This window comes from Prionailurus bengalensis, chromosome C1 (assembly GCF_016509475.1).
Source record: "Prionailurus bengalensis isolate Pbe53 chromosome C1, Fcat_Pben_1.1_paternal_pri, whole genome shotgun sequence".
Taxonomy (NCBI): Eukaryota; Metazoa; Chordata; class Mammalia; order Carnivora; family Felidae; genus Prionailurus; species Prionailurus bengalensis.
Window position 1 is genome coordinate 174,683,812 of NC_057345.1, and position 72,089 is coordinate 174,755,900.

The 72,089-nt window shown below is 37.4% G+C and overlaps 1 protein-coding gene across 1 annotated transcript; it reads left to right on the forward strand.

Annotated features, from left to right (window-relative positions):
- The first annotated feature begins 12,567 nt into the window (after nt 1–12,567).
- Nucleotides 12,568–33,277, forward strand: ZC3H15 (zinc finger CCCH-type containing 15). The gene is made up of 10 exons (XM_043577243.1): nt 12,568–12,813; nt 20,543–20,644; nt 24,996–25,107; nt 26,157–26,309; nt 26,749–26,840; nt 27,987–28,169; nt 29,792–29,938; nt 30,103–30,204; nt 30,890–31,013; nt 32,460–33,277. Exons 1-10 carry the CDS (start codon nt 12,739–12,741, stop codon nt 32,648–32,650), a joined length of 1,281 nt encoding a protein of 426 aa, XP_043433178.1. The 5' UTR covers nt 12,568–12,738; the 3' UTR covers nt 32,651–33,277.
- Nucleotides 33,278–72,089: the final 38,812 nt, after the last annotated feature.

Sequence of the window (72,089 nt, forward strand, 5' to 3'; positions counted from 1 at the left end):
AATAAAAACATGATTATAAAGTGCTTGTCTGGGATGACTTTGGACAAAGACCAAATTTTTCCAAACTGGAAAAAGCTTTCTGAAGGAGGTGATAATTTTAGGAATTGTTCAAATCATTCAATAATGAAAAAAGTGATTTTTTTTCAATATGAAGGGGGTTAGTACCAAAATCAAAAAAATTGATTACCAAATTAAAACAGTACACAAAAACAAGTACTTTTGCAAGAAACTAAACAGAGAGATATGTAGTTTTCTAATTAGTTTAAAACTACAAAATGAAATCTTAAATTATAATTTAATCATTTTAAAAATCACTTTCACCAAAATAAATAAAAGCACAGTACCAAAAGTATATGGATTTCAGTATATACAGGTTAAATGGAAAACTGAATACCAGTAAAATCTGTGCTGCCTAGTTACATAAAAACCTAGACTTTGAAGAAAAGTGTTCGTGACTCCTTGACTTACATAGGTGACTCTAGACAACTAATGTGTTTTATATAAGCCTAAATTTTTTACTTGAAAACTTGAGGTTATTATAACTGCATCTTTAAAACCATATCTTTTGTGAGCTCATATTAGGTAACATAAGTGAAAGCACTCTGCAAATGTTTAAACCACTAAACAATTCTTGTAGCTGTTCAAGCAAGGCTATCAGACTATAAGCACCAAGACTAATTTTCAGATTACAGCAACTTAAAACCCTACTTTCTAAGCAACTGACAAAAAAGTGTATTTTGATTTTTAGCCTTGACATATGGAAATGAAACATGAATTACACATTGGATTCACACATAAATGTCAGAAAATTTCCTTGATTTTTTACATGAAAGTTACTCCATTTGGAAAATCTGTTGCATTTTCATAGGAAATCAATAACTTGATCGAAGCCATGAAATAAAGTTTGCTGAGTTTACACTGACTTCTTTCACACAATAGCTCTTTGAGATCTGGGTGTGCTACCTACCTTTGCCTCACAATATGGAAAGGAGACCATTTACTAAAAGAGACTATTTGCTCTGTGTATCTTTGAGTTTTGTTTGCACTTGACATTTGAATTAACATGTTCCAATTCTCACTCCAATTTATTTGAGTTTATTGTACCTGGTTAAAAAAAAAAACCTGCAGGTGAGTCAGATAATAAACTGTGATTTACTAAGCCATTAATTTTCAGTAATAAGTAGGAGTCAGAAAGCTGCACACACTATTGGGCTATAGCATTCAGTAAGACAACTGATAGTGAATTAACATGTCACTTCCTATATCCTATTCTGTATGCCTCAATGAAGCAACTGGCATTTTCTTCCTCTAATAGAAGTTAGATAACCTACTCCTTTTAAAGAAAAATCCTTACCTTACAAGAACATACAGAAAAGAATATATTTTAAACACATTAAAAACCCCAATGGTGGGGCGCCTGGGTGGCTCAGTGGGCTAAGCGTCTGACTTCAGCTCAGGTCATGATCTCACAGTTCATGAGCTCGAGTCCCACATCAGGATCTGTGTTGACAGCGCAGATCCTGGCACCTGCCTCAGATTCTGTGTCTCCCTCTCTTTCTGCCTCTCCCTGGCTTGTGCTTTGTCTCTTTCTCTCTCTCTCTCTCTCTCAAAAAATAAATAAAAGCACTAAAAAAAAATTTTTTTAAGCCAGTGGCATGATTTTCTTCAACAGTATTCAATAGGAGATGAACTGAAGAGGAAAGGTCCATTGTGGAAAGAGACAGAGCAAGGAAGGAAAGACTGGTCTGGAACGGCTGCAGAATGCTTCCCAGTGAACTCAAAAGTTACCTGCCTATCCACCCTGCTCTCCTTACCTTTACCCAATGATTTTTCTTTTAAGTGGACTATGGAAAAAAACTTAACATGTTTTTACCTTTACCTCCAAATACCTTTATTGTACCCATTCATACTCCATTTCTTCTGATTATAGGGACTAGTATTGTCCCAACCTTTCCAAGGAAAGCATGTCTTCCTATGTTCTCCATGCAATCATATTCAGTCCCCTTGACTTTGACTAATTCACTTATAATGCTACATCTAGGCTGTCTTTGCCCTCTCAATCCATAAACACATTCAAGCTTCCCCAATATCTTAGATCGTTCCTTATTTTCATCATTCCCTCAATCTACATTTTTTTCTTTTACTGCCAATATCCTTAAGAGTCATTTATATTTATTGTCTTCATATTCTATTTGATTTTTCTGTTACTTTCATTATTACAAATGCTAATATAATGGATTTCATTTAGATCACCAGTGCCCTCCTAACTGAAAGGGCGGACCTACGCCGGCCGACTCCATCTTGTTCTGTGTCCTCCACCTTGACCACCCTCCTCCCCTTGAGTAACCTCCCACTCACCCGTTCAAACTTCCCGATCAAAACACGCCCAGCGACCTGCGTAACAGGACTCCGACACTTCCCCAGCCAATCGGCTGAGGCCACAGCCATTACCCCAACTGCCCCTAGACCCCAATAAAACCTTTGTGCTTTTGAAACTCGCTCTCTCTCCCCGGCATCTCACCACTGCATCGGTGCAGGTAGGGGATTGAGCTTGAGCTAGCTCAAATAAAGGCTCTTTTGCTTTTGCATCGGACTCAGCTCCCTGGTGGTCTTTGGGGATCATGAATTCTGGGCATAACACTAACCAGAATCAAAGGCCTTTTCCAATTGTAGTACTTTCACCCATTGCATTTGACATTTCTCCTCCCAGAAATTCTCTTCTCTTGGTTTTGTCAGCACTGTTCTTTCCTTGCTTTCCTTCAACCTCTCTGACAACTCCTTGTTGTCTTGTTTTCTTCAATGTCTTTGTATGTTATCTCTTCCTGTGTAATGAATCACCCTAAAACTTAGAGGCTTAAAACAATAAATTTTAACTAACTCAAAGTGTCTGTTGGTCAGGGATTCAGGAGCACCTTGGAGTGGGGGGATGGGGCCATTCTGGCTCAGGGTCTCTGATGAGAGGCAGTTAACACATTGACTGGGGCCACAGTCATCTAAAGGCTTGAATGGGCCTGGAGGATCCTCTTTAATGATGTGTCTTCCACATGGCTTTTGGCAGAAGTACTCAGTTCCTCTCCACTTTTTTCAGATGATTCAGTTCCTCACCAGCTGTGTGCTAGAAGCCTCAGTTCCTCACTACATGAGTCTTTCTGTAAGTTGCCTGAGTGTCTTCACAACATGGCAGAGGACTTCCCCCAGATCAAGCAAAGAGACAGACAGACAGAAAAGCTGCAATACCTTTTATGCCCTAGTCTCTGAAGTTGTACACTGCCACATTTACTTTAATTCTATTTGTTGGAAGTTAGCCACTGAGCTCAGCCCAACACTCCAGAAGAGAGGAATTAGGTTCTACCTCTTGAAAAGTATCAGTTAATTTGTGGACATATTTTTATATTACCACAGACTTGTACATTTCATCCCTTGAATGTTACTGTTACCTAAGGGTTTCATCTCCATGCTCTTGCACTCTTGCTTTATTTGCTTTCTTGGTGATCTCAACTACTCCCATGGTTTCAAGTGCCGTCTATATTGTTGAATATATCTGTCTATATTGAATCTCAAATCATTATTTGAGATTCATTATTCTAGCACTGACCCCTCTTCCAAAACTTGTATTTGTAAATATTTATTTATTTATTTTGAAAGAGAGAGTGTGAGGGATTAGGAGCAAAGAGGGGTGGGGGGGAGGGAGAACCCAAGCAGGCTCAGCGTTCTCAGCGCCGAGCCCAACACAGGGCTCAGTCTCACAAATTGTGAGATCAGGACCTTAGCAGAAATCAAGAGGAAGACACTTAACTGAGCCACCCCGGTGCCCCCCAAAACTTGTGTTTGTAATGTCAACTGCCTATCATACATCACCAGAAAGCCAATTCAGCCTAAACAAAATCATATTCTTGTTTTCCTCTCTCCTTGCTTCCAATTCAGCTTTCTTCTGTACCTTCAACCCAGTTATCCAAAATAGAAAACATGAAATTATCCTCAAGTCACACCTCTCCTCACCTCTTATATTCTTTGATATATTCTCATTGTTTATACCTCCTAAATAACTCGCGATTTATTTCCTCTATCCATCATCACTATCTCTGTAAAGGGTGCCATCATTTCTCTCCAAGACTACTACCATAGCGTAATCATTGATCTCTATGTCTAGTCTCTCCTCTTTCTAATTTATCTTTTGTCAGATTTATCTTGGCTAAAATATATATCTGAGATCATACATCTCTATAAAAACCTTGAATGGCTCACTAATAACTTCAATTTAAAGTCCACGTCCTTTAAAATGATATAGAAGGTCCTTTAAAATCTGATCCTAAAACGTTTTTAGCTTCATCTCTTGTCACTGTGTTAACACATCTTCACCAAATCATTGGTGTTCCCCAAAAGTGTCATCTGCTTTCACAGTCATATGTTTGCACATACTATCTTCTCTGTCTGAAATATCCACTACTCCCCACTCTGCTTGGTAAATTTGTATATTCAGAGTTCAAACAGCACCTCCTCTAAGCTCCTCTCTCTGACTTCTGAGGTGTGAAGTCATTTTTATCACACCATTACATCTTGCATATACTGATGGCATATCTTTGTCACCTATATATATAATGAACGTTTTTAGGGCTGCTTCAATTTCAGATGTTCTGTCTTTATTTCTGTACATGAATAAATTTGTCAGACTATGTTTCCCACTTTTTAATTCAGAAAATGTTACTCCTCGTGACATTCCTTGTACCCTCTAGGAATTCCAGAATAACTAATTGCAGGAAGACACTTTCTCTCACAGAATTTTTGGAATATTGTTAGATTTTATGTTGCAGACACGCACCATTAAAGAGGCAAAGAGTCATTTCAAGCCCAGAGCACAAGTAAATATTTTATTAGCATTTATACCCTTCTCCACATTGCCCATTCCCCATCTACCACAACCCCCAACACACCTTTGCAAACCCACATTTCATAATAAGCAGCTGAGATGTCATCAGGAGAACTGGAAGAAAGGAAGCCTACAAATGTGTCTCTATACCTAATTAAAGATGTTTATCTTCAGAAATCTCATCTATTAATTTTGTCCTTTTCTTGTGGAATGTTGGCATTTAGTGACATATATAGCACAACTCCATAATTACTGGAAAATTCCCCAGATGGAACTGGATGCTCAAAACATTTTGGCCCAGAGGCTTTTATTAAATTCATCTCCATAGATAAATACCAAAACTAAATTTAGTCTTACAGAGAAAATGGGAAGGAACTCTCATCTCTCACCTTAGTTCTCAGCCATCATTTACTTTTTTTTTTTTTTTTTAACACATTTACGGAGTTCCTTCTAAGAGACAGGTTGTGTTAGGCACTTTTAAGGCAAGAGACTCAGCATCCCTACTCCCAGGAAGCCTACATCCCAGGGCAAGAGACTAAGAAACCAATTAAGAAATAAAGAAACAAAAGCACAAAGTAATTACAGATTGTGGCAAAAGCTATTAAAGAATTGAGAACTAATGAGATAGAGACTAACTGGGAGCAGGGGATGGGAGCCCTTTGTATATAATGGTCACAGATAGCCATTTGGAGGAATTGGTATCTGAACTGAGACCTCTGCCAAGAAAATGAGCCAGGCACGTGGAGATCTGGAAGAAGAGTATATATACCCCAAAGAGGGAACAAGGGCAACCATACCCTAAATGGTACCCTAACCACAAAATGCAGGTTACCAGCAGATGGCAGTATCCATATATACAAGAAAAGAAATATAGACCAAGACTGAAATATCTAACATCAGAATTTCATGTCTTAAATTGAATGTCCAGTGCAATTCATCCTAACTCTAAACGTGTAGCCATGTTTTTAAACCAACTCCAAAGTCAAAATTACCCTGTCGACAACCTCCTACATGAAAGATTCTTCTTCCTAAGTATCCCTGTCACAGTTGCCTCTTCTCACTTTCCTCCCCGAGCTGCTTTTTCTATATTTGCCTTTTAAATGTTGTTCCCCTGCATTCCTATTATTTTTGCTATATATTCCCTCTCAAAGTTGTCTATTCCCACTGACACCCATATGTTCCAAAGTCTCTCCTGAGTTTCCAATAAGCCATATGTCAAATATCCACATGCCATTGGATTTCTCCACATGAATGTCCTGCTAGCACCCAAAATTCAACAGAACAAAAACTGTGTACATTACTGCCTGCCTTGTCTGCACACTCCATGCATTACCGATGTAACCTACCTAATATCATAACTGATTATTTGGCCATGCTTGACACGTGGAAATCCTCTCCTTACTTTCTGACTTCTTCCCCCTCAGCTCCCACACCTAGTAGCCCAATCTCTCAATTTTGCATTCCTAATATTTCTTGGAACAAATTCCTTTAGAAATTAATGAGTCAACACTAACTTACTTCTTTACACTATGACTTGGATCATATAGTAATATAAACTAATAATGTGCTTACTATCTGCCAGGCACTCTAATTCACATGCATTAGATCATTTCATCCTTCTAACAGCTTTATAAGCTACGAACAGTATTATTATTTCACTTTTATATATAAGGACACTGAAGCTTTGAGGCATTCGGCAATTTGCCTAAAATCACTTACAGAAGTGGAAAGGATGAGGTTTAACCCACACACTTCTGACTCTAAAATTTGATCTTTTAAACACTGTATCACAGAGAAGTAGAAAGCTAACTTTCATAACAGAAAAATCAAGGAATTAACTTGATGGTTCTTTCCAGGAACAAACTTACCACCTCAAAGGTTTTAGCATTCTGGGATAATTGGCACTAAAAGCAGATATGTAGGTGACATGGTATTTGATTAATTAAATCAGTCATTCTAAAATGTGTTCAGGTAGCAGATGTCTGGAAGTTGTGGTGTTATTTGGACAATAACAAAAAATATATACATTTCACAAAAACCTAGATATGTGTCTAACAGAAAATAAGACTATTTTATATAACATCCTCAGATTATTTGTAATGTATACACAACATTCTTTCATCGCATGAAATATTTTATCCATTACTACTTGTTGCCTCTTTGTTCATTTGATGATCTGCTTACTAAAAATGTAGCAATCTACTAACTTTTTAAGAATAAATGTGAGGGAGAAAGCTTGAAATTGAGAAAAAGACTTTCTTGCAACAGCTCAAGCAAGAGATGTGGTCCTGATATAAGGTAGTAAGGTGAGAAGGGCAAAATTCGAAAAATATTTAAGAGGTAGAGTAATTAGGACTTGACTGGATTTGGAGGTTGAAGGAGGAACCAAAGATAACTCACCAAAGTTTCTATTTATGGTGCTTGGAGAAAAGGTAGACAGTTTCTGTTACATACCTAAGGCTATATATGAAAAGCTCTAAGAGTGTAGAGAATATATTGGATACAGAGGGGATAGGAAAAGTTGACCTAAAATGGAGAGTATAAACTGAAATAACCAGATGAAAAGTAGACACTCTTGAGCTGAGGAAAGTGTAGAATCCTCAGTATTGAATTCAGAGGGGCGTGGGAAATCATCAGAAAGCTATTACTAGGGAAATGACATGATTGATGGGAAATGGTTTTAACTTCAATGAAGCAAAAAATATTTGGAAATTGTACATCTTGATATCTTGACAAATGCCATAATAACTATTATCAGAATGACACCAAGGAATATTTCAAATAGCAACAGATAAGTCACCCACACAAGTCACCCATTTAAGAAAATTTTGTCAGTGTAGGTTGAAGTGAAAGTTTACAGAATTGAAACTCAAACTGACAAGTTAAAAGAGATTTTACATGCTCTATTGAAACATTAGCAAATCTTTTGTAATAGTTTATTATTTTGGAGAGAAAAAAATGTCTTAAAGGAAACTGCCTACATGTCAGAAGCTTTTTGAAGAATCCAACACTTAAATCAAAATACTTTCTAATATGTACTGCCTCAACTCATAAAATGCATCAGTAACTTACATGTCCAGATTAGTCTTGTCTCTATGACAAGACTTTATTTAGAAAAGCTAGCAGTCCTGTCTCTGCTCACCATCAGAGCAACAGCCACAGCATAGATCGATCCTTTATCAGTCAGGGTCTATTGTTAGAGCTGCCATAACAAAATATTACAGACTGGGTGGTTTAAACAACAGAAATTTAGATTCTTATGACTCTATAGGCTACAAGTCCAAGATCAAGGTATTGGTTTCTTCTGAGGCCTCTTTCCTTGGCTTACAGATGGCTGTTTTCTTGCTGTGGACATGTGGTATTTTCTTTGAGTGTAGGCATTTCTAATACCTCTTTGTGTGTTCAAATTTCCTCATCTTATAAGAATACCAGTTAGATTGGTTTAGAGCCAACACTAATAGCCTCATTTTAACTTAATCGGATCTTTAAAAGCCCTAGCTCCAAATACAGTCACATTCTGAGGTGCTGAGATTAGTGTTTTTAACATATGAATAAAGGGGGTATAATTCATCCCACGACAGTCCTTAGTTGCAGACAACTAAAATCAAGTCTAACTTAACTCAAGAGGGAATTTATTGGAAAGATTGCTTACAGAATTTAAGGAATCCTGGAAATCTTAGTAAATCAGAATCTTGGGAAGCCTAGAAACTAGGCTAGGAAAACAAAAGCAGCAAGAGATAATAGCAAAGAATGCAATTAAAGTCTAGTACAGATGCTGCCACTGGCCTACCACCACTGGACTTGTAATACGTTTAATGCTCTTTAGGGGAAGAAAGGAAATGGGTCAGAGGGGAGGGATATAAGCTAGAGTTTGTCAAATATAACATCTTTTGTAGCTTTGCTTTTAGAGCCATGTAATTATTTTATAGTTATGAAACAAGGGTTGTGTCAAAATGGCTTGGGGGTAACTTTCAAAACCTGCCAATGGGCCAATATGGGACAATTTGAGGATCAGTGCAAATTATAACTCTATTTGTATGGAATTATACCAAAATAAAAGTGAGTATCATTCAAAAAGAAACAAAACAAAACGAACTCCTCAACGCTTCCAGAGTCTTGTCTCATTCCTTTGAGAGCAAAAGCCTTATGCATAGGTAGCAGATAACAGGAAGAATCTGCCTAACTCTAAATTATGTATCTAGGATTTGGTTGAGATAAGGGAAAAGGAAAAACTTGCCCCCTTTAGCTGGTAAAGTAGGAATTTTAATGTAATGGGGAATTTCTCGTTCACACATACACACACAGGGAGGACCTTTGCTTTGTTTTCGATCTTGGATCTCTACCCCTTTCTCTTTCTTCCCCCATTTGTATTGGTACAAGTAACATATAACAGTGTGTAAGTTTAAGGTGTACAACATGATTTATGCATACACTGTAAAGTGATTACTACTATAAAATTAGTTAACACATTCATCTCACCTCACATTCACCTCACATAGTTACTTCTTTTGTATGTGTGAGAGACCTTTTAAGATCAACTACTCTCAGCAATTTTCAAGTATACAAAACAGTATTATCAACTATGGTCAGAAAGGACCTTTGGATGTTGGGTAGCAAAAAAAAAAAAAAAAAAAAATTCTACTTCAATACCAAATCTCCTAGAGCCTAGTGACTCAGGTTTGAAAAATACATTCTGATGTCTTCTAAAGATGTAGTTTTTGGAATGGTATCCAAGGCAGTAAATTCTCAGCCTGTCCCTCAAATCAGCCGGACATTTTTTTGCATCTTTTTTTTTTTTTTTTTTGAGCTCTTTTATGGTGGGCATTTACTTCAGGTTTGGTCCTGGTCCCACTATTCCCTAATGTATTTCACTCATCTTGACACCCAAGTTTATATCCCTGCCTTCTGGGCATTTGAATTTGTAACCCCAGACTACAACATCAAACTTCATTTAGTGGAAGTTCACTTTGAATTATGAAGAAGTAGAGTAGAAGGTCATCCCTACTCCTATTGCCATTTTCTATTAGAGACCGCAAACAAGAATTACCTTATTTCAGAAAATAGTGAATTCATTGACTGAGACTTATTTCTAATCTGTGAAGGAATAACTATGAGAGGGAGAGAACTATCAGAGAAGATACCACATTTAGAAATGTATATATTTCCACCTGAGGCCAGGAAGGATCTTTTTTTCTCTACATATCACAACTTCAGGGCAGAAACAAAAGCAAAGGCTATAGACAGAAGGTATAATAAGAATTATGAGCCTGGGGGTGCCTGCGTGGCTCAGTCGGTTAAGGGTCCGACTGCGGCTCAGGTCAAGATCTCACAGTTCATGGGTTTGAGCCCTGCATTGGGCTCTGTGCTGACAGCTCTGAGCTTAGAGCCTGCTTCAGATTCTGTGTCTCCCTCTCTCTCTGCCCCTCCCCTGCTCATGCTCTGTCTCTCTAAAATAATAAACATTTTTAAAAAAAACAGAATTATGAGCCTGGGGCGACTGTTATAATTTATGACATTCTAGATTCTTTGTATTTTCCCTATACTTGTTACTTATTATTATTCATTAGTTTCATGATTGCCAGTAAAAATTCTTCAAAAAACAAAGGACCCAAAGTGTATCTTTGAAAGCACTAAAAAAAAAAAAAAAAAAAAAAAAGAATAAATTAAGGCAACTACATTCCACCCCTACAGGAAGTCTTAAAGGAGAGGATCTCCAAAGAATCAAACTGATTATAACACAATAAAGGGGGAAGCAGGCTGGGTCCCTCTGTGCTCTAAGAACAACTACAAGAACAAAAGATAAACAAGGAAGTAAATAAGTAAGTAAAAGACAGCATAGTCCATCAACCTGAGACAGGAGACCAGATGAAGTAAATTTCATGAGTGTATACACAGACAGTCCCCAACTTATGATGGTTTCACTTACAATTTTTTGACTTTACAATGATACAAGACTGATATGCATTCAGCAGAAACCATACTTCAAATTTTCAGTTTTGATCTTTTCCTAGGCGTTTATGTGATAAGATACTCTCTTCTGAAGCTAGGCAGAAGCAGCAGCCACAGCTCCTGGTCAGCCACATGATCACGCCATTCTGTTTTTATGCTTTCAGTACAACATTCAATAGATCGCATGAGCTATTCAATACTTTATTATAAAATAGGCTTTGCATTAGATGATTTTGCCCAACTGTAAGCTAATGTAAGTGCCCTGAGCACGTTCAAGGTAGGCTAGGCTAAACTATAATGATCAGGAGATTAAATACATTATGTGCATTTCAACTTAGACGATATTTTCAACTTACCATGGGTTTATCAGGACATAACCATAAGTTCAGGAAGCTCTGTATATACACACTTCAACATTATCTATCTTAACATAGAAAGCTACTATTCAAATAATCAATTGCAGTAAGTAAGGAGATTCCTAGTTCTCTTCTTATGGAAATTAATGGAAAAGATTTTAATTTTGTAATGCTTTAGTTTTAGTTTTGAGAGAGAGTGCACTCATGAGCAAGAGCAGGGGAGGAGCAGAGAAAGAGGGAGACAATGGATCTGAAGTGGGCTCTGCGCTGACAGCAGAGAGCATGATGCAGGGCTGGAACTCACCCATCAACCAACCCCAACCGCGGTAACATGACTTGAGCTGAACTTGGACGCTTAACCGACTGAGCCACCCAGGCACCAAAAAGAGATTTAAAACCTTTATCTATAAAGATGACTCCGGGCACGACAATACTTCCTAACAAAAACAGTTTAATAATCATGGAACAATAACAGCCAAGCATTATATATTTTTTTAAAAATAGCATTTTGGTTTATATAAATATTAATGGGCACCAATCACTCAGTCAAGTATTTTTTCAAACAAGACCACTTTTGTAATGTTAGTGATAGGAATTTAGACTTCAGAGTTTAAATCCCTGTCTCAGCCTTTACTATGACCTTGGGCATGTGCCTTCCTTTCTGTACTTCATCTATAAAATGCAAATAGTAACAATTCCTACCTCAAAGTCCTTGTAATAACTAAATAAAATAATGTGTGCAGTGTTCCCAGTAGTTCCCAGACTTTCAAGCACTTCATGAAAGCTGTTGAGATGTGCTCTTCACACACAAACTACGTTTGGTTAATTTCACATTAAATTTGGGTTTTTAGGTTTCATCTAGGCACTTTCCTAAAATCTGAAAATAACTTGTTAAGTATTGGACATCAAAAGATTTCAAGTTCCCCTTCTCTGGGAGGTTACTCCTGGCGCCCTTCAAATGAAACTTTTTCATTTCTTTATAAACCTTCACAGGAACCTGAAGCATGCTGTGCTCGCCGGCCGACTGGCCCTGTTCCATCTGTGCACGAGAAGAAAGTAACTGCATAGTTTGGCCCTGAGTTTTGGTGGCTGCTCCGCGATCATTCAGGATAGAGACAGTAAGGGCGACCGTTAACCGAGCAAGCAGGATAAAAGAATCTCCCATCTTCAGCGAAAAAGAACGCGAAGGAAGGACCCAAGCGCAGCCGGCACCAACCAGCTCGCCCCACTGATCCTGAGGCCTGCCACAACCTAGAGAGCCAGGTGGATGAGCGACATCACAAGTGACGCCAAGTCATTTTCCCACGTCCCTTCCCTGCCCCCTCCAGGCCTGCCGCGGCACAAGCGCACGCGCAGGTCCACTTCCGGGCTCCGCTCCTCGCTACCCACCATGCTCTGCGGCACCGACCTGTCGCAAAGGCCGCATTTCTGTGGTGAGTGAGCGCCTCGCTTTCCGTGCGGTGCGGCGGCGACGGAGGCCCGTGTCCTCTTCCTCCTGCCGCGGGGCCAGATCCCCTGACGGTGTCCAGCTGCGCTTAAGTCTGGCCGGTGCCACCTCTCTCCGCAATGCCCCCCAAGAAACAGGCTCAGGCCGGGGGCAGCAAAAAGGCGGAGCAGAAAAAGAAGGAGAAGATTATTGAAGTGAGTACCCAACCCCCCTCCCCCACTCATGCTGCGAGCCCTCAGGGAAGCAGCCTCCTGGTCCCCCGCTCCATGGCTCCTGCTCGCGTCTTCCGGGGCGACGTGTCCCTCTGTTTGGCTCTGTGTAGCCCACTGCCCCTTCTCCAGCCCCGTGATGAAGCTCGCTACCTCTCATCGCTATAGTGACGCTGCTGGCGCCCCCGCACCCAGCCTTTGCTTTGCTTCTCCGCCCACACGCCCGCCTTCGCCGACCCCGGTTCAAGAGGGCACCCCCACTCTAGTGCCCGCTTCAGGGATTTTGTCCTTCTCCAGTCCTTAAAATTGAAGACGTTTCTAGGCTTGTGTTTTTAAAAAGTACGCTGAATGGGGTCGGGCTAGACTCCTTCTAGCAGGCCGGCTCAGGACGAGCTTTGTGTTCTTTTTTTACCTAACACTTAGGAGTACTAGTTACTTCTTTCGAGCCAACAAATTACCATTTCGTGGTTTTCCGATCCATTTCTAAACTGGTACAAGTTGCATAGAGAGTGGAGGTTTCTTTAAGGTCGCAGCCCACCGATTTGTACATAGCTCTTGATATATACGTTGTAAATTACATCGACAGTGCTTGAAGAGATTACGTTTCAATGTCACTAGCTGTGTTGTGTCGTATCTGAATTTATTATATATATTCATTTAGCGCACTGAACCTATATAGCTCTTTAATGGCAGAGAATACTGTTGACGTTCTTGAATGTGTTGTGTTTGCCTTCCAACGACTGCTAGTGAGTTTCTGAAGAGAGTGAACCATCAGTGAGTTTTAAGTAGTTCTTCCTGAGCTTTGGATGTAATTGGAAAAAAACATGACCATTTTTCTGCGTGTGGTATATCGGAATAATGGACAGTCTTTGTGGAATCGTTACTTTTTACTACAGCCCGACCAAAATGCCTGTTGGGTGTTTTGAAATGATAAGTTTATTTATAAATGTTTACTATTTTTAATATTTGGTATTTACAGCCGTGAAAAATAGCAATGAAAGCGCTCAGGGCTGCATAGTATAAACTTAATCAGTACTTGTGTTTGTTTCTTTTCACATATTTTTTAACGTTGCTGGTTTAACCTGCCTATAAAGAATTCTAGTAATCTTGGCCAAGTTCCAATTCTGAAGCAGAACCTGTATTCTAATTGCCAATTTGTACTATTTAGAACTGTGAGGAAGCAACATAGCCAGAACTTTAAAGGCAGACTGACTGTCATCTTCACATCTGTGTCTAGTATTATCGTTTTGAACAATCTGGACTAATGGCACTTAAGTAGATCCCTGGGAATGGTGATCTGCTAGCATTCAGTGCTGTGTAAACCAAGGATATTTTAGGGGTGACATTTTACTTGTCAGTTTTCTTTACTGAGAATGAATTAACATGATACAAAGTGAAATTTCCTTGTAGATAAGAAATTAAATGTTACCTGACAAAGTACCTCATGTATTAGTGAGCTTTAACTCTATGAAGTTATTTGTTTCATTTGTAATTGGTAGGAGTATTTTTGTTTTAAGTAATTGTGAATGAAAGTCATTGATAGTATTTATCAACTAGGAATGTCGATAATGGCTTTGTTCATCTTGTACAAGGTTATTCTTAAGGTAAAGAGGAAGCAGCCTTAGTTTCATTAGTGAAGACTTAGCCAAAGAAAAAAACAAAATTAAGACAGTTGCATTCTTTCATTCTTTAACTGACAAAAAAAACCCTAACAGAGTGGTGAACTTAGCCTGTCCCCCCCCCCACTCCCATTTATCATAAATGATGAGCACCTTTTTTAAATTTTTTTTATTTTAATGGATATAAGGTTTTGCAGATGGAAGTGTGTTGCATGGATATTTACTACCACTCGAGAGGTACAACAATACTGTGAATTAGTGTTAAGTTTTATCATTTGTTGTAAAACTAGATTTATAGAGAAAATTCTGTTACCCAGCCTAGTTAGGAAATAATATATTCCTTTTTGTTAAATACTATAATAGGTGCCTTTTTTTTTTTTTTTTTTTTTTAACTTTGCTAAAGCCCTAGCATGTCTTGATGGTTAGTGCATGGGGTTAAGGATAAAAATTGATTATCCGGAGCTAAAACTGATGTACCTCTCATCAGCAAAATGGAGTGAATTTCTGTATTACAGAGTTATATGATTCATGGGTTAAATGAGATGACATGTAAAATACCTGACATGTGATACATACCCAATAAATGGCAGCTACTATTATTTATTAGTATTATAAATAAGAACTAGTTAGGAGAAATAATCAGACTGACCTATACTGTCTGTACAGGGCTTACTTTCTGTCACTTGAAATAATTTCTTTCTATTGCCTACATTTTTTCTTTCCTTCTTTAAACCTCCCAAAATTTATGAATTCATTTGGATTAATAGGTATTTTTTTTTCTGAAATGAGTATATCGAAAAGGTTATGTTAGACGTTCATGCAGTTGTCCCAAATGGCATATAGCATTTGCTTTCTTATAGCTAACATTTAATAAACTGAAGTCAGCTTTGAGAAATAAAGGGTTTGATTATGGGAAGAGAGAAATAATCTTTGTGTTTGGGACAAATAAATAAAGGATATCCAGCCAAGGACTTGTAGCAGCAAGGAAGTAGTAATAAGACACCTATAGAGATGGGATCTAGATGTGTGAAGGATGGAGGAAGAGAAATGATTGGTTGCCAATGAAAAACTTAAGTCCAAATCAACTGTTGATTACTTGAAGCTAGATTAACCAGCTGCAGAATATCTCTTGTATGAATGGACAACAAAAATACATTAGACAGTAAGTACGGGGGGGGGGGGGGCGGCGGTGGGTGAGCGTGACCAATTAATGAAATAAAACAATGCTAGCCTCTATTTACTCTAGTGACCCAAAAGGTAGACCACAGTTATCTTGGAGCACTAGTCAGTATTGACCTGCTTTCCCAAACCCTTCCTTTTTTCAGATATCTTGTTTAAGGAGTGGAGGCTGGCTGTAAAAGAAGCATGAATATATAATAAGGTGGGAAAGGGAAGAAGGCTCAGTTTTTTTTAATGTTTATTTATTTTTGAGAGAGAGACACACAGAGTGTGAGCAGGGGAGGAGCAGAGAGAGGGAGACACAGAATCTGAAGCAGGCTCCAGGCTCTGAGCTGTTAGCACAAAGCCCGATGCAGGACTCTAAGCCATGAACCTTGAAGTCATGACCTGAGCCAAAGTCAGATGTTTAACCAACTGAGCCACCCAGATGCCCCAGAAAGGGTTAGTTTTAAATGAAGTCTGGAGTTCACTGAATGTTAAGGCTGTGGATCCTCAGGGAGCCATCCTTTTTTAAGAAATACTACCTGTTTTCTAAACTCCTTTGTATTCAGTTTCCCAAATCTGAAACACGCACACAGAAACCTACACACACTGTTCCTTCCTTATAACCTAACTTTTGGGGCCTTATTGATCCAGTGAGGACTATTTGTTTTATTTTAACCATGATTTGGATTTGATTGTAACCTCCAGTCTTCCTGTCTCATATCCCCCAGACCCCCAAATCCAGGATAATCTTCAGGTAAGTGTTTGTCCTAAATTCAAGAAAAAGGGAGAAAGTCCTTTTAAAGTATTCCAAATTATAAACCATTCTATTTTCACTAGGTGTTGTTGATATCCCAGATCAACAATGTGGTATTCAGAAAGCTTTTTTTGTACCAACCTGCACAATAACCTAATTAGGTTTCTCTGGGAAATAGTTTTTCACAGTGGGAAGAACAAAGACTTTGCTTGGAGTCAAATATACCTTGGTTCGCATATCATCTGTGTCACTTAATAGTTAACTCTTACTGAGCCAGACATAGTTATCGATGTGTTGGAGAAAGGAGAGAAGACAGCCATCTACAAGTGATAAACTTATGCAGCTTCTTTAATTCTCTCAGTAAGATAAGTATTATTACCCTTTTTATAATTGGGGAAACAGGAACAGAGATTAAGCAATTTGCCCAAGGTTACTAAACTGGCCATTGGCAGAGCCAGGATTTCAATCCTGTAGGTCTGGCTGCAGAGTCCTTACTGTTAACCAGTGTGCTATACGACTTCTTTATAGTGAATCTTTTAACTTTCATAACAATCCTAAGAGGTTAGAGTGGGACCCACTTTATAAATAAGAAAACTGTGGCAAAGAAGGTAATTTGCCCAGTTTTGTTTGAGATTAGAACTTTGGCAGTCTGACTCCAGAACTCATAAATCGTCACACTATACAGTCTGACTTAAGAAGAATTATTGAAGATTTCTGAGCTTCAGTATCCACATTTACGGAGTGAGATAATAGTACATCATAGAATCGTTAAGAGGATTCAGTAAAATAATATTGAGGTGTTTAGGTTTCGTGAATGCTAAATGGATGTGTCCCCTGTCTCCGTGGAAAAAATAATTTCTGAGCTCCAACCTAATTAGAGACTTTAAAAACACAACTCATTCATTATCTCTTAGGCTGGTTAATTATGTGCTAAAGCAGTGTAATTAAACCTGAAAAACTGTTTTTCTTCAGGGATCTGGAGCTTATATACCTCCACTAGAATCTGTTGTCATGAGTACTTCTTTCTAGCTGGTCAAGTCCCCTTAGAGGACTTTTGTCTTTCCTAAATCTTTATATGTCAGTATCTGCCTTGATATTTGGCCTTGTTTATTCATAGTTTGTTCATTTTCTGTCGTTAACGTTTGGGGCATGGTTTGAACTCCAGTTATGCTTTTCTCTGGCGAGGCATATGTAGATGCTGTTGCACTTTTGATACTGATTTCTTTTTATCTAGGGTTTTCCATCTTCCCTGCCCCCCATGAGAGCTCACTTTTTGTAAAAGGAAAGTATGGCATTTCACACTAGTTGATGTATGTCCTCACCTCTCTTCATATGTCACGTTATACTTGACCATCTTTCCTTCTTAATGAATTGAATGTTAAATTTTCTTACCTAAAAACAAGGAAAACCAGCCATTAAAAAACTCAATTTCAGCTTGTATGTACCTTCTTTTTAAAAAAAAAATTTTTTTAATGTTTTTTTTTATTTTTGTGACAATGCAAGAGACAGAGTGCAAGCTGCAGAGAGCAGGTAGAGAGAGACACAGAATCTGAAGCGGGCTCCAGGTTCTGAGCTGTCAGCACAGAGCCCAATGCGAGGCTTGAACTCAAGAACCGTGAGATCATGACCTGAGCCGAAGTTGGACACTTAACCAATTGAGCCACTCAGGCTCCCCACCTTCTATCTTTTTTTTATATATACATAGGTTATAGAAAATTCATGTAGAATTTTGTAATATGGGATATTAAAACACGAGAATGGAAATTTAAGTAGGGGAAAGTGAAATTTTGATATATGGATGGATATAGATGTGATGAATGAATAAAAAGAGAACTTTGTAGAGCTAAACCCCTCTTCAACTTGTAGTCTTAAGAACATTGATCTATTTTATTGATTCTGAGATTCTGCAAAGTTATGTTGTGTTGGAATGTCTTCACATACTAATCCTATCAATACTGTTGTTCTTTTCCAACTTGTCCACATAGGTATTCTTTACCTATAATACTTTCTTCCTATTATCTTGTCCCTTTCCTCAGAAATAATACCAAAATAAAGGCTTCAAAATAGTCCATTTATTTCAGACTAAATTCCTCTCAGAGGGTCTCAGGTCCCTTTCAAAAGTAAAGACCTTTTTGCCTCTTCTTCCTTTTTCAAACCCACCCATAACCGAGAATGAGAAAGAGATGCAAACTCCATTTTAAAATTAAACATATAGGGGTACCTGGGTGGCTCAATTGTTTAAGTGTTCAACTTTGGCTCAGGTCACGATCCTCATGGCTTGTGAGTTCAGGTCTGCTTCGGGCTCTCTGCCCTGAGTGTAGAGCCTGCTTGAGATCCTGTGTCTCCCTCTCTCTCTCTGCCCCTTCCCCACTTGCATGCGCTTTCTCACTCTCTCTCTAAAAAATAAACACTAAAACAAATTAAACTTCTATTTCAACCTCAACCTACAAAGTTTGGTAGTGTATGGATAAGTGGGTAACTGGCTCAGTAGAACAGAGCATTCAGGCCTGAGTGCCACCTAGGATTGTGTCATTAAGAACCAAGTGGATTTGCTCTGCAGAATTCTGGAAAAACTCAATAATGGGAGGCACTGGTTAATGCAGAAGATGAGAGGCTGGAAACTGAGGGTTACAAGTCTTAGAAGTAGCTGATGGTTCTTATCTACAAAGACTAAGCCAGATAATTTTCCCAATGAGAAATCAGGGGTGGAATAAATCAAGAAGCCTATGTTTCTGGAACTCTAGGCACAAAGGAGGTGGAGGGGAGAGTAGGAGTGGGGGTGGTTAAAATATGAGACTGAAAGGAGTCTGTGCAGTGAAATGACCTAAGAGACACTCTCTCTCACCCGCTCCCGTATCAAGATCTTTAGTCAGGCTTAATGCACTCCTAGGCAGAGGATCCTTCTGAGAAACAGAAAAGCCATTAAAAAAAAAAAAGACTTCAGATACCAGTATTTGGTGATTTCCTGACAGTCTTGCCACCCATTCATCTAAGGATGGAACCCACACAGCAAGCCTCCTGTATTAGTTTCCTAGGGCTGCTGTAACAAATTGCCACAAACTGGGTGACTTAAAACAACAGAAACTTATTTTCTCACAGATGTGGAAGCTAGAAGTCTAAAATCAAGGTGTAAGCAGGGTCATACTCCCTCTCAAAGCTCTAGGAAAACATCTTTTCTTGGGTCTTCCAAGATTCTGGCGGTTTCTGGCACTCCATGGCATTCCTTAGCTTATACCTACTCAAATATACACTCAGACTTGTAGAGTGGCTTCTGAATGTTTTTGTACTAAATGCTTATGAATAGATAGCCAAAGATCATTAGTGCCTTGCACTTAATAAGCATTCCATATGTGATAGCTGCTATCATATTAATAGCTTTCACAAATTACTATATTAATATTCCAAATTTAAATAAGGTATTGCTTTTAGTTAGGTATACCTCAATTTTAGTATTTCCATATTAACAACAGCTAGGAATGTGTACGTTTCAGTAATTTGAGTTCTATAAATTTAACTGTTTTGAAGGTCTCCTGGCTAGCTCAGCATGCAGCTCTTGATTGTGGGGTTGTTAGTTTGAGCCCCACATTGGGTGTAGAGATTACTAAAAATAAACTTTAAAAAAAGTTGTTTTGAAAAGATAACTTACCAAAACAGAACAAAACAGTGCAGAACTTAATGTATCTTATGCAGTATTTCCCAAAATGTGTTCAGTACTACACAATCCTGTAGGATACTCTGAGAAGAATGCATTCTGAGGTAAAATAAGATGTGGAATTGCTCCTAACTATATCCCTTCTGGTAAAGGCTCTAAGATATTGTACGCTTAAGAATTAAAAATACTGTTAACCAAGCATTTTCTTAAACTTACTTGACTGTAGGTCATCTTGTCATGTATCACAATTCTGCACATCCAGAATTTATATTCAGAAACAGACTTTGGAAAAAGCATCATAGAGTAACAGGTTTAGTAATGATAAGTATGTATTAAATTGTAAAGAATCCTGGGTCATATGTTGCCTTGACTTGATGTTTTAGCGTTTTGCATGTCTATATAGCATAAGAAGGAATAGTTTTCTTACCAATAATTAAATGAAAGAATGACTTTTAGATATGACTGAAAAAACAGATAAAAAATAATATAAATTGCTAAGTTATTTCTGTACTCTTTTTCATTCAGGATAAAACTTTTGGTCTAAAGAATAAGAAAGGAGCAAAGCAACAGAAATTTATCAAGGCTGTCACTCACCAAGTTAAGTTTGGTCAACAAAATCCACGTCAGGTAAATAACTTAAATTTCTGCATTTTCTTCATATGAATGTAATAAGGCGTCTGTTACGGATAAAAGTATTTGGCATGGTAATTGTATTTCAAAATGTAATCCTCCTCTAAAACTTTTCTGCATCTTCCCTTTGTTACTCAGCAATACCTCTTAGATATTCCTCCAAGCCATTTTGATATAGCTCTAATTTATTCTAATGGCTGCGTACTGTTCTAGGATGTGGATGTACTATATCCATCTGTTTCAACTATTTATAAATGATCTTTGTTTCCAGCGTTTTGACACTAAGAACAATTCTGCAAGAAGTATCCTTGTACATGTGTTCTTTTAGGCATTTGTGCTTATTTTTCTGTGGCGTAAATTATCTATGACACATTTCTAGATCAAGGGAAATGGATTTCATTTTTTCTTCCAAAGGAAATGGATTTCTAATTCAATAAATTGTGTCCCTTTCTGTAGAGATTGTAATACTTCACATTTTCATTTTCAGTACATGAGTTATAGATACTAAAGTTCTTTTTAAGGTTTTCCAATCTGGTAAGTATAAAATGAGATCTCATTTTTACTTTGTTTCCCTCACTACTAGGAGTTTGAGTATCTTTTGTTTTGGTTTGGTATGTTTTTGTTTTGTTTGAGTATCTTTTCATATGGTTGTTGACTGTCTGGGTTTGTACTTTTCTGACTTGTCTATTCATATCCTTTACTTTTCTGGATGTCTTTTTCATGTCATTTATGAGAGACACTTTATGTCTGCATTACAGATAATTTGTGATGTTTCTATTATATCTGCTATACAACAATTTTTACTTTTTGTATTGTTAGATATGTCTAGATTTTTTAAATAATCTGCACTACTAGATCATGTATGTTTTCTTACAGTCTATAATTTGTCATAAATTTTTATGTCACAAAGTTAATTTTCTTTCAAATGAATAGCCACTCATACCAGCATCATTTACCACTGAATTGAGATACTACTATTGACATATAGTAAAGTCTCAAATATGTTAGGATCCATTTCTGGATTCTCTTTTATGTTCTATTTATTATATGTCCATAAACTAGTGTCACATTGATTTTGATTCTTGTGGCCTACTAACATATTCTGTTAGATATTAAAAGGGAGTCCTTTCCCCCAGATGTTACTCCTTTTATATTTTTCTTGGCTACCTTAGGCATTTATTCTTCCATATGATTTTGAAATAATTTTATCTGTTGGCAGTGCATTCAAAAAAAGTTAGTCCCTTTTCTTTGAGTTATTTAAATCTTTCACTTTCTTGAATTTAAGAATTTACAGACCTGCATCTTTACTTTTAAAATGTACTTTTTTCACCACTCTGTCCTTTTTCTTAACTTTTGGAAATACTTTTCTTTTCATCTGTGATATCAGAATATATATTTGTGATCCCAGTCTGAAACAAATTTCTGTCACTCAGATTATCTCTTTAAATTAGTGCCTCCAACATAGAGGCACAGCCAAAAACTATTAATCTTCCATGGTGCTAATTTAGTAGCCTGGTTTAATAAAAACTCATGCTGAGATCTTGGAGTCAGATCAATTTGGGTATGAATTCCCCTATCTTCTTTGTTATATGATCTCAAGTTATTTAGCAACACTGGTCTTAATGTGTACAGTGGAAGGGCACTTACCCTTGTAAGGTTCCTATGGTTGTTAAATGAGAACATAACATAAATCTTCTGGTGTAATACAGGTGTGTGGAAATAATTCACTTTTCTTCCCTTATCCCTTTTTTCAATCCTATTCTGCTCTCCATATTTTCACTTGTGGGAAGTATATTGACTGTAAATTTTATATTTCATAGACCTGAGAAAGTCATAACATTTGTGGTGGTGGTAATTGGGATTCGTAGTACATTCAGGATTATATTTTTTGATAATTTCTTGGGTACCTGGGCTTTTATCTGTGAAATGAGCAGCAGTCCTGCTGTTAGAGCCAGGCAATAGGCACCCTACTGTAGGCCTTGTGTTGCAGAGGATGACCCTACTCTTTCGCCTCCAGACATAGCTCTCCCACAGGCAAGGAGTCAGTGAGGTCAAGGGAATTTGTACCATCTCTCTCCACAATACTTCAGGGCCTGCAGAGGTCATGTTACCCATGTTTATCTTAGAGTATCCTGTGCTGCCAAGTAGCACATATGCCTGAAGTAGTCAAAGGTAGGGTGTGTGTTCACTTCAGTGACACATGTATGACAAAAGAAGGGTGTGTGCTAGGAGTGTGGACAGAGCCTGAATCCATACCATATCCTACCCCATACCTTCCACCTTCATGCACTCACATGATGGGATGAAATTCAGGGTGGGAAGAGGAGGAGGAGGAAGGCGTTGACTGCTGCCATGCTCCAGTGTAGAACTCCATGGAACCTGAGCATTTTAAATTTGAACCTGTCCTTCCAGGTCACAAGGTATATTTCTTAAACAGAGGTATAAATCATACTTTGTTTAGCATTAGCTTGATTTCTAACTTACAAATATTCTAACTTACAAAAATGGTTTATGAAGCCTCCGTTGTACTCTCGCTCTAGGCCCCATAAATGTTAGACATGTGCCTAGTGAGCAAAGATATTTTCATTAAGATAAAATGCCTTAAATTTTTTCTTTTTAAAAAATGGTTTATAATTTTTCTGTTTAAACACATCCCATCACATCATCAAAGTCAGGATTTGGGATGTCTTTAACCTAGCATTTAGTCATTCCCTTCCTAAAATTTCTTCTTCCATGAATACTTCTTTGTGCTGGATTTCTATCTATTTCTTTGATGTTTCTTGGACCCTTTTGTAGGCTTTTTAAGGTTCTGTTGCCTCATTTAATATTGGTATTCTTCAGGGAACTGTGCTCTTGTCACTTTTTTTTCCTTGTCACTTCTTCATGCTGTCCTATCTCATATACCCTAAAGTTTTAATTATCTATAAGCTGTTTCTAAAATTTTTATTTTAAAGCAGACCCTCTCTCCAGATACCAAGATCCATGTCCACTTGCCTTCTGAGTATTAGCTCTATCCAGATGCTCTGTAAGCATCTCGTACTCAGTATGTCTAAAACTGAGCTCATCTCTAATTTCTACCCTGAAACCCGTTCCTCTTGTATTCCCTGTCTCGTTTAACAGCACTAACCATAAATGTAATAATTCTAGACTCCACCCTCTCACTTACATTTTATATCTAGTCAGTCACTTAGTAGTGTCAGTTCTGCCTCTTTAAGAGCTCTCTCTCTCACTTCTCTCATCTTTTCTGCATCCTTGCTACTAATGTCTATGTTAAGCTCTTGTGTTTTCTTGCCTACAGCAGTTGCATTAGCCTCCTAATTTTCCTTGCCATTCTTTGGCTCCTTCTAGTCCACTTTTCACACAGTTGCCATTGTGATCTTTATAAAACACAGTCTGATTATGTCATTGACTTACTTTAAGCCTTTGAATTTTCCCTGTCACCTACTGATACAGTCCAAACTTTTCATTGATGTTTCTCATACCCTGTTCCTTCTGGTCCCTGTATCTTTGCATTGGCTGGCTCACTCTGCGTTCCTTTCCTTGCTCATCAGAAGAATTCATCCATAAAGTATTAGCTCAGTCTGATTTTTATAGGCATGTAGGTAGGCATTCCTTGTTCCCAGAGAACCACATATTATATTATAGTTGTTGACATGTCTGTCTTCCCACTAAATTCTGAGCTTCTTTAAATAAGCATCTTTATCTTTTCATCTTTGTATTCCCTGTCATCTAACATAGGACCTGACATATAAATATTTGGATGAATCCTCTAATCATATTAGGTATGTAAATCGTGTGCCTGGGACTGTGTCATATGTCATATTTGTTTTGTTTAATCTCCCACATTGACCTAGCTCAGTGTTTTCCCACAAGGGTACTGTAGGTATTTTGGGTGGTACAGTTCTTTATTGCGTGGGACTGCGCATTTCCTAATGTTGGCATTTCTGATCTTCAAAACGCACCCACATGTTTCTGGGGAGTGGGTGGTTGTCATAAGAAAATCCCAGGTGAGAACCACTTACTAAAAAAGCTGGGCATGTAGCAAATGCTTAATAAATGCTTATTGCTGTAAGCTTTTGAATATGCTTTTTACTTGGCATGGTACCATTTATAAATTTTTTTTAAAGTCAACTGATATAAAATCTCGCAGTTTCGTTTAAAAGTTTAACCACACTATTTAATACATACCGAAAAGCCATTGTAACACTGATACTAAGAGGTAAGGACTATGTACGTGTACATGTGTGAATGTTTTGTTATGTTAGTGATGCTATAATGTACTATTGTATAGTGAAAACAATTTTATTATATGAAATCAAATTACATATTATACCTGGGAATATTATAGGTAGCACAAAGTGAAGCTGAAAAGAAGTTGAAGAAAGATGACAAGAAGAAAGAATTGCAAGAACTAAATGAGCTGTTCAAACCTGTAGTTGCTGCTCAAAAAATAAGTAAAGGTAAACTTTAAATGTGAGGATATTATTTTTATCAAATAATACCAAATATCAATATCAATATCAAATCAAATATTCATGGTTAAAAACTCTTAATTTATTTTATGAATACACAGACAAAAAAAAAAAAATAGCAGAAACAGACCCATAAATTACAGAGAACAAACTGATGGTTGCTAGAGGGAAAGGGACTGGGGGGCGATGGGCAAAAGGTTGAAGGGGAGTGGGAGGTACAGGCTTCCATTTATGGAATGAATAAGTCATGGAGATAACAGGTACAACATAGGGAGTGTAGTCAGTGGTATTGTAATAGTGTTGCATGGTGACAGATGGCAGCTATACTTGTGGTGAGCATAGCATACAGACTTGTCAAATCACTGGGTTGTACTCCTGAAACTAATGTAACATTGTGTTATCAACTATACTTCAATTAAAAAAAAAAAGTCAATTTGTTTTAATGTCTATTTTCTTCAGATTATAAACTGATGTGTCTGCTATGGAAATGATCCTTCCTTTGTCAAAATCTGTATCAGTGACTTTTTTATGAGTCCTTTGTTTATCTGCTCAGCTATGTGATTGTACAACTATAACTCCAGCTACTAGCCCCCCACTTAAGGCAAAATTAAGGATTAGACAGTCCACTAATTGATTTATAATATCCATTCTTTGGTGGTGGCCAAGGCAAACCTATGGTTCTATAAATTGTAAGTTCTAAACTCTTGGCAGTATACCTCCATGTATATTTCTCTTTTGTCTCTGCTTCATTGACTCCAACTAGACAATGACTGTGGAATGTGTAGGAGTTTGTTTGGTTTCCCATCCCTGGAAATAAGAGTAAGAACGGTAAGAATAAAAGAAACAAATACAGATATGAAATGCTGTAGAAGGGACTTTAAAGAAATGTCTTAACAGTCATTTGTAAGTGGTATTTTCCTCTCACATCAGTGAATAGAAAAATAACCAGTTCACCAACAGTAATTATATCTCAGATAGAAGCTATACTTTGTGATCTGGCAGATTGTAATACAAATATCGTGTGCCATTTGACATAGGTGCAGATCCCAAGTCTGTGGTGTGTGCGTTTTTTAAGCAAGGACAGTGTACTAAAGGAGATAAATGTAAGTTCTCTCATGACTTGACTCTGGAGAGAAAGTGTGAGAAGCGAAGTGTTTACATTGATGCAAGAGATGAAGAACTTGAAAAAGGTATTTTTTTAAGACCTTTTCTTAAAACTATCTTTTGGTTGTTACCAAGATATTTAGTACTTGAAGAATATTTTGGTCTTTATGAGGGCTGTGTTTGTATAGATAGATAGATAGATAGATAGATAGATAGATAGATAGATAGATAGATAAAATTGTTTTCCATAAAGCCTGAATTTATAGCATTATGTCCTTGATTAAATGAATTTTGAATTTTTCTCACCTTCTCTTCCAGTACCACCTTCTTACTTGTCTAAACTACGTAGGATTTTGGTGAATAATTTCATAACACTGTTTATTCCTACCTATGGCATAATTTAAAGAAAATGTGTTAGGTCATAAATCTTATGATACAGTTTTCCTGTTTCAGGAGATATGCAATATGTTTTGGAAACAGTAGATAAAATTATAGTATTTAGTTTTCATATCTCTTTTTATTTAGATACTATGGATAATTGGGATGAGAAAAAACTGGAAGAAGTAGTGAACAAGAAGCACGGTGAGGCGGAAAAGAAAAAACCAAAAACTCAAATAGTATGTCCTTTTCTTGAATTGAGTTGCTGTGATATTTATCATTAGGGAGAATTATGTGGCAAGGTATTTGCTGCCATTTTTTACTGGATTATTTTTTAAATTATTGGATCTTTTGATAAAGATAAAGTGCATCAAGCTTTGTTTTTGGAATTTACAAGTGTAAGTTATATAAAATTAGATTCTTAATTCAAAAGTAACCTTTGAAAACCATGTGACTGAAGTCTTCAAATACCATTTTTTAGGGTGATTTTACTTTCTATCAAATATGGATGAATACAATTACATATTCAGATAAGAATTCTCTCCTTATTTTTTTGTGCAAAATGAATGGAAGGAGAATTGATAAACACTCTATTTTAGTGTTAGGTAGACTTTAAATCAAGAAGGTTGAAAATATTGTGACATTATGAATTGCAAAATGAGCTTTGGGTAGGTAATGGCTCTAGTATTCCAGGAAATGTACTTTTAAAAATCGGTGCCTGTTTCTCAGACCTTCCATTCATGTCCACATATTTATCTGTAGGGAGGTTATGGTGAAAAACTGTGGTGTGCTAGAAAATTTCTGAATACTGGTTTAACTTATATCTGTTGTATTTTTTCGGGAAAAAAGTATTGTTTGTTAGTCAGTTTTTCTTATTTCTGAAGTTTATTACATGAGGCTTCAATACAGTTGTATCCTTTGTTGTTCCTTTTGTACCTTGCTTCCTTTCTCTCTTCATAGATGTGAGAAATTGCCTATAATTTCAAATAATTCAAATAATGTATCATTACTGCACGTAGTTTTTAAGAAGGATCAAGCCAAAACAAAATCATTGGTTTTAGTTTTTTATAACCATTTATATTTTTTCACTTCTTTAAAAATCAGACTGGGTGTATATTTACAAAGGCTAAACTGAGACATGTCCTTTTGTATAATACAGAATTTGGAACAGTGTTGAAAATTTTATGTAGATCCTCTCTAAAGGGAGTTTGCCATTGTATTAAGAATTTTAAGATTATATGTACATTTCTGTACAAAGTGTGCTCTGTACATAAGTGAGTAGCATAAGGATGTGAATAAGAATGTACTTGTTCCATAAACTTCAGCATTTACCTTGGAAATGGACTACGCTGAGCCACTACTGGTGAATATTATTGTCTCTATAGGTGTGCAAGCATTTCCTTGAAGCTATTGAAAACAACAAATATGGCTGGTTTTGGGTATGCCCTGGAGGTGGTGATATTTGCATGTATCGTCATGCACTTCCTCCTGGATTTGTATTGAAAAAAGATAAAAAAAAAGAAGAGAAAGAAGATGAAATTTCATTAGAAGATCTAATTGAAAGAGAGGTAACTAGAATTTTCTTATGCTATGAAACTACAGCAGTAACTACAGCAGTATTTATTGGGAAATTATAATATTTACCACTTGGGGGCATTAGCATGTTATGAAAGGGGGAAAAAAATGACCTTTTCCCAAAGTTGCCTTACTTTTTATTTAGTTTTTTTTTTGTATGTCTAAAATGTAAACCTAGCCATAATCGTCAGCCCATCATGACATTAATTTTGGGATTATAAAATAACTTCTAATGCTATTGGCTTATCAAATAAATTCTTTCTGTAAGATTGATATACTAGTGTATTCATTAAAATAATATTCAGATTGAACTTGAAGTTTTAGATGTTTTTCCTGGTGTCTTATTCTTTAGCTATTTTACTAATCAAACGTGTTAAAGGAGACAACTTCTACAGTTTTTCAGTTCATGTTTTTTCATCATTCCTGGACTCAAAGCACTCACTCTGTTGATAGAGGGGAATATGTCTCATTGAAGAGAATCTTCCGCTATTCATTTCTGGCTCAGCACAAAAGAGGTTTACTCCATGAAATAGTAGACACGGCTACTGAGTTAGATATGGCTTTTGGGAGTGACAGGAAAATGTTGAGATTATTGGAAATTCTAGATTTAGGGTTGGATATTTCAAATTATATCCAGTTTTCCCTTCTTTTGGATAACCTAAATACGTTGTATAAATGTCTAAGGTTGGGATTATATATATTTGTTCTTAAATGGTCATATTGTTTAGCGTCTCAACGGAGGCAATATGCTATAATAGAAAATACAGACTTCAGAGTCAGGTATATTTGAGAATGTTTGTATCCTAGTTCTACAACATATTAACTGTTAACCTTTGGTAAATTTCCAATCTCTTTCTGTTCGCTTATTTGTGGGGATCAATGTGGTAGTATATGTGTATAAAGCATTCAGTACCAAATACCTGGCAGATGGTCAGCAAGTATTATTTTTCCATACATTTATTACTTGATTATTGGCTCTGAGGAGATGATGTTTTTGCTTAGTTTTTTTCCCTCATCTCCTGAGGAACACAAATGAAACCTGGTATTGTCATAGTGTTTTTCATATTTTTTTGTTTTCATCAGTTAATTTACATTAAAACAATTTCTCCTGACAAGTTTTCCTCACTGTCAATTTTGAAAAGAAATCCAGCTCAGGATAATATATTTTACTGCATTTAGAAATGTTTGTTTTTCTGGGGCACCTGGGTGGCTCAGTCGGCTGAGCATCCAGCTCTTGATTTCAGCTTAAGGTCATGATCTTAGAGTTTGTGAGATCGAGCCCTGCATCAGACTCTGTGTTTACAGCATGGAGCCTCCTTGAGATTCTGTCTTCCTCTCTTTGTTCCTCCCTCGCCCGCACGCACGTTTGTGCTTTCTCAAAATAAACATTAAAAAAAATAAACATTAATGTTTTTCAAAATAAACATTTAAAAAATGTCTCTCTGGACACTCGTTTTGCTCATTGCTACATAAAATGAAAATGAATCAATTTATTCTAAATTTGATGTCTTAACAGTCACAGGTAAAGACTTACTTGCATTAAGAGAAAACTCTTAAATAGTATTAAAGGTGATTTGGTGGGGGAAAAAAAAAAACAACTCTTTTCTCTTTGCAGCGTTCTGCCCTAGGTCCAAATGTTACCAAAATCACTCTAGAATCTTTTCTTGCATGGAAGAAAAGAAAAAGACAAGAAAAGATTGATAAGCTTGAGCAAGATATGGAAAGAAGAAAAGCAGACTTCAAAGCAGGGAAAGCATTAGTGGTATGTCCCAAACTCACCCGAATAGATTCTTTATTCTTTCTTTCATTTTATAATTTCTGTGCCATGCAAAATTTATTGTAACTTAATCATGTGTATGTCTGAAATCAGTAACCAGGAAATGTTTGAAATTTGCCCTGAGTTGATATGTTTGTGTACCTGAATAGATTAGTGGTCGTGAAGTGTTTGAATTTCGTCCTGAGCTGGTTGATGATGATGATGAGGAAGCAGATGATACCCGTTACACCCAGGGAACAGGTGGTGATGAGGTAAGAGGAAGCTTTGGCACTTGTGCTCATGTTGATGGAGAGAGCCCATAGAAAGTAACAGAGTAACATGGTTAAGAGTAGCAACGCTGGGACATTGGTTCAGATCCTGACTCTAACCTGAGAAATTACCTATACTATAGGTCTCCACACTCTTCTATAATAGAGACATGCAAGGTACTTGTGAGAATTAAATGGATTAATAAAATTATAATTCCTAATAAATTAGAACAGTGACTGGTACAGTTAAGTACCTGTATGTATTTGCTGTAAAAAGTATGTGTTTTATTTTCCCTCTAAAAGAAAAAAAGATTTGTTTGTTTTCTAATATTTTATACTGAAAAAGAAAGTACAGAGTAGGAAGCAGGAGACAACAGCAGAATCATTTATTTATAGGTAAACGTAGCTGACTATTCATTCTTGGTATGGTATAAAATTCTGACTTCTGTCTTTGAGTTGAAAATAAAAACATCATATTCTATATGTCAGAAAGAAGCTTGAAATATGGCATTGCTTTTCTTTTTCTCAAGTTTAGAAAAAGGAATGAATTTTGACAGTTGTCAATCATTTGTTTTCACTTGGCATTAGTAAAAATTTTGTTTCACTAAGATAAATGTCAGAGGTAAAAGGCAAGTAATTTATGAAAACTGTCCTCCTAAGTAACAACTTTCTTTTCTGTGTTTTTAAGGTTGATGATTCAGTGAGTGTAAATGACATAGATTTAAGCCTGTATATCCCAAGAGATGTAGATGAGACAGGTATTACTGTAGCCAGTCTTGAAAGATTCAGCACATATACTTCAGAAAAGGATGGTAAGTATGCTAATTTGTGTGTAATTTGAAGAACTAGGATTCTGTCTAAAGAGGGAAGGGGGTAGTTTAGACCACACTGGCAAACTTGGATGCCTGCAGGGACCAGACTGGCAACATAAATGTGTGGTTTGACTGTATAGAGAAATAGTGAATAGTGGAAGCTGTAGAAATGGGTGACTGGGTGGATATTGAAGCCATTAGCTGAAACTAGAAGGGAACAGAAATGAGTTTGGAGGTGCAGGTAGTCAGTTTGGGATCTCATGATACAAGAACATTCTAGAACACACTGCAGACCTCGGTGTTCTGGAGTAGTCAAAAGAGGGAAAGCTTAGGAAAGACACTGAGAAGGACAGAGGAAAATTAAGAAAGAAGTTTCAGAAAAATCAAGTAGGATGAGAACTGGAAATAATTCTTCAGTTGCTGTTAGGGAAGAAGTTGTAGGAACAGGGTGCCAGTTTTCATCAGGACTGCGATGATAAGAGGAATGAGGAGAAAAATAAGCACATATGTAATAGTGCCATGACTGAAGAGTTTGAAGAGAAGTGAAAGTTCAGCATGGTTAGTATGAGAGAAAAAGGTAGGAAGAATACTAATCGAGGCAAAGGTTGAGAGAGCAAAACTAAAACTTATTTTTACAATAAAGGAATACAAGTTATAACTTGAAAAACTGGCTTGCCTTCCTGAGATCCAAGTGCTGTAAGACAATATTGTCTTAATGCCAGTATGGAGACCGATTTGCTCCTTTTATAAGTAGGACTTTGGTGACAGTAGGTATGATTGTAAGAACTTCCAAGGCTATAATCCCTAAGATTTTTGTGATCAGAGATGTTTGAAATAGCTAAAATCTACACTAGGCTATTAAAAATTATCTTTGTGTAAATACTGGTGTCACGAACACAAAAAGACTGCATTTTTGTTTTCTCCGTCTTTTCGAGCCTGTAAGGAAAAGTAGCTGCATAGCCCTAGTCTAGGTTCTTTTTTCACAACTTGATGACAGGATGAAATGTTTTTGGATTCACATGTATTTGCACCGTTACAACTAGTGTGATTTAACTACTGTTACCCCAACCAAAAGCTAAGTAGCTGCTTAAAACATTTTTTGATTCCATAATTATTTATTCAAATAAAATATGTGGAAGTTGACCGTTTAAAACCTAATTGCTAGGTCAGGTAGGAAACAAAATTGTATAAGGTAAATCTTGTTCTCAAATGTATAGACTGTTAAGCAGTTAAATGTCTATAGTACAAGACATACCTTACACTGGGTCTAGGTAATTGTCACAAATAAGCTTAGAAAAAGAAAGATCAGTTCTTGGTGGAATAATCTTAGGGAAGGCTTTCATGAAAAAAGGAAAAGAAATGTAGTATCAAGTCTGTGACTATCAATTGCTAATGGAATAGTGTTTTTTGTTTCTGGGCCTTATTGATTTCAATATTTATTTTTAGAAAACAAATTAAGTGAAGCTTCCGGAGGTAGGGCTGAAAATGGTGAAAGAAGTGATTTGGAAGAGGACAACGAAGGGGAGGGACAGGAAAATGGAGCCATTGATGCTGTTCCTGTTGATGAAAATCTTTTTACTGGGGAAGATTTGGATGAACTAGAAGAAGAATTAAACACACTTGATTTAGAAGAATGACACCAAACAAGTCTGAAAAAATTAAGCCAGCTCGGCATGAGTTGAAATTGACTACAGTAATTTTTTTCCACCTAGAATTCTTCAACAGGATGTTTATTTCCCATGCTGATTCTGGAGGGCTTACTCTCCTCCCAAAAAGGAATATTCTCCCTACGTCTTGTCTTCTGACTTTGGCTACATCTCATAGTAAGTTCAGAGTAGTTCATGATAAATTGAAAATATAATGGTCATTGCAGAAAATGATTGTTGTAACTGTCCATTCAAGTAGGAAGTGTAACTGCTTTTCCAGCTTTTGATTTTCATTGGGCATGTATTATAAGAACAACATAAATTTAAATTTAAAATACCTTTCATTTAATGCAATTTTTAATGAGTGATTTCATTTTCTCTGTATTTATATGTTTTAAAGACTGCCTTTAAAATATGAGCACTGTATTTCATAAAGGAAACTGCATATGCAGATTCAGTATTGTATATCTTGGGACAATTAGATGGACATATAAAAGGAACCTTCTTTAACCTGACAGAATCAGCTGCAATGCCCTGTGTTAAACTGTTTTAAATGTTTCCCTCTTCTTTTTTGCCAATAAAGTTGTAAATAAAGACCATCATACATTAAAATCCAAATATGGTCCTTTTTTTTTTTAAGTTTTTATATGAATATTTTTTTAAAACCTGTAGCTTAAGGATTTTAATTAAATATTATCTCTTATAGTTACCACAGAAGGAACAGACATTTAAGGATTCTCTTAACTGGATATGGAACTGTGTAGAATACTGACAGTACTACTATGAGTTTAGTAAACTGTTATGAATTTGGCCTTAAGAGACTGTAGGTAATGCTACAGGAAAGTCTAATTTCCTGAATTGATAGATACCAGCCTAATTAAATATCACCCTACAGTTGAACTAAAAACTGCTTAGTATCATTGTGGAGATGGCTGATATTATAGTAGTATATACTGAAGTTTGATTACTATGAAAGCATGTAAACAAATCCACCAAAAACCTGAGCTGAGGGTCTTTGTCATTGAGTTCCCATGAAAAATTAGGGTGATACATTTAAAATAATTTTTTTTGATGTTTATTTTTGAGAGACAGAGTGTGAGTGGGGGGGAGGAGCAGAGAGACAGGGAGACACAGAATCTGAAGCAGGTTCCAGGCTCTGAGCTGTCAGCACAGAGCCCTATGCAGGGCTCAAACCCACAAACCATGAGATCATGACCTGAGCCGAAGTTGAACCACCCAGGCGCCCCAAGGGTGATACATTTTAAATGGACATAATTTGCAAATGACAGATTTGTACTAGTTAACACCTTTCTGTCACTTTATTTTCAAATATTAATACAGTGCTTCTTTTGTTATCTGCAAGTATAAATGGATTTTAAAGCAATCAAGATAACATAGTATTAACATGTCAGGTGACCTGAGCCCTAATCTCATTTTTGCCTCAGATAAATTGTATGATTTTTAAATCTGAATCTTAGTTTCTTCATCTGCCTATAGCAGTTAAAGTGCTTCTTAATTGTAAAACCTAAGAAAAGATTATTATAAATCTTGTCAAATGATATCAAAGTTGATAATGAAATAGACTTTCTATCAATTCAGTACTAGTACTGACACTTTCCAGATGTAGAACATGAGCCAAGTTTATTTCCCATATGCAATGAAAGTATACTGAAATACTCTGCATATAAAAAGACTGCTTGAGTTTTAAAGTTTTTATCTATGAAAGATTTGTTTCATTCTTTATACAAAAGTTTTAAATGTTAGTAATTACTATTTTAATAATGAAACATTTTCAAAATAATCCAAAGAGCTTAAATCTTTCTAAAGCTATAACCCAAGCAATCTTTTTTTTTTTTGAAGCCATCTAAAACTTTTCTGAATAATTACATTTACCTTAGACCCTACCTTTAGTCCATTTACTTTAGACTGTAAGGCGTTTGTGTGTATGTTTAATGTATATGGTATAAAGTATTACTAGCTTGGGGCACCTGGGTGGCTCAGTCTAAGTGTACGGACTCTTGGTTTTGGCTCAGGTCATGATCTCATGATCTCACAGTTCAGCAAGATCAAGCGCTGCATCAGACTTTGCTCTGACAGCTCAGAGCCTGCTTAGGATTCGAACCTCTCGCGCTCTCTGCCCCACCCCCGATCGTGCATGCACATGCACACACACACTTTCTCTCAAAATAAATAAACAAACATTAAATAAATAAATACTATTTTACAGCAAACATGATTTTGAAAACCCACATTTTCTTTAATAAGTGAGTCAAAGAGATGATGCTACAGTGGAGGCAATTTTTGATATCTACAGTTCCTTAAATCTAAGGTGGTCTTCATCTATCTTGCCCTTAGGTTTCTTCCATTATAAATACAATCAAAAATGTTCAGAGAACGCAAAAGTATTTTAATATGAGAAAAAGTACAAAATTAAATCCGCTTCTAAAATAACATATTTCAGAGGTCAGTAGATAGAGTTTTGTATTGTTCACAGTACAGTTACCTTATATTGGTACAGTAAATGTGAAAATGGCTCCTCTTTTCAAACCCATTTGCACATAACTTTAAGTAGTTTTTTCTTACAAATCGTTCTTTTATGTATATCCCATGATTAACAGTACATCTCTGTAATCTAATTTCAGTTATATGTCGTAGCTTCATTTTTAAAGTTTGTGGTTTATGGGACTCCTGGGTGGCTCAGTCAGTTGAGCTTCTGACTTTGGCTCAGGTCATGATCTCACGGTTCACAAGTTCAGGCTCACTTTGGGTTCTCTGCTGTCAGCGTGGAGCCCACTTTGGATCCTCTGTCTACCTCCCGTCCCCAACTCATGCTGTCTCTCTCTCAAAAATAAATAAATGAATACATACATACATACATACATACATACATAAATAAAAGATTTGTGGTTTAAACATTCAGAACTTAACAATGTTAAGCCTTCCTCAGAAGGAGATCTATGGCTTTGCACTTATTTCCTTATAGTCTATAAAATGAGATTCTTTTCCCAAATGTAACAACTTCTCATTTTCCCTTTAACCTAGGAGATTTCATCAGCCCTCACTCTTTTTATCCTATTTACCATTTCTTTGGTAGTTAATCTCTAGGGAATACTAATGTTTTCAAAGGAACATACATCAGTTTCATTCTACATGTGCAGATTTCTACCTGTGAATCCTTGAAATTATCTCTTTTTTTATCTTAGTCTTAAGGATCTGTATTTCAGTGACAAAGGTCATCTTACCACCTTTACTACTCTACATATTTTAAGAATTTTATGGTGTTTCCATATTTAATAATTACTCATTTTGAGTAAATTTGTCTGTAGCATGTATAGAAATGTAGTATCAAAGAATGCATCATTGAAAGTACTTGAGTAATGGAGACCCCTCAATTTAAAAGTACAGCGTATAAGGGCACCTGGGTGGCTCAGTCGGTTAAGCGTCCGACTTCAACTCAGGTCGTGATCTCATGGTTTATGAGTTCGAGCCCTGCGTCAGGCTCTGTGCTGACAGCTCAGAGTCTGGAGCCTGCTTCAGATTCTGTGTCTCCCTCTCTGCCCCCCCTACCCTCCCGTCTCTCAAAAATGAAAAAAATGTTTAAAAATTTTAAAAAGTGTAGTGTATAATACACTAATTGTGTAGATCTCTTCATGTTTGTGCATTATTGTATATATTGTGTGTATTTCACTTAGAAAAGTTCTGTGTAGAAGAAGTAGAATCCATTGCATTAGTAGGAATGTTCATCTTTGAAATTTTACTCAGTATTGAATAGATAATGAAAATAAAGACTTAAAAAGAAAGAAAGTTAAGACTGTAGTAACTATATCCATTTCATAATTTTGTGAATTAACATGAGTGAGAAGCCAGTTAATTTGTGGAGACAATGTATAACTATACCAGCTGTCACCCATTCAGTTGTATTCAAGCTAGATTAGCCAACTACATTGGTGGCTCACTCCATGGATCATTTTCTTCTAATATGCTAAGAATTATTAGCTATTTCTATATCTCTTGCACTGATTACCCATCATGGGAGGAAAAGTAAATATTTAATTAACCTCTTTATACTCCAGATCTGTCTTCCACCCCTGGAGGGGTGGAAATTAATTGCTAATAGCTGCAACCTATTTATCTTCAATAAAAAAGTAGGACTAAAAGGAATTATGATATAATCTAGTTTGGGCTAATCATTGCCATTTGTTAATTACTTGCTTGGTCTTCTACATTTTTTTCCCCAGCTCAGTCTTTTAATGGGAAGGGTAAAGCCTCAACTATTTAATATGCAGCCTTCAAGAACCCTTAGATGTGTGAAATGGCTTATATACAGGAGACCCCATTCATCCCTGACACCCATCTTACCCCTCCCCTCTCCCAAGAAGATTTTTGGCAGCAAGGAATTATTTTTAATTATTGATCATTCAACATTAGAGGTAACTAAAAAATTATTTAATTTGTAGGTTTATTACCCATGTGGTTTCAGATTGATGATATGTATAAAAGTCAACACCATATGAAGGATAAAAGTAGATACACTTTATTTAAAAAGCCAGTAGAATCACTATTAAAATTGACGGGGAACTATCAACACAGGTGAGGTATCTATAAGAAAATAGTATTTAGAAGACTGGGAAGACATTCACTGGAACAAGTAGTCTTATAACGTGCTAGTCATAGAATTCTATGGGGGTGCCTGGGTGGCTCAGTCGGTTGGTTAAGTGCCTGACTTTGGCTCAAGTCATGATCTCGTAGTTGGGTGGGTTCGAGCTTAGAGCCTGGAGCCTCCTTCAGATTCAATGTCTCTCCCTCTCTCTGCTGCTCCCCAACTCGCACTCCATCTCTCTCTCAAAAATAAAAAACATTAAAAAAAAAAAAGAACCGTATATCCATATATAGCATGTTACTGTACAAACAATATTCTTTAAAAACAAGGGAAATGGTTTAGGATCAATTTTCTTAATTCATTTGCATGAAGTCAAAAGGTTTCATCTGGGCAAGAGCATAAATACACTTTTGATCTTTTACATGTGTCATGTGCATGTAAAAGGAAGAAAGAAATCGTTTAAGGTTTCTAAAACTGGGTATGAGAACATCGTACTTGATTATTACAAACAAGCATGATGGATTCCACCTGATAAATTCACTTTAAATGAAATACATTAATGCTAACTATAACATTTGAAAAAGCACAGTTCCATACCCCCATATTTCAAATTTGAAGAATATCACCAGACACTTAGCAATTAATTTCAATCAGCTATTTCTATTAAGGAGTAAACTATAATAAAATTCCCAAAATTAGAAGAACCAAACTTACCCTGTTCACATGTCTTTGTCCCCTCACACCCCACCCCAGAGTTTATGTAAACACAATTATTCAAAGAAATACAAGATGAAATAAGGTAAACATTTGTTGAAGAGAAGAATATCAGATAGTATTCTGTTGTTTGCAAATAATTGAGTTTGAATTTTCAAAGGCATGAATATCAAAATAATAATAATAATAATAATATAATAATAATAAATAAGCCATATCAAAATGCTGTGTGGTTTTAGCAAGCACTCTGAAATTTTTCATGGAAAATTGGAAGTGCTACAGAAAGGCACTCTAGAATTTTTTTTATTATGTTTGAAAAAACATTTCTTCAAATCATTTTTTTTTGATAGTATTTAAATCTTCAAAAGACAGTTTTCAGGTCATTTCTATAGATTAATGTTTATTTTTGAGAGAGAGAGAAATATGAGCGGGGAAGGGGCAGAGAGAGAGGGAGACACAGAATCTGAAGCAGGCTCCAGGCTCTGAGCTGTCAGCACAGAGCCTGATGTGGCGTTTGAACTCACAAACTGTGAGATCATGACCTGAGCCAAAGTTAGATGCTTAACTGACTGAGCCACCCAGGTGCTCCCATATCTGGAAATTTTAATTAGAAGAAACCTAGTATGTGGAGGAGATAGTGACAATGGTAAATATTTATCACTACCCCTTCCCCCCCACCCAAAAACATGCCATTCAAAGAGTAGAAACAGCAAAATTGTAATTTAAGTTTTCCTGAATGAATTTAGCCAATTAACATTTTAAAGTTAAGAGATATGATTGACAGCAATAAAGCCTGTTACTTAAGCATCATTAGTTTTTATTTTGTCTACTTTTACTTAGCTGTATGTAATTGGATTGAACCTATTCAAATTTTTTTAGGTTTTTTTAAAATTTATTGTTTAATTTACATTCAAGTTAGTTAGCATATGTCACCCTATTGAAATTTAATAGGAACTTTCTATGCTGTCTAGAACTCTGCCAGTTTATTTGAATTCAAATGAAAATAACCGATTTTTTTTTAAGTTTCAGATTCTTAAATGCATAATGTGAGATGTCACTTACTCCTCATACTTCCTGAACAGAGTTGAGTGGTGCTAACAGTTTTCAAAAGCCTGTCCATCTTTTCATCTTCTCTTCCCTTTGATAGTTGAAGATCAGAAGAGTGAATGCAAAATTGACTCTCAGAACTTGTCCAGAGGCAAAAATAAAAGCATAGGAAAAAATTAAAGTGAGCCAATAGTATTTCAATAATATTTCAGAGGCTTTGACAAGAAACTTAGGCTGCCAACAGGTTTATTCTTGTACTTCTATTTTTGTATCTGATTCAATTGCATACATAAGTAAGAGTCATCATACTTGTGTGTAGAACTGAAACTGAGCTTTTCTATGAGAAATAGAATAATATGTTGGAATTTGTTGTGCAGTAGCTGTGACATGGAGATTTTTGCCCCAGGTTTTTTTTTTTTTTCTTTTTAAACTTTTATTTAAATTCTGGTTATTTAACATATAGTGCAATATTGGTTTCAGGAGTAGAAGTCAGTGATTTATCATTTACAACACCCAGTGCTTGTCATAACAAGTGCCCTCTTTTTTTTTTTTTTTTTTTTTAATGCAGAAAAGTAATTTTATTAAAGCACAGAGACTGGAACCGTGGGCAGGAAGACATTCCTTTTTTTTTTTGGACAAGTGCCCTCCTTAATATGTATCACCTATCTAGCCCATCCCCCACCCACCTCCCTCCATCAACCCTCAGTTCTCTCATGGTTCATTTCTCTTTTTTTACCCATCCCGTATGTTCATTTGTCTTCTTTCTTAAATTCCACATGATGAGTGAAATTATATGGTGTTTGTCTTTCTCTGACTTATTTTGTTTAGCATAGTGCTCGCTTCGGCAGCACATATATTTCGTTTAGCATGATACACTCTAGCTCCATCCACGTAGTAGCAAATTTGCCAGTTTTATAGGAGACTGATTCTTTGAAATGTGAGCTTATAGAGTTATTAACATTTAAAGGTGTAAAATAAGCCAAATTTCAGAGGTAAATTGATAGAAATGTCTGAATTAATTTCTTTGATAAAACTAAATGGCTTTCTTTTCATAAGTCTTCAAAACAGATTTATTGAGGTATAATTGACATAATAAGCTATACATATTTAAACTATACAATTTGGGGCACCTGGGTGGCTCAGTTGGTTAAGTGTCCAACTTTGGTTCAGGTCATGATCTTGCAGTTTGTGAGGTCAAGCCCCACAGTGGGCTCTGTGCTGACACCTCAGCCTGGAGCCTGCTACTAATTCTGTGTCTCCCTCTCTCTCTGCCACTCCCTTGCTTGCTCTCTCTCTCTCTCTCTCTCTCTCTCAAAAACAAAATAAACATTAAAAAAATTTTTGACTATACATTTTATGTTTGATAAATGTATGTACCTGTGAAATAATCACAATCAGGATATATTGTATATATTCATCTCCACCAGAATATTTCTCATGGTCTTGGTAGTCCTTACCTCTGCAAATAAGACCTCAACACATGGTTTAGTTTGCATTTTTCATAATTTTATTTAAATAAAATCATATGTACTCTTTTTTTAAAAAATGTTTTTTAAGTTTATTTTTGACAGACACTGTGAGTGGAGGAGGGGCAGAGAGGTAGAGGGAGAGAATCCCAAGCAGGCTCTGCACTGTCAGCACAGAGCCTGACGTGGGGCTTGAACCCACCAACTGTGAGATCATGACCTGAGCCAAAACCAAGAGTCAGTCCTAGATGCTTAACCGACTGAGCTACTCAGGTGCCCCCTCTTTTTTAAATTTTAACTCAGCATAATTATTTGGAGATATATCCATGTTACGGGAGGTATCAATAGTGTATTGTTTTTTTGTTGCTAAGTAGTATTTTCTTGTATGGATATAACATAACTTGTTTATTCATTAATCTGTTGGTAGATTTTAGGTTTATCTCCTAGGACTATTATAGTTACTGTGAACATTTACATACAAGTCTTTGTATGAATATATGGTTTCATTTCTTTTGGGTAAGTACATAAAAGAGGAATGTGTAGTTTGTATTTTTAACTTTTTAAGAAATGTCCACAATGTTTGTTTTTTTTTTAATGTTTGTTTATTTTTGAGAGGGTGACAGAGCATGAACAGGGGAGGGACAGAGAGAGGGAGACACAGAACCTGAAGCAGGCTCTAGGCTCCGAGCTGTGAGCACAGAGCCCAATGCAGGGCTTGAACTCAAGAACCACAAGATCATGATCCGAGTTGAGGTCAGACACTTAACCCAGGCACCCCTCTACAATGTTTCCTAAAGTGGTTAATACTGTTTTATACTTCCACCAGCAGTTTATAAGAGTTCTGTTTGCCTCACATTCTCACTAACACTTGTGGTCTGTTTTAATATAGATCTATTACCCATTTGGGGTTAATTTTTTTATCTTGTCCAAAGTATAGGTATAAGTTAAATTTTTTGCACATGGTGAACAACCTAATTGTTCCGGCACCATTTATTGGAGGACTGTTCTACACTGAATTGCCTTTATACCTTTGTTGACCATCATTGACAATTCAGCTGTTTTTTTTTTTTAACTGTATTTTGATTCATGTATCTGTCATTACATCAATACCATACTTTCTTCATGACTGTAGCTTTATACTAATAAAGTCTTGAAATCAGAATAATCCTCCAACTTTGTTAATCTTTTACAAAGCTGCTTTGGCTATTCTAGATTCTGTGTATTTCCATGTGCATTTTAGAATAATGAGCTTGCCAATTTTTACCAAAAAACTATGGAATTTTGATCAGGCTTGCATTAAATCTGTAGATCAGATTTGCAAGGAGTTGACATCTCAGTATTGAATCTTCTGATCCATGAATATGGTATCTATTTCCATTTTATTTAAGTCTCTTTTAATATCAGTGTTTTGTAGTTTTCAGTATGTAGTTCTTACACATCTTTTGTCATATTCTTCAGTATTTCATATATTTTGATATTACTGTACGTGGTACTTTTTAAAATTTTTTTTAATGTTTATTCTTGAGAGAGACAGACAGTGTGAGTGGGGGAGGGGCAGAGAGAGGGAGTTGCAGAATCAGAAGCAGGCTCTAGGCACTGAGCTGTCAGCACAGAGCCCAATGCAGGGTTTGAACTTATGAACCATGAGATCATGACCTGAGCTAAAATCAGATGCTTAACTGACTGAGCCACCCAGGCGCCCCTGTACGTAGTACTTTTTAAAATTTCAGTCTGCAACTGTTGATGGTTAGTATACAGAAATACAATTGATTTTTGCATTTTGATTGTATTCTGTAACCTTGCTAAACTCACTTATCTAGTAACTCTTTTTGTAGATTTCATGTCTTCTACATAGATGATCATCTGAGAGTCATATGTGAATAAACACAGTGTTCCTTTCCAATCTGGATATGTTTTGTTTCTTTTTCTTGCATAATTGCATTATTGTGCATGAATCAAGAAACCTGTTTTTGTAAATGAAGTTTTATGCAGAAACACTTGTTTGTGTATTATCTTGCCTGCTTTCATGCTACAAGGATAGTTCAGTAGTTGCCACAAAGATTAAATGGCCCCACAAAGCTTGACTTATTTACTACTTGACCCTTTATAAAACATTTTTTTTTTTCAATGTTTATTTATTTTTGGGACAGAGAGAGACAGAGCATGAACGGGGGAGGGGCAGAGAGAGAGGGAGACACAGAATCGGAAACAGGCTCCAGGCTCCGAGCCATCAGCCCAGAGCCTGACACGGGGCTCGAACTCACGGACCGCAAGATCGTGACCTGGCTGAAGTCGGACGCTTAACCGACTGCGCCACCCAGGCGCCCCTAAAACATTTTTAAAAGGCCAAACTGCCTTATTGTACTGGCTAGAACTTTTATTAAGTATTGAATAGAAGTGTAAAAGCAAACCATTTTTAGTTTGTTCATGGTCTTAGGTGAAAAGCATTCAGTCTTTCACCATGAAGTAATGTTAAGTGTAGATTTCTCATGGATTCCTTATATAGATTGAGCAGGTTATCTTCTTAACTTACTAAAAGTTGGAGGAGTTTGTTTTGTTTTAATGAAGAACAGGTGTTGGCTTTTGCATCTACTGAAGTGACCATATGGCTTTTTCTTATTGTAACATGTTATGTGGTGAAACCAGCTTTGATTCCTGAAATAAACTATACTTGATTCTTATGTAATTTTTAAAATACACTGTTAAATTTGATTTGATAAAATTGTATTTAGAGAACTTATGGCTATGTTCATAACTGATGAGTTAGTCTGTAGTTTTCTTGTAATGTCTTTGGTTTGGGGATCAGAATAATATTGTTCCTGCATTATGGAATGAGTTGTGAAATATCTTGTGAAATATCTCCTTGTCTTCCTTTCTGGAAGATTCAGTGTGTTATGTCTTCCTTAAATATGTATGGTAAAATTCACCAGTGAAACCACCTTGTGGAGAAAGGGTTTTTTTGTTTGTTTGTTTGCTTATCTAGAGTACCACTTGTGCGAGTGGTGGAGGGAGGGGGCAGAGGCATAGAAAAAAAATCTTAAGCAGGCTCAGGAGCCCAGTGCAGGGCTTGATCCCAATCCCATGACCTGGAATCATGACCTGAACTGAAATCAATAGTCTACACTCAACTGACCGAGACACCAGGTGCCCCTATGGAAAAGGTTTTAATTACAAATTCATTATCTTTAATAGATATTGGGATGCTTACATTATTTCTTCTTGTGTGAGCTTTGTTAGTTTGTGTCTTTCAAGGGGTTTGGCCATTTCATAATTTTTTTTAGTATCTTAGCATACATTTATTTATTTCCTTCTAATTACTGCTTCAGCTGAATTTCATAAGTATTGATATACTATATCTTATAAATTTGCATTTTTATCCAGATTAAAAATACTTCCTAATTTCTCTTGGCCAGTGAGTTATTTAGAAATGTGTTATTTCAAAATATTTGGAAAACTTCCAAGAATCTTCTGTTACTTATTCCTAGTTCTTTTTTTTTTTTTAATTTTTTTTTTCAACGTTTATTTATTTTTGGGACAGAGAGAGACAGAGCATGAACGGGGGAGGGGCAGAGAGAGAGGGAGACACAGAATCGGAAACAGGCTCCAGGCTCCGAGCCATCAGCCCAGAGCCCGACGTGGGGCTCGAACTCACAGACAGTGAGATCGTGACCTGGCTGAAGTCGGACGCTTAACCGACTGCGCCACCCAGGCGCCCCTACTTATTCCTAGTTCTATCGTGACTGGAGAACATACTTTTTAAATTTGGATCCTTTTAAAATCATTGGGACTTATTTTATGACCCAGAGTATGGTTAATCTTGGTGAATGTCCCATGTGCATTTCTGCTGTTGTTAGTTGGTGTTCTATAAATATTTATTAGGTCAAGTTGGTCAATAGGGTTTTTCAGCCCTTTTGTGTCATAACTGATAAGTGCTAGCATTTATCCTATATGTGTCTTTATATATACTTTTAAAGTTCATTTATTTTAAGAGAGAGAGAACGCACTGTGCACACACACACATACACATGCATGAGTGGGGGAGGGACAGGGGGTGGGAGAGACAGAGAGGGAGAGAGAGAGAGAGAGAGAGAGAGAATCCCAAGCTGACAGCACAGAGCCTGATGTGAAGCTCGATCCCACGAAACATGAGATCATAACCTGAGCAGAAATCAAGAGCCAGACACTTAACTGACTGAGCCATCCAGGTGCCCCCGTGTCTTTATATTTAAAGTGGGTTTATTTTAAGGCAACAAGTAGTTGGGTCTTTTTTATCTAATCTAATAATCCCTGCCTATTAACTGAGGTGCTTAGACCATTTACATGTAATGTGATTACACATACAATTGGGTTAAAGTCTACCATCTCGCTATTGTTTCTGCTTGTTCTTTGTGTCCTTTTTTCCTTTTACTACCTTGTTTTTAGGTTGAATGTTATGTATGATTTCATTTTATTTCTTCTCCCTTCTTAGCTATAATCTGTGTTAATTTTGATTAAGTTTTCTTCTCATTATGGGTTATATTTTCCTTCTTTTTTCACCTGAGAATTTTTTATTAGATATTAGACATTTTGAACTTTTCCTTGTTGAGGGCTGGATATTTTTGTATTTCTGTAAATATACTTGAGTTTTGTATGTAGTTAAGTTACTAGGCACAGATTTAGTCTAGGTCTAATTTTCCCCACAAGTGAGGCAAAAACTTTATGAGTACTGTGCCAGATGCCCCATGAATTATGAGATTTTCCTCTCTGATTGTTGAGAGCAGGAACTATTCTGGCTCTATATCAACTCTGGGTATTAGTCTCTCTAAAACTTTTAGGTGGTTTTTCCCTCCAGCCTTGTATAGTTTCCTGAAATGCTTGGGCTTGTCAGTACTACTTAGTTGAAGACACAAGGGGGAGCCTCTGTATATCTCTAGAGTGGCTTTGTGTGTGGCTTTCTTCTCTCTGGTACTCTGTCTTGCAAATTGTAGCTGCCTTCGCATTCCTGGACTCCCATCTCCTCCTGGGTTTCCCGTTCCTGCCCTATGGCCTGGAAATTTCAGGCAATAAGCTGGGAGCAATCAAGGGACTCACCTTTGTTTTCGGTCTATTAAGGATCACTACCTATTGTCTGATGTTCAGTGTCTTGAAAACCATTGTTTTATATATGACATCTTACTTTTTAATTGTTTCAAACAGGAGGTAAATCTAATTCATTGTGACATCTTAGCCAGATATGGAAGTGAAGTCTAAATTTAGATTTGCACTACTTCTTTGATACAGAATATATTTGATTGAACCTTGCTGATGAATTTTCTCTTCAAAACCTGACAGAACTAGGGGGATTCATAAAGTACCAAATCCATCCTCTCCCCCCCACATTAATTCTTCACCACAGATCTTTATGTTTACCCAGGTAGCTTATGTTTCTAGGCAGTACTACTTGTAAAATCTACTTGACAGAAATAGTTTTGTAAATATAAGAGTGTTCATATTCAAAAAAAGCAATTTGCTTTATTCTATTAAGATTCTTTTTTTAATAGCTAAACATTTAGTAGAAAAAGTCTGTATGTGAATATAGTATGAAATATTAAAATCTCATGAAAACTCAGGTGTAATATAAGTAAATGTCAAGAACTTAAGGGGAAATTAACAAAAGGGTCTACAGAGTGGCTGAAAGTATGATCTTGTTACAGTACACAATTGCTTTGAACTCACTGTTAGAAAGATCTATCTGTACTTAAAGTGATTCTGTGAAACTGGGACGCCTGGGTGTCTCAGTTGGTTGAGCGTCTGTCTTCAGCTCAGGTCATGATCTCACACTCCATGAGTTCAAGCCCCGCGTCAGGCTCTGTGCTGACAGCTCAGAGCTGGATGGATCCTGCTTCAGATTCTGTCTCTCTCTCTCTCTCTCTCTCTCTGCCCCTCCCCTGCTCATGCTCTGTCTCTCTCTTGTCTCAAAAATAAATAAAAACATTAAAAACATTTTAAAAAAAAAGTGATTCTGTGAAACAGAAAAGTTTCCCCCCAAATTACTGCTTTATCTTTCCCAAGACTTTTCAGGTAAAAGCCATAGTAACTACCAACAAATTATTTAAAACTATAGAAATTTATAGAAACTGAAATACTTAGTGGATTGCCTTCTTAGAAAAGACACATACATATTTTTATGTTTTGTTTTTATTTCCATATATTTGGATTAAAAGCTGTTGGTTAATTTATTTTTTTTTTTTTTATTTTTTTGTTTTGAGAGAAAGACAGAGAAAGAGAACAGGGGAGGGGCAGAGGGAGAGAAAGAATCTTCAGCAGGCTCAATCTCACAACCAACCATGAGATCATGACCTGAGCCAAAATCAAGAGTCAGATGCTTAACTGACTGAGCCACCCAGGCACCCCAGAAGTTGTGGCACCCCAAAAGGTTTGCTTTAAATTGGATCTTAAGAAATATTTTGGCACATTTGACCACTTTTGGTTTCTTGGTTCATTTACTTGCCTATATGTTAATGATGAAAACTGAAGTTAATGCCATCCTAAAAATGGAGAAAACATTTGAAGTGAACTGTGAAGTCTGTTCAAGATCTCCACCTTAAAAATTAGGTTCTGGAATGCCTGGGTGGCTCAATTGGTTAGGTGTCCGACTTCAGCTCAGGTCATGATCTCACTGTTCGTGAGTTTGGGCCCCACGTTGGGCTTCTACGCTGACAGCTCAGAGCCTGGAGCCTGCTTAGGATTCTGTGTCTCCCTCTCTCTCTCTGCCTCTCCCTTGCTTGCACTCTGTCTCTCTCAAAAATAAACATTAAAAGGGGCGCCTGGGTGGCGCAGTCAGTTAAGCGTCCGACTTCAGCCAGGTCACGATCTCGCGGTCCGTGAGTTCGAGCCCCGTGTCAGGCTCTGGGCTGATGGCTCGGAGCCTGGAGCCTGTTTCCGATTCTGTGTCTCCCTCTCTCTCTGCCCCTCCCCCGTTCATGCTCTGTCTCTCTCTGTCCCAAAAATAAATAAACGTTGAAAAAAAAAATTAAAAAAAAAATTTAAAAAAAAATAAATAAATAAACATTAAAAAAAAATTAGGTTCTAGAAAGTCAGGGAACATAAAGGATGGCAGTTTATTTTGCCTTATCCTCTGAACATATCATTGACACAATCATTTAGGTGTTTAATCCTGGAAAAGAGAAAACTTCTCAGCTCTGTGTAGGCAATTCTTTACTAAGCACATTGCCAAAAATGGTTTACAGAATTTTTGTTAATAACATGAATGTTGTAGTCCATTTTCAAAAAAAACAAAGATGAGGCCATTAATGTCAAACAACATAGTGACTGGCTAGAGCTATTTGTTGACTGTTGACAACTTATTACTGTATGTGTTTTTTACCATCAGGAATAAGCTTCCCATGGTGACCATACTACAAATTTTCAGTTTTACATGTGAAAAATCCCAGTGCCAACCTGGAAGGATTGGTTGTGTTGATGAGTAATGAGCTCTGCATATTGCAGATTGCCATGTTACCTAAGCCCATCTCACAATATTGGCAAAGACTCTGAATTCTTGACACATATATTTTTTTTCCAAGCAGGTATTAAAAACACATCGTCTGCTATTCAGAGAGTCTTAGCAGAGTTGCTGTGCAATTTGTCTTTTTGACGGTAGGTTAAGGTTTGAAATGTATTGAAATTGCTTGGAAAGATTCATTATACTGCTCTTTTTTCTCCTTCGTAAATTAATTCCTAGTGGGCTGTCACTTGTTTTCAGATAGATGGAAAAATATGTTGTCTACTTTAAACTGTTTTTACTCCCAAAAGTGAATTTTGTTAAATGGAGGGGAAAGATAGCATAGAAGTTTCAAAGTCACTGTTTTCAGACTTGTAGTTAATTACAAATGTTGGTATTTACTGAAACATCCAAAGTTTTTTTTTAAAAAAGAGATAAGTTTAGGTCACCTGGCTGGCTCAGTTGGTAGAGCATGCAACTCTTGATTGTGGCATCATGAGTTCAAGCCACACATTGGGTGCAGAGATTACTTAGATACATACATATGTACATAAGCACATAAAAGACAAGTTTAAAAACCATGCGGGAACTCCTGCTATTTAATTTCAACTTTCTGCACAGTTAAATGAAGTTTTGCATTTGAAATGCTTTCATGGCTTTGTTTTAAGGGCAAAAGAATATGAATTTGTATTCTAAAATGTAACATTTTAAGTGTACTTTTTTCTCATTTATCAAAACAGCCTTAAGATTATTTTCTCATTTATCAAAGCAGCCTTAAAATTAAATTCAAATGTCTTTTTATAAATGTGTATCAATTTCATATAGTAATTTTAAGGTGTACCTGGTGTTCTGTGGGTGAGACTTTCATCTCTATATAAATCAAACAGTGAGTCATGGGCTTTCACATATGAAGGCTAAACAATTTGTCAATATACCATGTAGTTCTGAATGCGCTGGTAATACAGACCTAATTCTGTTCTTTAGTGTTCATGTCATCACTGATAAATTGTGGGCAAACCCTCAACTTGACAGTCTATGGCAAGTTATGTGGGAAACAGTATTATTATCCTTATACATATGTTAATGTACAGGAAAGTGAGTGACAGAGAATGTATATACTTAGGTGGTTCACATCATCTACTGTGATATTTACCTTCTATCTGGGGCGGAGCAGAATATGCCACCCCAAACTATGCCATGTCAGCATTTTGATTGTTTTGAATTAAAGTTACTTAACAAGGACACTCTGATCCTCTTGTGTCCCTCTGGAAGCAAGAAATAAATCTCCCATGTGAAGGTATCCTCCCTATACCAAGAAGGTAGAATGTATTCTTATCACCAGAGATAGGGAATTCAAGGCCAGGAAGGCTGCACACACGCATTTTGTTACTTCTTCTTTAGTTTGTTACCTCAAGCCCAAACCTCTTTGTTTTGTCAAATCTTCACAAATATTGTTTCTTTGTCTGAAAGATAAGACACTGCTTATCTTTGGTCACTTTTTGAAGTTACTTATCTTTGGGGCTCCCATGAGTACAAAATTAAATTTATTTTTCTCCTGCTAATCTGTTTTATGCCAATTTAATTATTAGACCAGCCAAAGAATCTAGAAGGGAGGAAGGGAAATTCACCTACATATCAATCACTTCTAGTCATGGGCTAAGAATATGTGTATAACCTAACACTTGGGAGGAATTCACATTCACAAGAAAAATGTTGATGCAAATGTCATGAAATGATAACAAGCAGGGAAGTTTATGAAGTTGCCCTTTGGTTTCTTGACCAGCTACTTTCAGACTCATTCCACATAGGCAGTTGTTGATAATTTTGACTGGGCTCAAGATGATCAGGTAATTGTAGAATTATCTATTAACTATCTATTAACTTAGTATTTACCATTTGAGAAATCTTCTAGATAGGCCTTCCTTGAGGTCCTCTAGGCCTCTTTGCCATCTTAAATTATTCCCTATTCTTTGGAAATCTCATTCACTTTCATGATTTCAGTAATCACTTCCATATGGGCAACTGTATCTTCAGCCTCACGTTTCCAATAAGCTACCACACCACTCAACTTGAATATCCTGCTGGAGCATCAGATTCCAAGCTAAAGTCATCATTTTCTCTCCTAAATCTTCATTCTTATTTTCTTTCTTTTGTCCTCCTTGTTATTGAGATTTCATTATCCAGCTACTTGAACTAAAAAATACCTGTTGGTATTTCTCTCATATCCATCCTCCTATATTACTACCCTGTATTACTCAGGCTCTCAACTCTCTTCATAATTAATCATATTACTTATTTTCCAAACTGGTACATTTTTGAGTGTGAAAGAGATACCATGGAGAGTGAAGAGACTCTTTTAATACTTATACTAGGACAACTGATACACATTGAAACTGCCTGTTACAGTAGTAATAATGATGATGATGATAGCACTTTATATCTATTGAGCACTTACTGTGTACCAGTAAGCATCATGTTTTATTTAGCATCATGCTAAATTCTTTGCATGCTAGTCTCCATGTATTCCTTACAAGAACACTGTGAGCTGAGTACTATTATCCCTATGTTCCATTAAAAGCAAATGAGTCCCAGAAGGTTAAGAAAATGTCCCAAGGCCAAATAGCTACTAAGTGTCAGAAGCAGAATCAAATCTCAGTTCAGTCTTTTGGGCATTATTTTATGAATAGCTCTTTATTTTCAACCTTAGTGGTGTACTGTGGGGGTATTGTGGTTATCAATACAAAAATCAAAATTACTATGATTTAATTAGAAGACTATCTGAGTATTCAACTACTCACTTCTGGGCAGTGGATCTGCAAGATGAATTAACTGGGCAAAGGCACAGCAGGTTCATTCAGAATGAATACTGAACCCTGGGACCCAAATGATTATGCACTGATACCAGTGAACTCCCATGGCAAAAACTTAGCCATTTAATGAATCCATTCATTCCATTTTTGTGATCTACTCATTTCCTTCTTTTCAGTGTAACATTATCCTCACAATAGTCTTTATAACTAGAACTTTATAGTTAGAATGACCAAAATGTGCTGTGATTATATATAGCTTTAATTAGGTGCTGTCATTATATATAGCATTAACTGCAGAGTATTTCACCTGAAATCATTATAGGAGAAGTAATCAGCGTAGAAACTGACCACTGTTTACTTACCAATGACTAGTTTAGTCAAGCATGGAGGAAAAAAAAATAGTCAAATGCCCACAGTTTTGTTCCTTTGTTAAGCATCTTAACTTTTTCATTTATTCAACAAACACTTGTGCAGGTATCATGTACAAGCACTGTGCTAGGTATTGGGGATAACAGAGGTTAAATTAAAAAAAAAAAAAACAAAACCTCTTCACGAGGCCCCAGTCCAATGGGGAAGATGGAAAAATAAATGGGTGAATTTAATATAGTGTCGTAGATATGTACGTGTGCTATGAGTGGATGTGAGATGAGTGCCTAACTCAAATGGGGAGGACCTGAAGATATCCAACAAGAAATAATACTTTATTTAACTAAATCTTGACATGCAGAGGGACAGAAATGTGAGCAGTTATGGCCCGTAGTTCAGTATAATCAGAGGAGAGGAGGAGTCATGAGCGATTTCTGATTTCATGGTTGAAAACATTGTAAGCATAAGGAAACCATAACAGATTCTGGATCATAAAAATCCAAAAGCAAGTTTGCACGGTCAAATGACATTGCTGAAGGAATATTGTAAAGGAACATTGCAAAGGAATATTCTAGGCTTGGTATTTTTTCCAAAATGATCAAATTCTTGGATTCTTCTAAGGCTTTTTAACGACTTAAGTAAATCAAGTACTGCTGGCCTTTAGATAAGGCCAGAAGTAAGATTTGAAGTCCTGAGGTGGTCTGTGCAGGAGAATGAAGACTACAGTAAGGCTCATTCCTGAGATGGTTCAAGAAAAGAGCCCACACAGCAGAGTTAATCAGCTCCTGTTTCTTAAAATGGCTAAAAAGGCCTTGCTGCCTACTGAGTCCTGAATATTACCAGATATGGTGATCTTATTTAGCAGTCAATTCCCTCAAACCCAAGAAGCAGCCAAGTTAATTCTATTGACTATGTTGCACCATCAGAAAGGGTCAGATTTTGATCTCTAATATGTGGATTTTCTCCCTTACCTGTGTATCCCACGCACTCCATCTTCCTCCAATTCTTAATGAATTACTCAGCTGTTGTTAGTGTTTCAGTCGAATGTACTAAAATCGATAGACATTAGCCCATGTACAGAGCATAAATTAGATTTGCTTTAACTACATTGATCAAATTTTCTTGTATTTATTGAGTTAGATAACCCAGGAAAAAAAGAATTAAACAGTACTATCTAATTAACCTGTTAAATAAAAATTTTGAAACCATGGATTAAGTTATACATATCCAGTGTAAAAATACAAAATTTATTCTTGAGTTATTTCATATATTCAACATTAAATGAAAAAAAAAATCTTATTTCCAGAGTTTACCCCAATTCAAGTTAATTTCTAGCAACTTTGAAGGTCTTTCAAACATTTTACTTTAGGTTTTTCTTTCTATAAAAATAGTAAAATTACATGTTAGAACTTAATATTTCCCATTAAATTCGAAGGTGTTATTATAAATATGTTTTGGAGTCTCATGTTTGAACATAGAAGAAATGTTGCTTTCTCCTTACATTCTTCCACACTGCCCCCCATACTTACGCAAGGACCACAAATTGACAAAGTTGTGTATTCCATAACTGGATAAAGAAGAAAGATTAAAATTATTTTTATATCATGGTAACCATTTTAAATCTTGGTAGCCATGGTTTCTCGCTTCTTCAGGTCCCTGAAAATTTCATCATACCCAAACACATTCACAACAATCATAGGTGCCTCACCAAGTCTCCAGAAACCATATAAGCCATATAAGCAAGGCATGGCTCCCAGCACTAATAAGGGTTTCTTGAATCTGGACCGTCGGAATCCCAGAGTGGATTGAAGAGTGTAAAAGCGCAGGCCTAAGGGCTCTCTTGGCTTCAGAAGCGAAAATTCATAGCCAGGGTGTCATCCCTCTCCTCCCTGAGCCGTGTTGTCGTCTTGCTTGCCAAGTGGTTTTCCCATCCATGTACAGATACTGCTATATATGTGTGTTGAAAGGTGTGGCTAATTTGGACTTGAATACGCTTTTTCTTGGAATCTTTCAACTGTATGATATAACACCATGAACAACTTCCTTGTTATATGAAAGGAAAGCATGTAACACACTGGTGGCCCTAAATGGAGATTGGCTGCTATTACAAATTCTTGAGAGGGCAGAAACAAACAAACAAAAATGTTACATAGATTAAAAACTTGTTTTAATTGGCACGGCACAAAATGTTAATGGCGGTGAGGACATTTTCAGCAACAAATGAACGAAACGTTGGATCTAAAAGGAAAAGTAGGTATCAAACTAACATGGCTAGAATATCAACAATAAATCTTGCTATGGCACCAGCCCAATGAAAACCCCAAATGATGACTTTTTAAATATATATGTTTTTCATAAGAATTACTGGAAAATTTTTGTGTTCATTTGTATCTCAGTACTGAGAATATATAAAGTAGTTTGGCATTGATTCAAAGAATAGCAATGAAAGTAATTAATATGCAAGACATTTTAATTTAGAAGACATTTAAAGGATTAATTGTACGTTGGTTGTGCAAAGGATTTTGAAAGCATACTCTGCCCTTATTTCAGTTCTCTTATTCCACGAAGGAGGTAAGCTGGCCCACTTAAATGCTTGCTTTGTGCTCAGGATATATAGCTCATCCCAAATAGCTTTTGCATTGCCTGGGAACTCACAAAAGAAGGGGCCCCTCAAGGACTTCTAGAGGCTATGGACTAGTTTGAGTACACCATAATCTCTTTGTACATAGTATCCAACTGAGTGCAAAGCCCAAATAGACACTTAATGAGTAATGTTACTTGAATAAACTAACCTGGTTTTTTACCGTAATTTGAAGTGAATCTCTCTTGGGACAGATATCAAATTATCCTTCTTTAAATGTCACTAATATAATATACTTTAAACCACAATGTAACAGGGAATAATCATAATTTCTTAGACATATACTGTTCGAAAATGTTTGCTCACTAAAAAGAAAGTTCAGGGAGGTTCTTAAACCAACACTTACCCTAGATGCTAAATTTCACTGCATCTGATAAAAACTGATGAGTTGATTTTTCTGTTTGTAGTTGATTCATATCCTTCTCCATCATAGAATGGGTTCCAAGAAATAGGTGGGTTATGGTCCCCGTAAGCAGTAACATTTTATCACTCTTTAATTAGTTAAAAGTGCTGATGGAAAATTTCTTCTGTTCCTCATATTTTCACAAAAGCCTGAGTTGCAAGATTTTAAGCTCAATGGTAAGAACACAGCTACATATTATCACCCTTGACATTTGCAGACTGAAAAGAATTTTTTTTCCCCCCCCGCTTGGTTTCTGGCTTCACTCACTGACTCAATAAATAGTACTTATTTATTGTAGAAAGATTTAAAGACCAAACCCAGCATGGTGAAAATGGCTTGTTTTGGAGTAACACAGCCCTAGTCACAAGTGCTGACTACTCCCGTGAATAGCTCGATGACCTTAACCTTCTGACCTTCCTCATCTGTAACTTGTGGAGAAAAAGTCTGCCCTGGGGTTGCTGAATTTTAAAGAAGAAAATGCATGTGAAGCACTTAGCACAAAACCCGACAGTTTATAACCGTCAGCTCCCTTCCCTTTGTCTCCTTCCCCTGTCTTTTCTCTTTTCATGTTGTACAACATAATAATGTCTTTGGAAGAAAAGATTAAACAATATATTTCTCCATTCTTTGTTTACACAAATTACAATTTTCTTTTTGCTAATACTCATCATTATACAATTCTACCACATTAGAATATGAACAATAATACATTATGATTAAAATATACTAATGCTAATGATATTTTTCACATACGAGGCATTCCAAGTTGTTTGCCAGATACTGTAATAAGTTCTAAAGGGCATGATTGCCTCATGTAACAGTCCAAGGGTACGGCTGTCATTAGGCAAGGCTTAATCTAGATGCTCAAAAGATGTCATCAAGAACCTGGTTTTGAAGTTTTAACTTTGTCTACAGGCTAAGTCCTCTCCTGGTGGCCGTGATGCTGTAAAAGAGAAGAAAATTCTTTGAGAGAGATACTGGAGAAGGCAAGAAGGGATGAGCAGAAACATTTGAGCAAATTATCTGGAGAAAGGACATTCTAGACAGAGGGAAATGAAATGCAAAAGTAATGGAAGGAGGAATATATTTGGTATATTTGAGAAACAGCAAGGAGGCTAATGTGCTAAAGTAGAGTGGACTACACAAGGAATGAGGAGAGATGAAATCCGAGGAGCACAAAGCCAGTTGATGTAAGGCCTTGTAGGCCATCATTGCACAGATACTGACTGTTGCCCTGAATAAGATGCACAGCCCTTGGAGGATTTAGAACAAAAGAGTGACATGATTTGACTTACATTTTAAGAGGATCACTTTGGTTGCAGTGCTGAACTAGACCAGAGGGAGATGAGAGAAAGTGGGGAGACTGGTCAGTAAATTTACAAAAGAGTGGGTGGAAGGTCCTTGGACAAAGAGATAGTGATGAGAATGGGAAGTGTTGAGTCTTGAATATATTTTGAAGGTAGAACCACCAGGGTTTTCTCATAGACTAGATGGTAAATATGATAGGAAGTAAAGAGTTAGGGATATTTGGAAAAGTCTACAGGAGCGGGAACCCAAGGGAGAAAAATTGGAAATTTGATTTTGAACATGTAACATTTGTGATGCCTATTAGACAGGTAGCAAGTTTCTGGCTGATTATATAAAGTGCTTATTCTGTTCCAGATGCAGATTTAAGTGCTTATATATATTAGCTCTGTCATTTAAGTGCTTATATATATTAGCTCAGTCAACTCTCCCCAAAACCCCATAAATTGGGGGTTTTGAATTGAGGCATCATTATTAGTTATCAATATTAATTAAAACCACAAGTCTGGATGAGATCACCAAAGAGAGAGAGTATAGATACAGAAAAGAAGACCAAAGATTGAGCTCAGTCCATTCCAGTGCTTGGCATTTAGGGACGTGAGGGGGAAACTAGTAAACGGAGATTAAGAGTGGCCCATTAAGGGAGGGGGAGAATATTAACAATGGGTGGCCCCAGGAACCAAGTGAAGTAAGTCTATCAAAAAAACTGAAATATCACTGTGTCAAAGCTGCTCACATTTCAGGTAAGATGAGGACTTTCACATTTTTGGTGAAAGAGGGCAAACCCTTGGTGCAAATAGATTCGAGAGATGGGAAGCAGGGAAATAGAAATGGCTAGTGACTATAGGCAGCTCTTTTAAGGAGTTTGTCTCTAGAAGGGAGCAGATAAATGAGGTTGTGGTTGGAAGGGAATGTGAGATCCAGGGAGGTTCTTTGTTTTGTTTTTGTTTTTGTTTTTATTTTTCTTTGCTTTTAAATTAACTATTTTTTTAGATCAGTTTCAGTTTATAGCAAAATTGAGAAGGTACGGAAGTTTCCCATACACCCACTGAGCACACATACACATAGCCCTCTCCACCATCAAAATCTCACATTAGATTGGTACATTTATTACAATTGATGAACCTATATTGACATTTCATCATTCTAAATTCATAGTTTACACTGGGGTTCACTCTTGGTGATATACGTTATACAGGCCTAGACAAACGTACAATGGCATGTATCCACCATTAAAGCATCCCACCTAATGTTTTGATGGACCTAAACACCCTATGCTCCATCTATTCATCCTCCTCCTCTTCCTCCCCCAAACCCTAGCAACCATCAATCCTTTGACCTTCTCCATAGACTGGCTTTCCCAGAACCGAATTCCCTAAAAATCCTCTGCACTCTGCTTATTCGTATCTTCACCCCCACCCCACCCTTGAAACAGCTGACCTTTTTATTGCCTCTACAGTTTTGCCTTTTCTTAGAATGCCACATATTTAGAATCATACAGTATAGCCTTTTCCAGTTGGCTTCTTTCACTTAGTAATATGCATTTAAATTTCCTCCATGTCTTCTCATGGCTCAATAACTCATTTCTTTTTAGTGCTGACTAATATACCATTGTCTGGATGTGCCACAGTTTATCCATTCAACTACTGAAGGACCTCTTGATTGCTTCCACATTTTGGGCATCATGAATCAAGCCGCTAGAAACATCTTCATGTGCAAGTTTTTGTGTGGCCATAACTTTTCAGCTTCTTTGAGTAAATACCAAGGAGTGCAACTGCTGGATCCCATGGCAAGATATGTTTACTTTGGTAAGAAATGGTCAGACTGTCTTCCAAAGTACCATTTTGCATTCGCAGCAACAATGACAGTTCCCGTGGCTCCACAGTCTCGCTAGCTTTTGGTATTGTTAGTGTTTTGGATTTTGACCATTCTAAGAGGTGTATAGTGGTATCTCATTATTTTAACTTGCAATTTCCTAATGATAAATGATGTTGAGCATCTTTTTATATGCTTATTTGCCATCTATGTTTTCTTTGATAGAGTCTCTGTTCAGGTCTTTGACTCAGTTTTTAATGCAGTTGTTGATTTTCGTATTGTTGAGTTTTCAGAGTTCTTTGTATATTTTGGAAAACAGTCCTTTATCAGATATGTTTTGGAAATATTTTCTCCTACCCTGACACTTGTTTTCTCATTCTCTTGACATTGTTTTTTGCAAAGAAGTGTTTAACTTTAATGAAGTCCACCTTATCATTTTTGTCTTTCATGGGTCATGCCTTCAGTGTTGTATCTAAAGAGTCATCACCATACCAAGGTCACCCAGGTTTTCTCCTATGTTATCTTCTAGGAGATTTATGATTGTGTTTTACATTTTGGCCTATAATCCACTTTGAGTTAGTTTTCGTGAACAGTGTAATTATCCTTTAAATGTCCTTGGAAACTGTGGTGATATTCCCTCTTTCATTTCTCTCTTTCTTCCCCTTCTGTTATTCCCATTATGTATATATCCCACCTTTTATAGCTGTCCTACAGTTCTTGGTTATTCTATTCTATGTTTTCCTCACCCCCATCTTTTTTTCTCTTTGCTTTTCAGTTTTGGAGGTTTCCATTAAGAGATCACCAAGCTCAGAGATTCTTTTCTTATCTGTGTTCAGTGTACCAAGAAGCGCACTGAAGGCATTCTTCATTTCTGTTACAGCTGTTTTGATCTATAGCATTGCTTTTTTTTATTCTTTCTTAGAATTTCCACCTCCCTGCTTATATTGCCCATCTATTCTTGCATGCTATTTACCTTATCCATTAGAGTCCTGAGCATATTAAACATAGTTATAATAAGTTCCTGATCTGATATTTCCAACATCTCTAAGATATCTGAGTCTAGTTCTAATGCATGCTGTCTCTTAAGACTGTTTTTATTTTTTATTTTTTTGCCTTTTAGTACGCTTTTTAATTTTTTCTTGTTAGCCAGACATGATGTATGGGTTAAAAGTAAATGTGGTAAATTAAATAGGCTTTTAGTAATGTGGTGGTGAGGTGTGGGGGGAGAGAAAGTGTTCTAAAGTCCACGATTAGGTCGTAGTCTTTTAGTAAGTACTCTAAACTGTGAACTTCACAAGTGCTTCTCAGTGTCTGCCCCCCAGGTGGGACAAGATGGCTAGTGGGAGCTGGAGGGGGCTACTTCCCTTCCCCCATGTGTAAGGCTAGAAGGGATTGGGGTTGGGTATTTCCCTTCTCCCATATGGAAGTCTAGAGCTGGCTGGAATTGGGTATTTCCCTTCTGCTAAAATCTCAATAGCTTAGGCTCTATAATATAGTTTCTCTTGTGGGCAGGCCTTGTTAGGAAGAGAATGTTCTTGTGTAATTCAGAATAGTTTATTTTCTCTCCCCACCCCCTGCCAGAAGCATAAGCAGATTCTTTTCTGATATTCACTGTGAGAACCAAGTCAAGTTCCTAGAGATAAAACTCACAAAATTGGGGGGTGGGGAGAGCTCCCAATGCTTGAGTCGCCCTGGAGTTTTTAACTCTCAGGCTTGTCCACACTGAGCTCCCAGTAATTCATCAAGTCCAGTTCAGGTTTTCCTATTGCAACAATGGTTCTTATGCAGGTTTCTGCTCCAGTAAGATGTTACTCTCTATATTTGCCTGTCTGTCTCTCCAATTTGGAGGTAGTGGTTTGCCAGTGACCTCACTTCTCAGATGGATCTAAGAAAAGTTGTTGATTTTTCAATGTGTTCAGCTTTTTACTTATTGTTAGGACAGACTGACAATTGCTTACTTCTTTATGTGACAGACCAGAAACCCAGAAAGTCTGGTTTTGTTTTTAATATAGGAGAGAGTACAGAATATTTGTATACTGATGGCAATGATTTAGTAGAAGTAGGAGAATTGATGATACAGTAAAGAGCATAGATTTGAAAGACACTAATCCTGGAGAAGGTAAGGTAATGAGATGCAGTGCATAATAAGAAGCTATTGGATTTAGACAGGAGCATAGACATTCACCCATGGTAAGAGGTCAGGCAGCAAACACTGGGCCCAGTGCAAGTAGATCTGCAGATGTGTTGGTGGGAACATGTGGAGGTTCCCTTCTGATTGTTTCTATCTTCTCAGTGAAATGGGAACTTAGTCCTCAGCAGAGTGAAGACTGGAGAAGCACAGCAGAGGCTTGAAGAGAGAGGAGGCATGCAATAATGCACAAATGAGCTGACTTGGAAAGTAGAGTAGGCTTTCAGGGCTCTGCCAAGCCATGCATTTGAAGGTGAACAATCAGCATGATCATTTTGTTCCATTCTGTTCATCTTCCCAAGGACAGGCAGGGGGGAGTACAGAGTTGAATTCAACCAAGGAGGAGTTTTGCAGTAGCGTTTGAAGGCTAAGAGTACGGTCTCTGCAATCAGACTGCTCACAGGTGAATCATGGTTCTATCACTTTGCAGCTATGTGGTCGCCAACCAACAGCTTACTCTCTCTGTGCTTTAGCTTCCTCATCTGTAAAATGAATAGAGCCTGTTGCTCACTTACAGAGAGACTAGAAGCATTTATATGGATCTCTTTATGCTTTTTTTATGCTCTGTCTCCCAACCTACCTGCATCTTACTCTGCCATATATTCACAGGATGTTGTTGAGTTACTAGGTGTACTACGTTTAGAACAGTGATTGGCAAGTAGAAAATACAGTAAAGGGCTTTATTATCTGCTAAGAGAGTAAGATGGAGAAAGAGAGGGGCAAGAAACTGATTAAAGTGACAAGAGGAACTGAAATCCTGTCTCTTTAGATCTCCATAAAAGTGGAGGAAACTCTCTTTAATTTCGGGGAAACCCCTTCTTCCAAAAGAACACTGTGGAATTTGATTTGAATCCAAATGAGAGTGAGGCTGACTTGAAACATGTGATCTCTCCTACAGTTCAGTGATGAAAGGAGAAACATATGCCAAGAAAGTGACAAATGCTTAGTGCAAATCAGAGAAATTCTGCAACTTTGTTGAAAATGGTCCTTCTTTTTTCTACTGTAATTACTTTCCTGGTGCAGGATTGACCATAATCCCTGCTCAAAAGCAGCTTTAGAGCTGTTTTCATACTACCAATTTCAGGAATCTAGAGTTACATGGTGGCTTGGTGCATATCTTAAGTGTTTCATGTTCATTGGCCACAAAATTATTTCCATATTCTCATTTGTTGAAGAAAAGGCAGTTTCTGCAGTTGTCCTGACAGAGGTCCACAAGAGTTTCTGTGTTTTCCTGCCAGTTCAGTGACTCTATCATGTTTGTTGTGAGGACCTTTCTCTTTACTGTAAATAAGGAAGTCTGTTAGAGAAGGAAGAAGAGAATAATTTCAGGATGTAACAAGGCTTGGGCAGTCATGCAAATGAGCAAGTGATGCCTAGTGCTTAAGAACATAGCCTTAGAGGGCAGGCCGCCTCATGGTGGAATCAGTTCCCACTTCCCATCACTGCTAATAGCGACATATCTTTGGAGACTTCTCTTGGTTTTCTCATCTGTAAAACAGATGTAATAGTAGGGTTAGGTGTGAAGATTAAATAAACTAATATTTGAAAATGTTCAGAACAGTACCTGGCACAATAAATATTATTCATCGCAATTAAATAAATTAATTGCACTCAATAAATATTATATGTCACAATTAAATGGATACCACCTGAATGGATTGTGGTTTTCAGTAGTTTTCTTCCTAAGTCCCATGCCTTGGGACTCGGCATGACCAAAACACATTTGCATACCCCTATCTTTTTCTTCTTTTCTCAAATAATCCTGGGCTTGTCCCTACAAAAACTGTGTATAGCTATCTGAAGGATAGCTCAGTATGTGAGGGGCAGAAAATGGTCAAAGAGGAGATTTTCAGGTAGGATCATGAGTTCATGTATTCTACCATATACTCACTGGGTTATTGTCAAGTTAATGCATATAAAGTGCTTAAAACAATGCCTCGCTGAAGTGTTAGCTGCTAGGAGAGAAAAAATGAGGAAGAGAGTAGCAAGTAATCTGAGAGAACTATCTTCAGTTATCCAAGTGATTACCAAGTCCTGTCTGTCCTGTCTGTTATCTCCTAACGACCTTGGGGGATGTCTCTATCCCCTTGCCTCCAAGCTCCTGAGCACACAGTGCTTCCTCCTGCCACAGGACCCCTGTGAATGCTTACTGCTCTGCCCGGAATGCCGCTGCCCACCCACTCAGTCTTTCACTTTGTCACGCCTCTCCCTCCTCCAGATCTCAGTTCAGGTGTTGGTTCTTCCTGAGAGAAGCTTGATTTGACTCCTCAGTCAAGTCTTCAGAGGAGAAAAGGGGGTGGGGGAGATATCATCTGGTAGCTACATAACAGGGGCAAAAGCGAGAAAGGCACGAAGCTCATAAAAAAGTGTAGGATGTAAGAGTTGAGAGTGTTCTTAGAGATCATCTGGCTCCGACTTCTTCGGTATTGACAGCACAGGAAATCCACCATTTAGGCTTTTAATTAAGGACTTCAGCCAACCACCTTCCAAACAATAGCTCTGCATTCAAATAAACCATGTTTTCCAAACTAGAAGAGCCTAAATGTGACTCATCAACATCTGCTTTGTTTAAATATTTTCTCTCTCAGAGACTAAAACCACTTACAAGGATGGAGCAAGTTCTTGCAACTTACACGGCCAAAGACAAGGCTTTTATGCCACTTTTTTTTTTTTTAGTCCCCTCATTTTCTTTTTTTTTTAATTTTTTTTTAATGTTTACTTATTTTTGACAGAGAGAGAGAGAGACAGAACATGAGCAGGGGAGAGGCAGAGAGAGAGGGAGATGCAGAATCCGAAGAAGGCTCCAGGCTCTGAGCTGTCAGCACAGAGCCCGACATGGGGCTCGAACTCACGAACTGTGAGATCATGACCTGAGCTGAATTCAGACATTTAACCGACTGAGCCACCCAGGCGCCCCAGTCCCCTCATTTTCAATCTCAAATTATTTTCCCTATTAGAATTCTTTTGTGAGCAATATTCAAAAGCATCTATTGAATCGTAGCTGTAGAACTGCTTGTCTAAGGTTGCTTTAATAAGAGAATAAACGAAGTATTGTCTAATTTCAGTGGAAACCTATCACATGTTGATGGACCTAGCAAGTAGCCCAAGTGTTCGAAGACAAAAAGAATTTTGGCTAAAGGGAGAAAAAAAATCACAGTTTGCTTTGACAACATTCCCTTTGTCTTTCTCCTTTCTTCCTACCTGACAAAGAGAAAATGCGCCTTGAAGCTCCCTCTCGCTATCTAAGCTCTCCACAAAAGTTCTTCAATAACACAGGCCAGGCACTGTGTGTCAGCGGTTCTTTGCTTTACCTGTACACCTCATTTCCTCCAATAAAAATTGATGGCAAAAACATTTAATCAGAGAACACAATCATTGTCAATACAGGAATCAGCTAATATGCCTGAGCAGGATAATAACATCCTTTGCCCAGTTAAAATCCAAGTTCCCAGAAAGTCCCTTGAGAGTGACTCATGTGGGGAACTTCAATGGCATCAGATTCCGGGGTTGAACTACATTTGAGCAGTTGGGTCTTTTTCTCCTTATCTTTTAAGTAACACTGTGTAGAGGGCTTCCTGTAATTGACTTTGGGCAGGGTTCACCCTAAAGATGAAACAACTAGTTACTGGAGTGAGTGGTTCAGTCAGTTGAGTGTCTGACTCTTGCTTTCAGCTCTGGTCATGATCTCAGGGTTGTGAGATAGAGCCCGACATCAGGCTCCTCAACTGAGTGTGGAGCCTGCTTAAGATTTTCTTTCTGTCTCCCTCTGCCCTTCTCCCCCACTCATGTGCGCGCTCTCTCTCTCTCTCTCTCTAAAATTAAAAAAAAAAAAAAAACTTAAAAAAAGTAAATAACTAGTTACTGCCAGTAAAACAGCCTAAGAACCTAAGAGTGCCAAAAGTTCTGTGGAAATGAAAAGTTGTTTCCTACCATAGATGCCTTCAACAAAGCTAAAAGACAAAATATAGAAATAGCAATCAAAGATTGCCATGTAGTATCCAAACTATATAAAGAATTTCTGTAAATTAAGAAAACATGAACAACCCAATAGAAAAGCAAGCAGAAGTTATGAACAGGAAACTCAAAGAAAAGTAAGTGCAAATGACCCAGAACCATTTATTTGAAAGGGTGGTCATCATTTTTTTTTTAATATATAAAAATTATTGTCAAATTGGTTTCCATACTGGTCAATGTCATTTGTAACCAGGAAATGCACACTGAAAGAGCCATGAAATACATTTTTCATCTGCCAGATTAGCAAATATTTAAATGTTGGATTTTATCAAAATTTGGAGAAGTATGGAAAGTTTTACTTTTATATACCACCAATGAGAGTGAAGAGCAAAGCAGTAATGCCATTTGTGAGATTCGACATTAGAATGTGCTTCTTTGGAATGCTACATCTCCCTATTCGTCCTGGAAAATACTTCACATAATGTTTAATGAGGCGTCTATAGGGTTGCTCATTGCAGTGTCATGTGTATGACAAAATATGAGATGGTACTTCTCTGTTGTCTTATTCCCCAAACTGAAATCAAGAGGTGCTAACCCCCTCACATCCTAAAGAGGTCCTCTAATGATCCCTCAAATTCATTTCCTGAGGATACCTGAAACTGATGTTGCCACAGTACTGGAGCCGTGATGGGGAATAGCCTAAGCCAACAAGCAGAGACGGCATCTAGGTCTATCTAGGATATCATTAAGCCAGTGGCTCTAAGCTTTGGCATAGTTCTATCTGAGAATTTCTTGTTTTGCCTATTGTTGAGGGCATTTTTTAGGTAGGCTTTCTAACGTTCTTTATCCAATTATCCACCTATCTCTCAAACCTGGTATTTTTTTCATCGACTTTCATACTCAACCCACAGTCTTCCTCTCCACCTTAAACCCTGCCATCCTCCCAAGTATAGACACTGATGTGTGATTCATGACAATACAGCAAAGTAACACTAAATTTTAATAAAAATTATACTTTGAGCCCTTATTGGGTGTCAAATGTGAGACACTTTATGTTATCCCATTTAGTCTTCACAACAATTCTAAAAGTTGGGCACTAATATGATCCCCATTTTCCAATGAGAAAACAGATGTGGAAAGGCTTAGTAACTCCCATGGGGTCACCTAACTACAGAGTAGGTTGGGCTGGGGTGTGGGCCACTCTCACTGACCCACTGGTTCATATTCCTACACTGCCTTTCCTCACTGCTTTCTGGACTTCCTGAAGTAGAGTTCTACTCCACTAGGGCTACCTTCTGACAAGGCCTCCCTGGAATTCATCTTACTTGATGTTGCTTCATTTCTAAGGTCTTTAGCCCTGAAAATTCATATTCTAACCTCAAGTCCTTCCATTCCTTCATGATCTTAACCTTTTTTTACTCCTCATCATATCCATTTGTGTCTTGAACTCTCTCTTTTCTTCAATTTATCCTCTTTTTTCTGGGCTCATTTGTTAGGCCAGGAATATACCACGTCATGTCAGGAATATACTATTAACCACTCCATGGCATCCTTGCCATTTTTATCTTCTCATTCCTGCCTCAGCATGGTCAATATTAATATAATGCAAAATAAGCTTTCTCTGCTCAAACTACCTGGACAGTAAACATTTCTAGGGAAAGTCAGTAGGCTGGGTCTACAACAATTTAATGTATCTAATTTTAACTAAGCTCTCATTGCTGCCCAGAAATAATTATATTCAGCTACAGTCAAGTCTCAACAATAGATCTCCCATATGGCTCCCCATGCCCTTCAGCTCCTACCTCATTCCTGGCCATCTCTCATAATATACTAGTCACTTTCTTGTTTATCAGTATGATAAATCCAAGATATCTGATACAGACTTCGTGGAATTCTATTTGCTTTATCTCAATATTACCTGGCAATTTTAATTGTACCCACTCTTCGTCTTTACTCTTTCCTCCAGGAAAGATATGTCTGCCTTTATAAAGCTCTATTTCCATTCCTCCCTGTTTCTTCTAGGATCTTATTTCCTCAAGGACCTTTCTTGATGGTGTTTTCATTTACTTTTCCTATTTGAATTCTTACAAAAATTGTCCCTCCTTATAAAGATCTTTCTCTTGAAGCACCTGGGTGGCTCATTCGTCTGAGCATCCAGCTTCGGCTCAGGTCATGATCTCACAGTTTGTGTGTTCAAGCCCTGCATCAGACTCTGTGCTTACAGCTCAGAACATGGAACCTGCTTTTGAGTCTGTGTTCTCCCTCTCTTTCTCTTCCCTTCCCCACTTGCACTCTCTGTCTCTCAAAAATAAATAAACAAAAAAAATTTTTTTTAAAAACACATTTAATGGAGAGGTGACACTCAGGTATTTACCTAATGCAATTATGGTAGTAGTGATAGGAGTAGGAGTAGTATAGTGATAGCTAATACGTAGAGTCTTGACTGTATGACAGTTATCATGCTGAATGCTTTACATTGAAAACATATTAAATCTTCACAAAAATTCTGGGAGCTACTGGTACTATCATCTTGAGAGTCCTAGGTATAGATCATCATAAATTTTTACAACCATAGTTGTAGTTACTTTATTATATTATTTTTATCTTATTTTTTTTTTATTTTATTAATTTTAGAGAGCACAAGCAGGGGAGAGGGGCAGAGGGAGAGAGAGAGAGAATCTTAAGCAGGCTCCATGCTCAGAGCAGAACCCAATGTGGAGCTGGATCCCAGGACCCTGAGATCATGACCTGACTCAGGTACCCCATTATTATCACCATTTTAAATTTTTTTTTCAACGTTTATTTATTTTTGGGACAGAGAGAGACAGAGCATGAACGGGGGAGGGGCAGAGAGAGAGGGAGACACAGAATCGGAAACAGGCTCCAGGCTCTGAGCCATCAGCCCAGAGCCCGACGCGGGGCTCGAACTCACGGACCGTGAGATCGTGACCTGGCTGAAGTCAGACGCTTAACCGACTGCGCCACCCAGGCGCCCCTATTATCACCATTTTAAAGATGAGCAAATCAGGGTTTAAAAGGCTAAATGAGCACACAGCTAGTAAATGAGAGAACCAGTATTTGAACCTGATTGTAAGGATGATAACAATGGTGGTCACTCTCATTTCTTAACACCTACTCATGCCAGGACCTGTGCAAGGTAGGTCCATGTATTATATTCTCTTACTTCCACAAGTCACTGAGGTTTTTTTTTGATATATTAGGAAATTAAGGCTGAGAAAGTTTTAAAAGCCCTAGGATACAAAGCTAATAAATTTCAGAATTCATGTAATTGATTAAAAGTGGCAATAGGGGTGTCTGGGTGGCTCAGTCAATTAAGGGTCCAACTCTTATTTTCAGCTCAAGCTGTGATCTCACAGTTCGTGAGTTTGAGCCCTGTGTGGGCTCTGCGCTGACAACATGGAGCCTGCTTAGGATTCTCCCTCTCCCACTGCTCCTCCCCCACTCACACACGTGCTCTCTCTCTCCCTCTGTCTCAAAAATAAACATTTAAAAGTGGCAATAAATCCTTTTCAGTTGCTGCCATAACAAGGTGAAGTCTATTTTTCTACCCCTTGGAGGATAGAATGGAGCCAGGAGTGACTGTAGTTATTCACCTGAATGTTCATTCCAGTGGCATCTCAAACTAATATCCAAGTCTGAGCTAAGTGTCTTATCCCTGTAACAAAAATCTTTGTTGTATGCTTTATTCTGAAAAACCAAGTCTTAGAATCGAACAAATAGGGATTCAGCTCCATCCAATTACTCCTATTCCTCAACCTCTGAATCAAATCTGCCTATGTATCATTGCCTGATTAATCTTCACTAAATGCACCTCTAAAGTTACTGTCCCATTGAAAAACTTCCCATGGGTTTCCACTATATGGCCCATCATGCCCAGACTCTTTCCCTGCTTCCTTACTTATACTCTAAATTTCAGCCAGAGTAAACTATGTGTTCTTTATCCACATATGTCTCCTCATCACCCTCCTTCTCAATGACATACATACTCACAATTTTCTGCCTTCATGGCACTGGTGTTTGCTTAAAATTCTCTCCCCTTTTCCAGTACAATCTGGAGTAATAATCACATTAAATACTATCTCTTCCATTTTTTTTTTTTTGATGTCTCTGGATGGAAGTGATTTCTCCCTCCTTTGAATTTCCCATATAAATTGCTTTTGTTATTTTAAGTGTTCTAGTTATTTATGAAAAGTTGTCATTACTTTTACTAGATTTCAAGCTCCTGAGGAAGTGAAGGTATCTTAGTCATCAATGTGTCACGTACAGTAACCTCCTAGCACCTTCCACATAATTGGTTTTGAGAATTTGGGGACCCAAAAAATAACATTTTATTCTCCCTCTGAGTCAAAGCCAAATGAGAAAAAGACATTGAAGTCATACTGGTGGGGAAGCATCAGCTTCATTATTGACAAAAACTATATCAGAAAATATGACCAAATGATTTGATATGATACCTCTAAAATAGTAGGCTCATCATCTGGCCTCTCATGGAAGAGCTAAACATGCTCGAATCTTCCCCATAAGGCCAACCCTGACTGTTTGGTGGAGAGCCAGACCAGAATGTACCAAGTCAGCACATGACAGATCCAAGGAGCACACAGCCTAGACCCTTCTCCCAAACCCTGCAGAGAAGCAAATGATAAGGCAGAGACCTCAGGTATTTGAGACCAGCTGAAGTTCCTCCACTGGGCAACAGGAGGATTGGCCTTAATGAAGACGGTGAAGTCTATCTTCAACTAATAATCAGATCTGTGAAACAAGGAATGGAAGAAAAATGATTGACATACAGGAGTTTAGAGATGTATGTGAATGTAATAACAATGATAGTACCCGTGGCAATATACATTGAATTTTACCATGAGTTAAGGCATTGTTGCAAGATTTTTCATTGTATTAATTCAGTTATCATCCCAATAACTCTATGAAGCATTAATTAATGTCATTTCCACTTTACAAAGAAAAATGGGATACAGAGAATTTTAAAAATTCATCCAAACTCATAGAACTAATAAGTAACAGAGCCAGAATTCACACGCAGGCTCCCTGTAGAACCCAGATATTCATAAGCTGAAACATATTAATGACCCTTTTTGTATTGCTTTGCTATCCAGACTTCCCCCGTTCACACGCCACTTCTCCACCCCTAGCAATTTCAACAACTCGAGGTTTCTCGTGGTCACAAAAAGGTTATTACTGGCTTGGTAGCCTGAAAATGAAAACTACTATTGTGTGATCAAACCATTATATGGTCACATCAATAATGAAATCCCAGATTGCTTTCCAGAATCTAGATGGCCTTCTGCAGTTGGGAAGAGCATCCTTCAATTGCTTCATTTTCCATTGACTTGTTTTTCCATTGTAAAAATTGTATTTAAGTGATAGTCTTTTGTCTAGAGATGGCTCTTTTCCCTCATGCCAATCCCCAACCCTTGAACATGTTGTATTTTCTTCAAAAAGTTCAGTTTACTACTAAGACACCTTGCTTAGCTAAGAAAACATGACAGGCTGTGTGACCTGAAGACATTAGTATGGAAATGAAAAGTTCCTTGCTGATTAAGTGCAGGCCTGGCAGACTAAACTGATTTTCTCTTGGGACGTGCTGAGTTAGCACTAATCAAGAGTAATGTGGTACGAAAACAAGTAGGTATATACAACACTCAGTTATTGAGGACAGTTGCTTCCATTGCTGCTACCAGTACGAAGCTCCAGAAAGATACCTGCACACAAGCCTACCACCAGATGACAAGCTCATCCAGAGTTCCCGCAAGCTGAGATGTATTGCATCCACTTTAGAATTCCCAGAATATGTACGAGTAGGTCAGGGAAGGTTAGCGAGAGGAAGCAGGAGGGTAAAGAAAGCAACACACACACAGACTGATTTTCATAATGCCACAGACATTCAGTTAGTTACCTTTTGGTGGCTGCTTTAATAAAAATCAAGGTTTATATTTGGGCACCTGGGTGGCTCAGTCAGTTAAGTGTCTGACTTCGACTCAGGTCACGATCTCACAGTTCGTGGGTTCGAGCCCTGTGTCAGGCTCTGTGCTGACAGCTCAGAGCCTGGAGCCTGCGTCAGATTCTGTGTCTCCCTCTGTCTCTACTCCTCCCCCACTCATGCTCTGTCTCTCTCTCTCTCAAAAGTAAATAAACATTTTAAAAAATGTAAATTATCTTTGGAACCTGGACAAAATCTGGGTAGAGTCTGATAGGCTGTAACACACTTGAACAGCCCCTCCTTAGCCACAACGAAGGCCTGGGACACCCTGAAGGAGGAGTCAGAAATTTCATTTAGCTGCTTAGGCAATGTCCCTGTATCTGACCCTGACTTTCCATGCCTTATCCCACTTGTTTGTTTTTCGTAAATCCAGTGTCATTTTATTCAACAATACTTATTGAGCAAGGGGCCTACATAAGATAAACACATTCTCTACCCTCATTAAGCCTGTAGCCTAGAATACAGAATATACATTCCCGCATGAAGCACTTAGATAGTTCTTACCTCATAGCATAGTATCATATAGATATTATTATTAATATATTGTGTATGATATTGTAGCAGGATTCTCACACACAGAGCCGTGACACCGAGGCTTTTCTTTCCAGGAAGCAACTTTATTCCTGCCGGCACTGCTCAGTTGGGTTTGTACCCCGAAGAACTGAGCCCCGAGGATCACGTGGCGTAGTTTTTTATATATTTTCTACTTCTTTGTCTCCCATATATGGTAACACACACAAACATGCAAGTCTGATTAAGTGGTCTCATGTTACAAGGTCATGAGGCATGTTGTCATGTACGCACATAGCCTGGTTACCTTGAGGGTTTTTTGAGGTTTTTTTCCCCTTAGGGAGGGGACGCTACCACAATATTGTTGGTAACAGTATTTAGTATTAATCTTGCTTCCAATTGCCTCTTGCTTGGACTCAGCCTCTCTGCTTATTCCTCTTAGATTCCCATGTTTGTCAGACTTTGATTTTGCTTGTTAGCATTTTCTTGTATCACCCTGAACTCCACGTTCCTCAGACAACTCATCAATCTTGATCATTCTCTGCCTCTGTCTCTCTGTCTCTATCTCTCTGTCTCTCACACATGCTCCTCCAATGCCAGGATCAAAGCTCAGGCTCAGTGCCTCAGATTTGAATAGATGCTTCTTAAGCTATAAATTGATTAATTCATACCTTAGTTACAGCTGAAAGAAAAGTTTTTTATCCTCCAGAAAGAAAGGTAGCATGGACCTAACTGCTAAAAGCAGCTGGTAAATGATCCAAATTAATTACTTGAAACTTTGTTTCCATTTAAAATGTAACTGTTGAATGAGCAATTGCTCTGTTGAGGGATTGTATATATCTTTCCAGTCAGCAGGATGTAGCTCAAAATGTGTTTCCAAAGAACATGAGTTACAATGATTTCACACTTGCCAAAAATACTTATAATTCCTGTTTTAAAGCCAACGAAAGCTCAGATGCTTCTGACTGTGTCATATCTGACTGGAAACAGAACCCTTAAGCCAATGAATCATTGAACAAAATCACAATACTGTACACAGTTATGTTTAAAACACAATACTGTATTAAAACACAATACTGACGTTATGTGGGGCACTGGGTAGACCCCTGCCTTCTAGCAGCTTGCAGTAAAACAGGGAGACAAACCCGTTGATGAGGAACAATGGCATCGACTTGAAAAACCAGCGTGAATTATATGCCAGTGAGGAAGATAGCCCAGTACGGCTAAGAACTCTAGGGTGTGAGTTAGTACCCTTTAGCCCCTAAGGGTGTTGCATATGTAATGCCAGAGCAACGGTATGTTTTCTCAGGATTCCCACCGTATATAATACAATAAGTAGCATTTTACCAGTGTCTCCAGTACATGGCAATGGGTAGTGTGGTAAATATTTTTTCTGGCTGCCCAACATCTACTTAACTACTTCTGGTGACCGCCCGCAATTTATGTCTGGGGATTGACCCTTCCCCACTCTCAATCCATGTGGTTGCCAGACAGCTACTTCTACGTGCAGCTCTGGAGTGTGTTATATTCACCAGACTTCACCAGAGCACCATTTTATATGGTGTCCATTATTATTAATTCACAAGCACATCAATCATGCTGAGGCTGCTGGACTTGAAGCCATCAAGGTGGCAGTCTTCTTTCATGCTGGACTCTAACCAGAAATGTTGTGAGGCTGGGGGCTATTGCAACTCTTTTGTCACTATGAGGAGACCTAGAATAAAGCATGAGCATGTCACACATGGATCTTCATATAGATTAAAGAGATAGATATCAAGAGCTTCTTACCCCTGGATTTTTCAGTTAGGTTGTGGTAGGGTCCCCTCCCTAAGGAAAGAAAAACAAAACAAAACAAAACAAAAAAAAACAAAAAAACCCCAAAAAAACCAAAAAACAAAACACAGTACCTCAAGGCAACCTGGCTATACGTGTATGTGACACCATCCCTCACAAGTTTGTAACATCAGACCACTTAATCAGACTGCATGTTTGTGTGTGTTACCATATATGGGAGACAAAGAAGTAGAAAATATACAAAAAACTAGGCCACGTGGCATTTGGGGTAGGAACCCCACCGAGCCATACCAGTACAAGTAAACTTCCTTCCTAAAAAACAAAGCCCAGGAGTCAGGA

What these genes read in the sequence shown, in the direction of transcription:
- ZC3H15 (XM_043577243.1), top strand. Translation starts at nt 12,739, where the DNA reads ATGCCCCCCAAGAAACAGGCTCAGGCCGGGGGCAGCAAAAAGGCGGAG. An exon ending in AAAAACCAAAAACTCAAATA is followed by an intron (nt 26,841 to 27,986) that starts GTATGTCCTTTT and finishes TTGTCTCTATAG; the next exon opens with GTGTGCAAGCATTTCCTTGA. An exon ending in AGGGAACAGGTGGTGATGAG is followed by an intron (nt 30,205 to 30,889) that starts GTAAGAGGAAGC and finishes TGTGTTTTTAAG; the next exon opens with GTTGATGATTCAGTGAGTGT.